Consider the following 54,306-nt stretch of genomic DNA (forward strand, 5'->3'; position numbering starts at 1 on the left):
GGGAAGGTCGGCAGGAACGGAGAGGCCTCCCATGTCAGCATCCGCCCGACCTGGCTGCCCGCTGGGCCGGCGCCCGGGGTGCCACACGCCGGAGACAGGGCAGACGGGCAGCGGCCTCGGCCGTGCGGAGCCAGAGCGCCTCCGGTAAAAGGCTTTAGCCTCTAGGTCGGCAGCGTTCGTCCTCACGCTAACCCGCCTCGGCGGGGAGATAATTCACCCGTCTGTCGAGCTGAGTCCTAGCCCGGAGAGAAGCGCAACTAAGTACGACCAGCAAATTAAATTCTTATCCTCTAGTACAACCAGTCCTTGGGCTTTGCTGGCTTCCTCACTGCACCGCTGCCCTCCTGTGCAGCACGGGGGCTGCCCTGGCACTGCAAAAACGAGTTCTTAGCAGGAAAAATGCAAAATTGTTTTTGAATAATGCTAAACGGGTTAGAAACGTAGCGTTGCTTTTGCACCCTAATGTGAGGAGGGTCATTGTTTCTTCTCTGTTCTGAGAAGAACTTGAGTAAACTTCACGGTGACTGAAAAGTAAAATAATCTGGGCGCTCCAAGGACACCTGGGGTGGTTGTGGTGCAAGAAACTGAGGGATTTAACTGAACTTCATCCATAGTAACTGCGGGAGGTGAGATATCTGAAGCTGCCAGGGTACATGGAGCAGGATTTATGGTCCAAGATAAGACAGAACAAAGTCACTTACAGCACCAGATGGTATAGATAGTTTTGGTGGTCGGGAAGATAAGCCAAGGGGGCAAGAAAGGTCAGAATTAAACCTTAAAAGGTAAAAAGTAAACCCCTAGAATGGAATGTGTAAATGGGTGGAAAACTTACAGGATAATTAGAAGCATCGGGCTGTAAACCCTGGACTACCCAGCCAGTGGGGAAATGGGAGGGAACCTGGCGTTGGGAATAGGGAATATAAACAGTTACCTTATGATCAAGTGTGTCTGCTTGTTTAGGTTACCCATTCTTGCAAGAGTGTAAATTAACTGCTTCGCTAAAAAATTTGTTTGGGCCTATTCATTGGCATGACAAACAAAATTAGAGTTTATTCTGGATAGATAATTCATTGAGGGTTTACCTCTGGACTGACTTCATTTTACTTGACTATAGTACAGAGGATCTGAGATACAAGAACACGTATGTGGGGGCTAAACTGCTTGTTTCAATGACTGAAGATTTTTTGGCTTGTGGTTTCCTAAAATTCAAGGATGGAATCAGGTGTTCTGATATGAAAATGCCTAATACATCTTAAAGGCTAACGTTACACATAGAAACAACACAGTGTATGTGTGTTGTATTACATGCTTTGAAAGTTACCTGAAGAATACACACAGCCATCATCACATTGCATTAGTTGACATACCAGGAAATGGTAGCTGCCTTCATTACCCTTAGCAGCACACCATTACACTAGAAAATAAAAGTATCATGTACCATGCAAAGATTGCTGTGAACATAATTGCATCCAAACAAGTGCTTTTTTGGCAAATACAGGGATGTGGGGAAGAATCAAAGCTGAAGCAGTGAGCATGCAGGCAAACTATTGCACGTTTCACGTTAGACAAGAGAGAGGACTGAGCTAATTTAGGTGTTTATATAGATCATAATTACTGCTTGTATTTTAATCATCTTTCCCATAAATGTAACTGTGATATCAATGAAGGTTCTAGTAGTTTTTGTGGAGTCTTTAACTCTTCTGTTGTGCTATGTGTTTCACTTTATTCTTGTTTGTCCCCACAGACACTGAGGCCCTTGATAGCATGTTTATGAACAGTAGTATGAATACAGTAGTGAAATTTGGCCACATGAGTTAGTATGTGTGATCATAACTGTACTTGGGTTCAAATACAGTTATAATGTTTGTTTTCAGCAACTGTATAGGGTTTTTAATTTTTTTTTTCATTTTCTTAAGGAAGTATTTAATTTGTATTTGTTCTCAAAGAATGAACAGAAAAACTGCACAGAATTGACCCAAAATAGAAAGCATGTTCAGCTGGGTGAAATGTCATACCTTTTTTTTAATCCTTTTTCCATTTCTTCACCAATATAGGTTAGGGGTGGACCTCCTGGAAAGCAGTTGCAAGGAGAAAGATCTGGGAGTTCTGGTAGACAGTAAATTATCCGTGACCCAGCAATGTGCCCTTGCCACCAAGAGGGCCAATGGAAACCTGGGGTGCATAGGGAAGAGTGTGGCCAGTAGGCTGAGAGAGGTCCTTCTCCCCCTCTGCTCTGATGTGATGAGGCCACATCTGGAACACTGCATCCAGTTCTGGACTCCACAGTTCAAGAGAGACAGGGAAATACTCAAGAGAGTCCAACAGAGGGCAAAAAAGATGATTGGGGGATTGGAGCATCCCCCTTATGAGGAAAGGCTGAGGGAGCTGGGTCTCTTTAGCCTGGAGAAGAGAAGGCTGAGGGGAGACCTTACTAATGCCTGAAAATATCTAAAGGGTACGTAAAAGGAGGATTAGCCAGACTCTTTTCAGTAGTTCACAGTGACAGGATGAGGGACAATGGGCACAAGGTGGAACACAGGAAGTTCCATTTAAATATGAGAAAAAAATTCTTTACAGTGAGGGTGACAGAGCACCGGGACAGGCTGTCCCGGGAGGTTGTGGAGTCCCCTTCTCTGGAGATATTAAAGACCCACCTGCATGCAGTCCTGTGTGATGTGCACTAGGCGATCCTGCTTTAGCAGGATTTGGACTAGATGATCTCTAGAGGTGCCTTCCAACTCTGACAATTCCATGATTCATAATATTTAATAAAACAAAAAAAAAAACAACCAACAAAACCCAACAACAACAACAAACCCACAAAAAAACACCCACCCCCCCCCAAAAAAAAACCAAAAAAACAACAAAAAACCAACAGAAAAAGTTAAAGCTGCTTGCTTCCTGCTAGTTCATTTAAGTCTCTAGGTAGACCTGGTGGTTAAGGAAAGTAGAAAAATTGAGTAGGTGCTGTCCTAAACATTTTTTTTTTTCCATTCCCACTTCTTTTCCTGCACCCTCAATGCAAAGATGGATTATTTTTGTATAGCAGTTTTATTCTTCAGTAGTCTTGCACTTTTCTGGCAGCAAAAGCTGACAATCGGGTCCTTACCTTTGCATAAAGGGAAGGATCTGAGCCAAAAGAGAAAGCAAAAACCCCAGCTGCTGGAACAAGCTTTGGTGGATGTGAGAAGTCATTGTGAAGTAGACTAGCAAGAAAAATGCAGGCTCCAGTCAGGTCACAAGACGTACCTATTTAGTGCAGTTTCACAGAGGCTACAATGCTGGCTCTTTTCTTTGCCTCTCCAATACACTTCAAAGAAACAGGGTTTCATGGTCCTGGCCATGCAGGCCATTTCTTAGACCACCTCAAAAAAACAAAACACACACACCAGAAAAAACAACAAAACAACACAAAAAAACAAAGAGCAATGTTCCCTTATACCTGTTACATGCACAAAGAATCCATTAACTCAATTTTTCAAGACCTATTGATTTAAAAAGTTTGCAGAAAATGCTGCCCTGTGATAATAACCTCAGCTTCATACTTAATGGCGAGTTTCAGAAGTTATCTTCATTTTTTTTCCTCCCTGAGTAGGTCTAGCTATCAGATTTTCTCGTTTCAATCCAGCCACAAAATGGATTTATCAGCCTGCAACTGAGATGGTTTTCTCTGCAGGTAATAGTACCTTGTATTCTGCCTGGTGGAAAAAAGTGGAGACTAGAGATTAGAGCAGGGGTTGTGAACAATAGCTCTGCAGTTCAAACTGGCACATTAATATGGTGATGAACAAGTCTTGGCTCAATCAATTCCAGGATCTCTGTGTTTTCCCTGCTGTGGCTTTGTATGAGCTCTTGGTTTTCATGCCTGATAAATGGGAGTCCTGCTCTGCAATACATTTTACTAATGATGAGGTAGAGCTTTACAAAACTGTGGTCATTAAAATAGCGTCTTCAGTTCTCCTGATCCCACCAGCCTGGATCACAATCCCCTAGGTGAAAATGCATTTTAAATAGATCTCTTTCCTTCACAGCTAAATAGTGTGACAGCAGCCTGCAGGACAAAAAATACTGAAATTTTCCTGTCTGTAGGTCCAAAAACAGGCCTAATAACTGCTGTGCACTGGTGCCTTACCACATCCATTCTGATGGTATAAATAATGTGGATTTTTTTTTTTAATAATTGAGTGAAATAATACTCACTTTGGGGTTATTTCAGAAGAAATTATTGCCAGGCCCGTTGTGATTGTACTAATAAAGGAGAACTGTAATTCACTTGTGGATCTTTTTATCCCAAAAGAAATAGCTTTTTTAAATTATTATTTAATTTTTGCTATCTGGCAGAAGATGATCCTAATATTTTCTAATACACACCCCCAGACATTCAGCCTAAAAAGGTTGAGGAGAGGTGGGAAAAGGCAACCAGGCTCTACTACCAAGCCTGAAACACCTATAGATAGTTACACAGGTAACTTTATATAAATGACATATAGTTTTAACAGGTACATTTTTATTATATATGTAACTAAAATTTGAGCAACAGCTTGCAACTTGTATTTAGCTTTCTATCTTAGGCTTGAAGAGTGTGCATGCCCAAATCTTGTTGTTTTCCTAACTCCCAGTTTGTCTATGTAATGAGACAGTTTCTGTAGAGAGGTAACATACTCCAGTTGATGCAGTGAAGGGACTTAAGAAACCTCCCGTGGATAGAGTAAGCCTGCAATTTAAAAACATATATATATTTTTAAAAACACTAGTCAATTATTAGCTAAGCTGCTGGAGCATTAGCACTCTTTACAAAGTAACCTTTGGGCTGATGGACCTGTCCCCTTTGACACTCAAGCCTGAAGACACCTCTTCTACCAGCCAATCCCCTGAGCTCTGGGGATGGAGTCACACGCAGTTTGGTCACAGAAGAGCAGTCTGCACACTCTGACATCTCCGTCAACAGTTTCCTGGTTGGCAGACCATGGAGCTTCTTGTAAATGTAACAAAATGGATAGAAGAAAACAAAACTGCCTTTTTGCCACCTGTATGCAATAAGCTTATGTAAGTAAATAAAGATTTATTTTTTTTAACTCACTTCTTAGATATATAAATATTCTGAACTATAAGAGGAAGCTGCTAAAATACATATATGGTAAAGACTAGTAAAGTACTGTAGTTTCTCTCAGACTGCAGTCAGTCAGAGTGCTGTTTTGCAGAACAGAAAGTGACTGAAATCTGTTTTGCAGTAACTCTGCAAAAGTTGTAAAGATCAACTTGAATGTAAGATATTTGCCTCAAATCAGTCTCTTGTAGGCAGCTAGACAGCTAGGGGAATTTGTGTCAGGCTCTGTGACAATAAAGTTATAGAAATCTGAGGAGACAGCATCTCATCCACAGATGGTAAGATTTAGCTAACAGATCAGTGCTACCGAATTACAACCTGAAACAGCTGCTAGAGCTGCTGAGAGCCATTTTAACATTGCAGAGGAGCCAAAGCTGCAGGAATCATCAAAACTCATGGGACATACCACTGAAAGATAAGGAGAAGTGAAGGGCAGGGGAACTGGGGGAGCGGGTTTCCAAGGCATTTCCAGAGCTGCCAAGGCTGGGCAGGACCCTCTACTCAGTGGGAGGCTGAATAGGCAGTGTTTCAGCAGTCTGATTGGCACCTTAGAGCTATGAAATATATTCTGAAAAAGACAGCGAATATAAGAACAAAAGTGGGCCTTATGCAGTTGTACAGCATGTGGATTCTGTGTCAAAGCTCATGAACAAATTCCAGTGTAAGCAGTCCAATGAAGAGCACCTTCTAGTCACAACAATAGCAGGGATTTCTTTTGTCGGTGAAGTACAGAAGGTTGTCATAAGAAGGGATATGTGGTAAAGCATGATAAAAACACAGGTTTTATAAAGAAAATAAAAAGCATTTTTCATGCTTTTAGCTTTTTCATTCACTTTTTTTTTTTTTTTTAAATCTTACTTTGTGACTTTAATAATTAAAAAAGCTTGAAAGAAAGTACTTCCAGCCCTACCCTGAAGTGCTACCTGTAGTCAAAAGCCAGATGGGCAGTATGGTAGCAGTTATATTCATTTCCATTCACAGGTTCAAGGGTTACTTTTCAAAGTAGTAGCTGCAAGACAAAAATAACGCTAAGGGCACATCTTTACTGAGATGACTGTATTGAAACTATAGCTATATATTTAACTGAGAAATTGTGAAACTTGAATCACCACAATAGTTTCATAGTGGGAGAAAATGAGGAAAGTGTCTTCTCCTTATGAGTGTTTTTGTTTCACTAATTAAAAAATTTATTTAGGAAGCATTTAGTGAAGCGTGTCTGTTTCTAAAGCTTACCAATGATGGTAAAATTTTAGTATTTTTTATTATGTGGAATATTCATTATTTTCTTTCTTCATAAGCAAGATGAACTTTTTTTGTCATTACCGTGCTGCTCTGTACCCCCTACCAGCAGTTCTGTATAATCTTAGAATCATATAATGCCAGGTTGGAAGGGACCTCAGGGGTCATCTGGTCCAACCTATTTAGGTAATACTATAGTTTATATGAAATGGCTCAGCACCCTGTCAAGCTGAGACTTAAAACTATCCAATGTGGCGGAATCTACCACTTCCCTTGGGAGACTATTCTAATGTTTGATTGTCCTCATGGTGAAAAATGTACCTCTTGTGTTTAATCAGAATCTCCCCAGGAGCAACCTGTGCCCATTGCCCTTGTCTTTTCCATGTAACTCCTTATGAATAGGGACTCTCTGTCTTTTTGGTGGCCATTCTTTAAGCACTGGAACATGGTAATAAGGTCTCCCCAAAATCTTATTTTCTCAAGGCTGAACAAACCCAGTTTTCTCAGCCTCTCCTCATATAGCAGTTCCTCTAGTCTTTGCATCATCCTTGTGACCCTTCTCTGGATCTTCTCCAGCCTATCCACATACTTTCTGTAGAGCGGGGACCATGCTTTTTAACTGCAACAGTGAGCAATTAGTGCAAAATCAAAGACTTGAAATAGCTGTTTTTTACAGGATAGCCATGACATTTTTAAAGCTCTTCTTCAAGTTCAGATTTACCACAAGGAGACCTAACTGTGGTCATGTTCTAACTGATTCTTAATGGACTTGAGACTTTTTTAAAAGGTTGCCTGTTGGCACCATTTTCTTGATGTGATTAAGAGGAGAAGTTTAAGAGTATGTAAAACTTAACAGGCCATTGATTAGCACCTCATTCTAAAAATAGTGCAATCAAGTAATTTTCACACCCCTGAAACCTTTATGATACTCTAACTGAATTTTGGCACTCTTAACCAAAACTGCTTTCTTCTTAATGCATCTATATTAACGAGACTTTATTTAGCAAAATGGACAAAAAAACCCTATTGGAGTTCTTGTTTATATTTCATAGCTGGAATTTTTTTATGGTATCATTATGTAATGTTAATTATAGGAATTATTATGCCATGCTTGCCTGTTTATTATGTAAAGCCCAGCTAAATCCACAGGGTAACAAATTAATGGTAGCTTTGCCAAACAAAAGTTAAGCAACAATGATTTTTAGAGCAGTATGTTCAGTTTTAGTTACTAAACTAATAATGAAACTTTATGGGTTTCTGTAAAAAATTTACTCATCTTTAAAGTAGGCTAAAAGATACCCACCTCATATTTTATTCCGCAGGGTTGATTTTAATGTATTTAATTCATTATTAGCTGTATTCTTACTGCTTTAGTCTTCCTGCCCTTTTTTAATAGAAAGGTTCATTAATGCAGGAGTATTACAGTGTGTTCTTGACAACTAATATTAAATCTGCATGGTACAAACAGCCCTGATTTCAGTTCCCTATTTTAGGACATGGGCATAAATCAAATGCTGTAACATATACAGCTTCCTACGGTGAAAAAAGTTGTTTAAGATTTATAATCTCAATTATTTAGACTTTTACTTGACCAAGGAATTTGTCACAATTACATGTTATTTCTTCTTAATTAATCTCTACCATGTTGTTCATTTTCATTTAAACACTTTTCAAAGGAAACATGGTTGTAGCAGCAGATGAAAAGCGTATGTTCAGCCATTCAGAATAGCTTCTCTCAATTAAGGCTTACAAGGTGCTGACAGAGAGGCATGTCCTTCTTCCCTATGGTGCAGGGCAGATTGGCTCTGCTGGTTTTGTTTTGCTAGGATCTCCTGTTAGCTCAAGTATTGCTGGCAATCTCCTCATTGAAAAGCAGAGGTCAACACCCTTGAGTACACATATCATAAACAGCTTAATGATAAATTTTGAATCACAGCTAACAGGTCTGATTTACAGGGGTTTTTTTGACAAATAGCACCTCTGGAGCACCTCTGCTATAAAGACAGGCTGAGGGAGATGGGGCTATTCAGCCTGGAGAAGAGGAGGTTGCAGGAAGACCTTATAGCACCTTCCAGTGCCTGAGGGGGCTACAGAAAAGCTGAGAAGGGGCTTTTCACCAGAGGTCAGTGATAGGACAAGGGGTGATGGTTTTAAACTGAAAGAGGGGAGATTTAGATTGGACATCAGGAAGAAGTTCTTCACCATGAGGGCAGTAAGGTACTGGAACAGTTTGCCCAAGGAGGTTGTGGAAGGCCCCTCTCTGGAGGTGTTTAAGGCCAGGTTGGATGAGGCTTTGTCCAACTTCATCCAGTGGAAGGTGTCTCTGCTCATAGCAGGGAGGTTGGAACCTGATGATCTTTAAGATCCCTTCCAACCTTAACCATTCTAGGATTCTATGATTCAAATCAAAATCTGCTACCTTACCTCTTTACCAATAAGTGGACTGATAGCTAATTGGGATGATATCTATTCTTTGTGCCAGCTGAGAGAAGTGCTCACTGGGGCTCTTAAAAGGGGCAGCATTAAGATAAAGCGCATGAATCTCGTTTTCTGAACCAACCACAACAAAACCATTGCAATGTTGTTCCACCTTACCAAAACAAGTATAAATAGAAGAGAATTTAGCTGAAAATTCCTACCATCAATATCTCTAGTAATTCTACTAATTGGGAAAAAGCAATGTTTTTACCTTTACAGAATCCTGATCTTATCAGCTCACATCTAAAACGCATTTTCCTGTCTTTCCAGTCTCTTATGTAGCAACCTTTATGTTTACTGTTCAATGTCCTCTCCACAGTCAGTAACTATAGTTGTCCCATTTTCAAAGCTGGAGGTACTAAATCACCAGGACGAAGGTAGCTGGTCACCTGGCAGGACAGTGGCAGAGCAGAGAGGTGCATCCATGATCACTTCAGTTCTTATTCTGGATGTTGCTCAGTGTTGTTTCATTGACGCACTGTCCAGAAAGTAATGAAAAAACCCCACAACGCTTATATGAAATAAAGAACACCATGAGTGGAGGTAGCTTTAAAATGTCATTTTCTTTATCTAGGCATCGCTATCAACTGAATGTGATGTTTGTTGGAGGGCCAAATGAAAGGAAGGATTATCATATTGAAGAAGGAGAAGAGGTAACCCATAGATTGTTTATATTTTGCTGTTTTAATTGTTCCATAATTACTAAAATGCAGCTATTTTTGAAGATACAGATCAGCAATGCCAGGCTCAATGATGTTGTATTTATTAGATCTATTCTAAGACTTAAACAGAATCATTCACAAGAACTACACACCATCTGTGCAGTTCCTTTGAAACAAGCACATGAGATCAGAACTATTTTGCTATCATTAATTTTCAACAGGAAAAGAAAGAATGCATTCTGACACATCAAAATGCCCCGTTTCAATATTTTGAAACAAAACTTTGGAAAGGTAACAATAGTTTTAATGTGATATTTTGTTGCAGAAGATTGATCTACAATTCAAAAGTAACTTTGAAATAAAAAAAAAAATAATATTTGGATTGGCTTGAAATTGTGTTTTTCTGGACTTTATGGAGAATATCAGCACTTTCAGCATTCACTCATGTTGGAGGAAGGTTAAATAATTGAGTCAAGTTCTCTTTGCTGCACATTTTCTGTATCAAAAGAAAGTTTTCCCACTGCTTTGAGTTGAGAGTAGCCACTGTGCCAAATGCAGAATACAGGAGGAAAGAGTAGAACCTTTGCAAAATTGTAACAATTTACATCTAACTTGTTTATGGCCTTTTTCATGAAATTGTCTGCTTGGCCTGAGGACTCCTCTCAGCCAGAGGTATTACGACTGGCTGTGAAGGAATTCTAGAGGTCTGGCAGTAGGGATTTCAGGATGACAGACAATTTGCCTTGCTGCTCAGCAGAGTAATTTGATTTCACAGTAATTCCAATAAAATTTGGCCACCTAATTTTAAGTACCTTTGGAAACCCAAGCCGCATCATCTACATAGTTCAAGACAGAAGTGAGTGAAGTTCAGTAAATTCTTTTACAAAGAAAAAAAAAATGTGATTACTTATCATTTAATTGTTTCTCACAAAACCAACCCATTTCATAAAAGCCTTTGTGTTAATTTTCTGTTATAATTGTGCTGTGCAGGTGTTTATAATCATTATAACCGTACTGCTCTGCAAAGAGCAGTTGCCAATTTAATCACTGTCAGACTCCTGCTTGCTTTGCATTGCCACCACAGTCTCCCAGCCCCCCCACAGCTGTGGACACAGCCACCTCCCGTCACGTAGGAGGTTCCCCAACACTCTCCATTATGTCCCTTCTGATGGGCTGCACAGGGGGAGCTCTGGCAACACCTGGGACCAGCCAACAGGTTTCTTGGGCTGGTACGGAGGCAAGCCAGGTCTTGGTGCAGTGCATATGAAGTAATTGTTGCTATCCAGAAGAATTTAGCATCCATTATATATTTACAGTGAAATTCCGGAGATTCTTAGTTGGGGAAAATATAATGTGGCTTCATCAATATGATTATGTCGCTGGGAAAGGAACAATCACATCTGTAGTGTGACTCAGAAAGCACTGAAAAGAGTATCTAATCTGTACACTGCTGTTGTGGCATCTGGTTAAGTATTATATGATAGATGAAAAAAGAGTAAGTGAATTTTGTTATCGAACCCAATGACATCAAGGTTTTGCAAAGCATAAAACTGAGGTACATATGGAAGTTAATGATTTCAACTATTTTTTTTCTGTAATGTAACCTTTTTGGTTTTATATAACTAATTTGTTTTCTTGTTCAAAGAATACATTAGATCTATACACTAAGAGAGGAACACACGAAAACAAGCTGAAGTCTAACTGGGACAATAGCCTGCACTACATCACTAAATACACTGTGTTTTGGGTTGTTTTTTTTATTTTTCTTGATGATCTTGTCTCTCCCTGCACTTCCCAGTTCATGCTGGATTATCTTTGGTCTTTGATTCCTATGCTGTTTCATTAAAAAAACATAATCTCCTTCTATGCTTAAAAGTTAGATTAATTTATTTTACCTTATATTTTTTTTTAATTTGCAGGATGTTCCCACGTTTGAAACTAATTTGGCCTACCTTTAACAAGCTTAAACCCATTATATGACTTTCCAACAAGTATGCAAAAATTAGCCATACCTATAAAGGCATAATTTTTATTAGTACACAACAGTATAGTAAATTTTTTGCTAATTCAACTGGATCTAAGATTTTTTAGGCATCAATGCATCCTCATTTACACAGTAATTTTCCTCACAATTACTCCACAACCAAAAATGGAAACATAAAATTCCTATTTGATAGGAAAACTGGCAATATACCCATCAGAAGCATTATCAGTTACTATCAGTTTAACATATGGACCAATTTTATCCATTTTTTATGAAGGTACAATGTAGTCATGCATTGCATTTTACTATAGCTTTTGAGCAGACATATTTGCACCTTCCAGTGATCTCGTTAGGCCTTTAGAACTACGCTGTTCATTAGACAAGAACCATGAGGCAGAGAGTGTCCTAGTAAAAGGGCATATTGCTAAATTAGACTTGGAGTTATGAAAAACCAACATTCATAACCATGGTCAGCTCATTATTTTGGCAGGTAAGATGTCATTTATAGTTCTGAGTGATAAGAGTATGCCTATATAGTCTGTCTTTCAATTTAACAGCCCAAATCCTAAATGTGAAAACCCACAAAACCTTATGCAAATTTATCTGGTGCTATTCTACTGTTATTCTGATAGCAAAGAAGTGTTGGTTCAGAAAAGAAAGTTAAATTTAGGATTGTTGACATCTGTTCACTCATTATTTTATGCCTGTTATCATGCAGCTGATAGTCTGTCCTGTGGCACAGCTTGCACTTGTCAGCAGCAAGGGGTTCACAGGCAGAGATGACTTGGGAGCATCCTCCTGCTGCCGAGCTGTTCCCTGCTGGCGCTGCTAATGTGCACATGTACCAGGAAGATCAGTTGTGACTGGCTAATTATGAGGAATACTGGAGGCTTGATTTGGACTCTCTTCAAAGTCTTTTAGGATTGTCTCCTGAACATTTGCTTAGGCTGAAATGGCAGCTAGTTTTGCACAATCTTTTTCTTCTCTCTCAACAAGCAGGTTTCCTAGAAATGTAACTCAATATTTTCTTCCTTCTGTGTTTTCTCTGTACTGCTTCACTTCCTTGTTAATTTTCTACATGCTGTTTATTTGCCATCCTTCTGCACAGAAGTACTGCCTTATACCTGAGACATTGTTTTACATTGGACAGGTTTTATAAGGGGACAAATCAAGATGCACCTTACAAAAGATAACCTTTCACATTCTTTGGCTTGACCTGACCATTATGACAAATTCATTCTTTTTCCTCTTTGTATATGTTAAGTTCCCCTCTGCTCCCTTCTGTTATGCACACAGTCAACAAACATCTACTCAGACAGTTTTTGCCTCCAAAACCGAATTATTCTCAAAATAAACCTGAATTGCTTTGGGAGATGCATTTTCTTTTGAAACATGGCAAAAACCTGCTATAAGGGTGCACGTATATAGACAAAACTGTCTCAATATGCACTAAAAAAAGAAAGTGTGTTCTCTATATAGCTAGTTTTGTTAGTTTTCAGCAGAAACTTTATTGAAATCCACCTCACTTATCAAGAGAGCTTTGGATTACATAGAATAGTGACTAAAATTCTTGTGTAGTCAACTTGATGCAATCACTGAAAGCTTCTGTGCTGGCCTTCATGTCTATAGTGTAGCAGGTGCATTCCATGTACCAGTGAACAGTCCTGGACATATCTTTTTCTCTTGAACTTTTCATACAGTAGCATTTGTGAGTCTTGGTATTGCAAAGCCTGAGGTAAGGAATAGAAAACCTCTAGTCTTATCTTACAAATTCACCATGTAACTTTCACTTCACTGTCACATAAGGCAAGTGGAACCTAAAGGGGACTGTATGTTTTGGGGGAAGTTAATGACAGATAAAAACCATGATCATAACAAAGCTTAGCTATAGTAAAACCAATTTTGGTATTTATTTACTGCATTGCATGGGCAGCTTTGGGGGAAAGTGAGATATCCTAACAGCTGACTCTAGGATCACAGAAGTAGTTAGGCTCCTGTCTCTTTACCCACTTCAGACCACCACTTAAACACAGTGAATCTCAAGTAGCTGACTGATTTCTTAACAATTTCTATTCTGGTGTTTGGGCTACAAAAAACAGTGTAGTTCCATGCAAAGAAATTAAAATCAGCCTTTCATCTACCACCTGCAACATATTCACATCTGCACAATATTCTGCTTGTTTTTAAAATCCCTGCTTCTCACTGCGCTGTGTGTATTTCACCTTAAGTTTCTGCACTCAACACCTAGGTTGTTTCCTATGGACACAACCATCCAAGTCCTGATGCAGCCCCACAGATCAGTGCCCTTACGCTGCCATCCTAAAAAGGACTCTCAGACAGAAATTCCCTCTCCTTTGATCATCTTGGCCAAAGAAGGAAGGGAAAAAGGGGCTAAGTGAGCATTCTAGTAGGTGGTATTGCAGTGCTTATCTCCTAAATAAAACTGAATTAATTGCAGCGCAGCAAGAAAAAACTTGCTGCTTTTACACTTTAAAACCCCACATTTATCTGGTGAAAACTCCTTGAATATTTTTTTCATAAGAAACAAAGCTCCCTGTTACAAAGCAATAAGAGCGATGAGCCCTTTGGATCAGAACTAGATTGAATCTTCAGAAATAAGTTTGCTGCATAATATCATTGGGATGAGTCTTGGCTAGTAATCAGATTTCACAGACAACATGTAAATGAGCAGAGGGGTGAAAAAAACACCTCAGCATAGTTTTCTCTACCTACCTCATCTGTTTACCTCCCAGATTTCCGACAGCTAAAAATCCTTGTGCTGAGAGAGGGAGAAAATTGTTTTTGTGTGCTCAAATAGATCAATCACCACTGAAGTCTGGAGAACACCCAGGCTCTACTCCCACATGGTAATTTGATTTGCTCTGCAAAGTAATTTAGGATTTAGCAATCTGACAAGCAATACAAGCCAGGATATGCCAAATCAGAGCCTAATCCCAGAAGTGGCTGAGCAATCCCAAATTCCACTTTCAGAGGCAGTCGGTAATCAAAGTACGCTGCAAATTGCAAGCATCTTTAGAGGTCTGTGAATAAGTTCTCAGCTACAAAAGCCCTCACAGAACACCGGGCTCCTACATCTAGGCAGAGTATGATATTAAAGGTGGATCTAAATAGAATTCCATACATTGCTGTACAGAAAATAAAACACTTGTTTTTTAATTGGCCTATGCAAACCAATTAAAAATGCTGTGTTCTCCCCCCACTACATGCTTCCTTCTTTACTCCACTAGGATACCCATACCTGCATGAAGGAGCGGTCCAGTTCTTACCACATTAATATATGGGCATAACAGCGCTCTTTTTAAGGTAGTAGCAACACTTCCTACTACCCTGTTGAAATGAATTCCTGCCAAGACAAGTATTTTCAGTGATGCTTCTGCTGAAGGTAGCAGTGAACTCCCACCTCACTGCATCGCCACATATTTTCTCCAGAGATGCCTGCATAATTTATTTTCAGTCTGAGTAACTGAGTGAAATGCTTCTTTTCAGACATGACAGTGATTCAGCACTGGTCCTGCTGCCTTTCACTGCTGCTTAACACAATACTATCAAGTTTGAAGCATGATCAAGAAGGGTGAAACGGACTGAGAAAGGAAGGTGTAATTCTCCTACAGTAAAGACAATTTAAGGAAAATTAAAATAGTCAAAAAATAAACTCATCTTAAGGGGCTTACAGTTTAGTTATCATAAGTATAACTGCAGTTTTAATGATTGTAATGAGCAGTATAATGAAAAAATATTATGCTTAAGGTAAGGAATGACTTCTGGGTGACTCAGAAGAGGTAAGGTAAGAACCAATAAGAGTAGGTGTTTTTAGTGTAATTGGAACAAGAAGATGCCAGAGTAAGCAGAAAAGTGAAACAAAAGGTAGAAAAATGAAAGGAAGAAAAGAAGGAGATATAAAATAAATAAAACACTCAAATAAGAACATTTAGTAATAAAAGGGATAAAAAGAAAGTTAAACATTTGTTTCCTCTTTGAGCCACATTCCTCACACAGAAAGAAATCATGTCTGATTGTATCCATTATGTAGTAGAAATGTACAAATCTAGACTTTTTTGCAATGATGTATATATATTTTACATATAACAGATACTAAGAGAATGAAAATGTTACACATTTCTTCAGTTTTCAGTATTACTGTGGAGAATGGAGACCAGATTATCCCAGTAAAAACAGATCAACTATGAAAGCTTCTCTTTCGAAGTGGCATTAATTCTACCGATTTACTATCTAAATATGCATACATATTTATGTATACATATGTACATATATGCACCTACACACACACCAGAACTTCCTTACTCAGGCCTTGATATTTTCAGGAGATACTTAGGACAAGTTTAGATTTTCCCAGAATGCAAAACTCAGCATTTGGAAAATACTACATTCCAGCAAAAAGACAATACACTACTGTATTGCCAAACTGTCCTGTGAAATGGGCATGGGCTGTAACTCACTGAGAAAACAGTTGACAGTTTTCTTGATAAAAGTTCAGGGTATAATGTAAGCACAGCAGAAGAATCAATAATTACTGCCACTTGTATTAATCACAGTTACATCAGGTGATTTATGGATAACTGAAGCATTCAGACATTTTTCCAAAAAAAGAGCTTTGAAGAATAGACTATAATTTATAGTGAAAGGTACTATTTAAATTCAGTCAGAAAAACAATTTTATTTGCAACACGTAGCCCACCTCATTCCTCCTTTTCCATTGCAAAACAGTTCTTTTAATTTCAAATTCAGCGTTGAGAATGTTTCCTCATGACTGTGATGCTCAGCTATTGAACTGCATGACCCCTTTCCCCTTCACAGTCTCTTACTACTTGAAGGTTGCTTAGCCATGTGATTCATGGTCACAAGCAGAATAAGACTCTGTTTCTCTTGTCCCTTCTCTTTTGTACATGTCCTCTACATGTGTTCAGGAATAGCTCTCTGAATAGTTTTAGGGAAGGTAACAGTCCAAAGCTCAACATTTCAAAAAGGATCTTTCAGTTTCAGCACTCCCAGTGCTGTATTACTGATGTGATAATGCACCGGGATCTTAAGGTCTTAGATGAGTCTTTTTTGAAATGAAGGAGAGATCATTTCCCCACTCAAATCACTTTATGTTGTACAATGAGCAGTCAGCCTTGTCCAAAGTGTTCTGTAATGAGGGCTACTATGGCATTTTATGTGGTCTTTCAGTAACACCAAAGAAAATGACAGGAAAAGAGCATGAGGAAATGGAGTGCAAGGAGGATAAGTAGCCTGGCACTGTGGCCATCTGGACAAGAGTTATAGTTTATCCCTAGTGATGTCCCCAGCATAAGGTGAACTTTTCATTTGTGTAAGAGCTCTCAGCATGAGCTTTTTTACAGTTTTAATTCAGTTCTCTGTACTGCTCCATTCCCTTGGCAGCACATTTATTCTTTTTTATGTTCATAAAGGTGTTTCTTGAATTCTCAGGGGCATGTATGAATATTTTAAAAATGCTTTGGAAAGAATTCCGCTTCTTAAAATTGATTAAGATTTTCTAATATTAGGAAAGGTTTAGTTTGGGGCTTTTCTGTTTGTTTGGGGGTTTTTTGGTTCTTCTTTCTCTTATTTTTCATTGTGCTAAAATTGTAGGTAATTGCCATAAATAAAATAATTTTAATTACAGTTCTAACTTTGGATCAGGTTTCAGACAATTTTAGCTGCACTAGCAATTATATAAATTAATGTTTGGTTTCCAAATTTGGTTCCAAATTAATGTTTGTTATGACAAACAGAACATGGAAAGCGTAAAGAAACTTGACAGAGTGTGGCAGAAAAGTACAGTTGACCTTTTGAAGTATTATTGCTTTGTATTATATAAAATGAGGAAAAACATCCCCATTATTCCAGGTCCAAGAAGACCTGCTTACAAATGATAAGCATAGTTCTGCCATGAAACTTGAGGCTAGGTCTGAGCACCTCAGACCCCTACAAAGCATCTCTAAAAACAGAGCTGTGGAAAGGTCACTGAAGTCAAAATTATGGGTTCAGTGCTTCTGTCCTTATACGTGCTTCAAATTGAATCCTTTTACATAAACAGTAGGAAAAGGAGCAGATGTTGCTAGGCTTTGAAGATATCCACAGAAATAAAGCTCTCAAACAGACAATTATTCCCATATGAGAAATTTCTATTTAAAAATTTTAAGAAAACAAACCCAAACCAAACAAAAAAAACCCAACAAACAACAAAAACCACCAACAAAAAAACAAAAAAAAACCCAAACAAACAAGAAAACAAACAAAAACCCCAAAACCCCACCAAACAAAAAACTGTGCATATTTGGACCTTATTTGGAAAGATTACATTTGACTGAATCTAATAGATGTAATAGTGAAGACCCTGCTCCATCTGAAATGAAGTTTAGATACAGTGTAATTAATGGATGTCTGAACCATAACATTCCAGCCTTACAAAGAGTAATTCCCAGAAGTAAAGACAGCACAATGGAATTCCACTGGGTTGACAGTATAGCTCTACAAGCAGTTAGAGACCTCTTAAATAGATCCTCAAAATGTATGTAAGATAATGGAAAAATACATATTTGGTAAGATTTTTTAAACCAACAAATGTTGGAAGTCTGTTACTTATTGTTATAAAACACCTGTAAATATTTGCAATTACAGGTTGAACGTATTTGTACATGTATCGGTTATATATAGGACATTTTGGAATGTTTTGGAGTAGTTGCCTTATTGTTATTTTCCTATTCCTTCAGCTTTTTTATCAGGTTAAAGGAGATATGTGTTTAAAGATAATTGAAAACGGGAAACCAAAAGACATTGTCATCCGAGAAGGGGAGGTAAGACAGGGTTTTCTGTTATTTTTGCACACAGATACATTAAATGAACAATTTATTAAGTATTTAATTAAGTGTTTAAAAATCATCTTATCCCTAATATGCAAGGGATAGCATCAGAATTTTTTTTTTAAAAAGTTTAAAAAATTGTGAATGCTGTATAGTAGATTCCGTGTAATTAACAGCAAACTACAATACACTATGTTCAACATTTCCTGATTTCAGTAACACAAAAATTTCTGGGCATTTGAGATTCCCATTCAGACAGTCAGAAATATGCTAAGTGGAGTACTTACTCCGCTGCACAGCATTGAATTTGTCATGAGAATTCAAGCGGATCAATCTTTTATTTAGGCATTGTCAGGTACATACTGCCCACCCACCCAAACAAGCCATTAAACAAACTGCCTAGAGATGAGAAAGTTAAGAAATTCAGCTTTTTCTGCTGTCTTTAGTCCTCACAGCCTTTGCAACCATCAGCAGAAGAATTTTAAAAGTGCAGTTTATAGATAAAATGTATTCAGCAGCACTCAGTTGTTTTTCCTTGTAGTAGTGGACTTGGTAAATCATAAATTGCAGTGGTCATAATGGGAGGGTGACTAGATATTTTACTTAGTGTTACTAGGAGTTACTAGATGTGCTACAACTGCCACTCATTATTATTGTCACAAGCTTGAACTGCACTCTGTCTTTGAAAGGATTAATAGATCTAGGGAGGCCAGCCTTTAAAATGGAAGACATATATCAGACCAAATAGCTTGATGACATTAAAAGTAGTGCAACATTTTCAACTAAATCTTCATTTTCAAACCTATAGACAGTGAGGTTCTGGTAATACAATTCACACTGGAGAAGTACATCCAGCTGAGACCCTGGCACTTACCAGAAGCATTAATGAAAAAGAGCACACGATATCCTTAGGGGGAAGACTAATACTAGTTCTGGTGAGGGATTATCATCAGCTCTGTTTTGCGACAGAGAAAATGTAATGACTTGCCCAAACCTAGCTAAGAGATCTGTAGCACTGAAGAACAGTACAGGCTTACCACCTTCCTACATAGTCAGATAGCTGTTACGAAGAGGTTTATTCTCAAAATTCAGAAATAGACTTCTCTCAGCTAAATGTTGCCATTCACTTTGTCACTTGCATGAGTAAGTAGCCCTACATATTTGTTAATTTTTTTCTGGAGAGAAAAACACTCCTCAATCATGCAATCACAGATGCTCACTGTATTGGAGGGAAACATGGTTGATTAGTTTAGACAGTTTCTTGAACTGGCATCGAACTTGCTTTTTATTTCCATTTCTGCTACAGAAATTAAAGTAAATTTATAAATTCCAGATGCATAAATGGTTAGATTTTGATTTAAATTGTGTCTAGCAACAGTATTCAAACCAGAAGGAGAGAACCTGACTGCCATAAGGGCAGTGCCAGTTGCAGTCAATGGTCATCATTCACTGAGAAAGCAAGAAACAGTATCTGCTGGGCTGTTGAGACCAAAGTGGGTGCACCTGTGAAGGAGCAACAAAGGATTGACAAAGAATAGGGGGAAAGTGAGGCAAGGAGAAGAGGATTTTACAGGCTGGGGGGCAAGGGAAGAAGAACACAAAGGATGACAACTTCCTGACTCGGATGCTTTCCCCTTTCTTTGAACAGATGTTTCTCCTACCTGCAAGGATACCTCATTCTCCTCAGAGATATGCAAGCACTGTGGGTCTTGTGGTTGAGAGAGAAAGGTTAAAGACAGAAATTGATGGGCTCAGGTGAAGTATAAACTGTTGGCTAATCTGTTAGGATTCATAACATAAACTGATATATCATGTCAATAAAATACTCTATTTTACTTTCCTGATAATTTATCAAATTCACTCTGGCAATTTCCTATTAATTTTATCCACAAGTCTATCTATACACATATAAACAGAGATGTTATTTAGCATTTGATTAGTTAAACAGGGAACATGTTGAAATGTCTTAAATGCATGTTGTGGTGATAGCTATCTACTTATGTATTGCCTACTACAATCACCTTAAGTTTTAAAATCTCAGAGCTCTGTAACAACACAAAAGAGATTATTTTTTTTAATCAGTTCTGGCAAGCAGAACATGAATTCCTTTGTAAACACTGAAAGCAAAAAGATTAAGAGGAGCTGTCTTGGCAAGTGTGTGGGAAGCTGAAAACAAAAGTAAATTTTCTTAACACTAACCCCTCTGCATTGCACACACCTCTGCCTAGCTTTTATTGCTTTATGAGAGCAACATCTTCAAAGAAAATGAGAGGTTTACTTTCTATTCTAGTGGCAGCAGGTGCAAGCCTTGTCCTGTGGTCATACAGAATTCCTAAGTCGAAGATGGCAAGTCACATCAGTAACATTAGCCAAGTTTGAAAAGCTGGTTTGATATTAACCAGATGCAAGTGACCACATGGTTCATGAAGATTTAAAACTGTGGTAATATCTGTAATGTACCGTTTCTGTCCTGCCTTCAGTCGAGTGTTGCATGGGCAATGTCACAGCGGGAAGATTGCAGATATGTGGAACTAGACAGATATACTTTTTCATTCAAACAAAAAAGGCTAAAGAAAGAAATGAGAAACTAAGAAAGGAACCATTCAAAAAAACACCTGTTTGTAGTCCAAACTAAAGATAAATCCAGTTAATTTAAAATATTGCTCATCTGTGCATTTGTCTTTTTTCCTTTCAATGCAGGTCTGTGATTTGTGAGCACTTAAATTATTCAAAAGATATTTTGAGCTAGAAACAATCGGCCAGTGATTCAGATAACAATGTTTATTTGCAATAAAGAAACAGAAGTAGCTTTGGGAAAGTTCAAGTAAAATAACCTAGAGATAAATGAAGTCTGTGAGTGGTATGAATTAGCGAGATACCAAATGCCTTTTTAGGGATCCCACGTAGATCTGGAGAATTGCACTCCAATAAAGTCATGCTCTTGTGGAGAAATTAAACTAAAAGCTACCATATGGTTTGCAGGTGGAAAAAAATTAATTGGATTAACAAAACATACTCTTAATTGAAAATATCTCACTTGGAGTTTTTTAGTGCCCTTGTTGTCACACTGACATGACAAGCAAAGACACCTGAAGTTTTGGAAGTGAGCAATCATGTCATACTTCTGAACCTACATCATCTCTTCTGTGTGCTCCTGGGAAAGATGGGGACTTACAACCAGAAGCTCTAATCTTCTCAGACTTTTCTCATTCCCAGCCACCTGCAGCAAAGACTGTACAAGAGGAAATCATAATAAACTTTGAAGTATGCTGACTCAAGGCCTAATATTACGTTACTGTTCCATTATTTATCATGCCTACAAGCTTCTGTCATTAATCAGAGCCCCAAGCATGCCAATTATTGTACAAGAATAAGTAGCCTGCTGCTGTGTTTCAGCATAAGTAATGATTCCATGCTTTGTACCGTAAGAAAAATGCACTAGCTAATCTTAATCCTATGGCAAACAAGTACAAAGGCAACTATGTTTTATATTAGTTGTGTAGCTGGATTCTTTAACACCTAGTAAGGTGCAAAGCTTTCTCCCAACTAAGGCATTTGTTACATCTCTCCTCTCTGTAGATTCTCTGTGTTCAAAATTTGTGCTCATAAAAAGCAAAAATGCTTTTTCCATATTGGAAGCATTAATAACATTACTCTTCTGAGAACCCTGTTTTTGCAAAACTTGAGGAGCTGGGGAGCTTTTAAAAAGTTTCTGGAATGTATATATATAGATATAGAAGACAGATGTGAATATACAAATATGGACAGTATATTATATAGGCCTTGTTTCTCTCTTCAGACACACATTCTAGTAACTTCAACCCAAAGGACACACAGGACCTATTTACAATCAGCCTAAACATGAGTGACTGTACTGGAGCATCACTCCCTTGCCAGTACAAGCAGTCTTTTTTAAATCTATAGGAAAATTCTCTATTTGCCACTACAGAGATTACAGCAACCTTGACCTGTTCATGTCAGCACAATTTATTCATTAAGACATAATATAATGCAAGTCAAGCCCTAAGTTCCTCCTCAGAGGGGTGAGCTAAACAACACTTTTCAAATTTATGCAAATGACTTTTTTATTATTATTTTTTTTTGTAAACAAGTCCATAAGCCATCTTCAGTTTATCAGTCCATGCATGGGCAATAAGCAAGATGACTCTCTTAAATATGAGCATTTATCCTATAATTGCATGGAAACAGTTACTGGAAATGTTATTTGGGGGCAGGTATATTTTTTCAGTAACTGCATCCAAAGTGAGTCTTACTGGTCTAAGGGACTATAGCACCAATCATTCCCAGGATTAAATCTGGAAAGCTTGCTAAAGGAATTTGATGACTTGTCTGTGATTGATCAGCAGAAGCACAAGGTCCTCCACGGAAGTATGAGCACCCCACCCACCAAGTCAGCTAACCAGGACAACAGAAAGCTTCCATAAATCACCATTCTTCAGAATAAAGTACACCAGGCTTGAGAATAACATGCTCTTAAACAACAACAAGTAGCTATTTTCTTGAAAAGACTAATTGCCTCATCAGTTAGTTAATAAAAAGACTGACTAATGTTTTTATTTTGCCAGGTACTATGTTGGAGAATCAACTGATGTCCTCTTTGAAAAATGGTTTCACTGTGAAGATCTCGGCACTCAACTTATACCAATAATTCAAGAGTAAGCTTTTTTTTTTTCTGTGTAATTTTAAAAGAACAGTTAAATTGATCTAATAGATCTTCATCAGTCTGTGATCTATATAATTTTCTACTTATGTTGCATTATACATAGACTTGGTAGAAGTTAATTGCTGCTCTACAAGTTTTTAGTAATAACTTCCATACCCCAAATTCATTACATTGAATTTAAAATAATATGAAAATCAAATGTTCCTCATATCTATCTGGAACATACTTTTGAAGAAGTACAAGTACAGTGCTACTAGGTACAAAAAGAATTTAATGACAAATTAACACTGAATTGATGTGAGGTTAACTAAGTAAACCACTACATTGCCTCAGGGCTTCTTTCACTCTTGCTTTAATCCAGGTACTTTACATTATTCATGAATAATCAAGACTGCAGCAAATTTGGTAGAGAGCTGCTTTCTAGGAACTGTGTGAATCTCATCAATTAACTAATCTGCTAAATGGTTGCTAAAGGTGATCAAAGAAATTGTTTAGTGACATGAATTTTGAAGAACTTTCATACAAAAGTAGATACGTACAGCCCTGTTGAATACATGTGATAGTGGCTGAGGATCTGACACATCCATGCTGTGCACAAAGCTTAATGGCCAACATTACTGCCTAGTCTTTTTTAACCAACAGAATACAAACATGACTTTTTACTGGTGTTTAAATGTTTATTATTCCAGGTTTTTCAATTCGAGACAATATAAAACTGGAAAACCAGATCCAGGTAATGCAAATCAATTTCAGAATTAGAACAATTACTGTATCTGAACAGCAATGATTCTCTCAACATAAAATGACTATGTTTCTGGTTTTTTCTTTCTGATTATGTAAAGTTACTTTGGAAAGTAATTCCTTTCATTACCCCGACCACAAATAAAATCCATATACGTGATTACCAACAGCATCTTAGTTCATGTGATGCCATCATAATGACCTATCAGTTAACTGCACAGTGTGAAAGTCCAGTACCTCCACCCTTGCATGCCATTCAAGCCTTATACTAACAAAATTTCATTTCTCACTGTGCAGAACAAGATTTTTGTGAGTTGAATGTACACTCTATACCTACTTGTACTCTTTTACCCATAACTATACGCACTGTGATTGACTTGTGAAATAAGGACACCTAAAGTAAGATGGATACTTTTAGTTTTTATAGGGCCTAATCCATTAAACATTTTATTTCCATGCTGTCTGCCCTATTTTTTATTTTGCCTTTAGTTTTTGATAGTGATTGCAAGTTCCACACTGGAACAGATACTCCAGTTGTAACTCCACTCTTAAGTCAGTTGGACAGAGACACAGAACAGAGAGAGTGACTGTTAAAGAAGACAAATGTTTTACTATCTTTAGGTATCAGATCTCTCAAATATGATGGTTGCTTTCTGTATGGCAACTGTAGTCTCTATTGCAAGGATACTTGCAACAGCACCTCCATTGGGAAACTTGGTTTGCTGAAATCTTACAATGTTGTTCTTACAAACAAAATGTTGTCATCTCCAAGATATTGCTTTTCTTTATACACACCATCAAAATGTGTTTATTTTAATATGAGCATGTTGGGTTGTGGTTTTTTTGCAGGGAGTAGGGCATGAGCTGTCTCTCACTGTGTTCATACAGTGTCTAGCAGAGGAAATATCATTTCAGATGGAGCCTCTAGATGCTGCTGTAATAAAAAAAATCTCACACATACTATGCTTGTTCACTACAGTGATTTCCAGTGAGCATCCCTCACCACTTTGAGTTAAAATCTTATACATCAGTAACACATTGATTATATCTGTGCAGAAAGGAAAAGAAAATTAAAGATTAATATTGTTAATATTTTGTCAAAGATAAGTAAAGAACAAACCTGACAATCAATCAGAAGCTATGATACATCTTCACTTTTTTTAAAAAACTGAACTATGAGAAATTGTTATTGATAAATCCAGTAAAGATCTTTCCTTGTAATTTTTTCAAGAGCTGTAAAAAAGCCAAAAAGTTTGAAAGAATTCCATTAAAGCTGAATTTTTTTTAAGAACAAAGAAATTAAATCAAGTAAACAGTTATTTTGCTCAAATCTCAATATTTTTGCCCTGAATTGATTATCTTCTTGGATTAGCTATTAAGTGAAGACAATAACTATGTGAAATGCTCTTGACTGAACTCCTCCTATAAGAAAAAAGCAGTCAAAGTTACATAGAGTGTCAGCCTGGGGAACAGCCCCATTTTTCTAATTATCAGTTCTTGTAGACAATAAGAAGCTCAAAGTCTATGTGATGTCTTACATACAACAAAAATACCCCAGAAGTTTTAGCTAGTAGCTCCTGTAACTGCCAGTGAGACTTGTGTTAAAAGAACCCCCAACAAACAACAGCTAAACAAAAAAAAACCCAAACCAACAAAAAACAACTAAAAAAAAACCCACGACAACCAGCCCCCCTGTACCCCCCCAAAAAAAAACCAAACAACAAACAAAAAAAACACAAACCAAAAACTAAACCAAACCAAAACATCCAACAGTTTCACGAAGTTTGAGTAAACTGGTAATATGTTCCTTCTGGATGCATACCCACCTAATAGTGAGATTATGCTTTGGATTTATTCTCTCAGTAGCTTTTGGTTGTTTGTTGTTGTTTTTTTTTCCTTAAAAAGTAGAATTCAACAATCAGCATGACACTTGTAACATGTAACAAGCTACCATCAGGTAACAAGGTACCAGTGCCACTCCAGGCATACTTTAACAAGATTTGAGCTGCCTTATGCAGAGGACTGGGCTTTATCCTCTTCCTTAGTTTACCTTCTGAAAACCCAGAATCCACTCAGTTTAAAAGTGCCAGCTGAAGCACTCTCAGGTTCATCTCTACATAAGCCTGAAGTAGTACCTCCCCCTTTTAGACAGAAATGGAACAAAATTGAAGAAAAACATCTTGAAAGAATCCTTTGATTGCAGCTCACTCATAGAGGAAAGCTATAAAAGGAATCAATCAAGCTCCAATTGCTTCTTTTTTTTTTTTTTAAAAAAAGGCAAAACAAACAATACCACACACACAAAATAGAACACCCCACAAAACCCAAAAACCTAAGTCCAGACTTGTCCTTGATTTATTTATGGTTTCTGGCTCAATCAACAGTAGGATAAGTCCCTCTGAAAGCAGGTTACTCACTATAAATGAAGCAACAAAAGCAGCTATTAATTTTTTTTAGAATAGGGACTCAAGTGCCATCAGATGAAATGCAATCAGAAATACATATTGGATGCAATCCTTGTCTTCCCTGGAACTGTTTTGTACTTAATTACTAGCCTCTTTTACTAGCCTACTACAATATATAGAAATAAAGCCTGAGAAAAACCTCCTCTCTTTTTATCAATAAGGTTGAATATACACAGGACATAGTCTAAACATGGAACACTCAAGTTAGGGTGGTTTGGTTTGTTTTACACTATTTTTGACACAAGGAATTAGTTCTCAAAAGAACTTTTCATACTTTCAGTTGAATCAGACTGGAAGCAAGATTCTCTCAAGGTTTCCATTTCATCTGAATTTTATAGTCAAGAAGAGAAGAGACAGTTCAGACAAACTGCAGTTCTAATAAAAAATGAAGTGATGGCTGAATATTATTTGCAAAAGTATCCAGAAGTTCAAAAGTTTATCCTGCCATACTCACTGAAATAATCCAGACTTCTTTTATGTGAAATTTGTTGGGGAAAAGTGCAAGAAAATACTTTTTCTACATTAAGCTTTTTAAAAAAATTATCTTTAAGATCATTAATGTTGTAGGTAGAATGTAACATTTTTGTTTATCCAAATTAATCTACTTTAATTATCAATGACATTTTAATTCCCATAAAAGCTTTATTGTCAGTGCACATGTGTACATATAATTAAAAAAACACACTTCTATAATTAATTCCCTAGCAAAACTTTCTTTGTTTCTAGGTGTATCCAGGGTACTTTACAGTCTAGACTTAAAAATCTGGTTAGTATTGTTAGAGTACAGCACAGTTCTATGCTTGTCATTCAGAGCAGACAAAACCTAAGGATGTGGATATAAAATAACTGGGTACTTTCTTCAGTTAGTTGGAACAGGAATACCATACAGCCTAGGGCATGCTCGATAAACAAATGTTTTCTTGTTTCAGTTGTGCTGCTAAACAAGTAACGAGGGTGAGTTCAGTGCTATAAAAAGCAGGTTCTGTACTGTCATCCTCTGTAGCTAATCCAGTGCAAATTCTGTAGACAGTATTTGCTGTTCAGTCTTGTTTCACTAGTGTACAAAGCCAAGCAGAACAAAAAAGTGTTAATAACTGAAAATAAGCTGAAAATAACTGCAAAGCTAAAGAATAAATATAAGTGGCTAGTTGATAATATTAATTAAATTAAAACTACCTCAGAAAAATAAAAACAAGCAGATGAAGAAATAGAGAAAGAAATAGGAATTATAACTTTGGAAATATTTTTAATTTGCTATGAAGCTGTTTAGAAAACAGTATTTAACTCTCTTTTCTCACACCTTTTATGGACTTCCACCATATCTTGATAGATTTCTCCTTCTCTTTTTATAACACTTTACTTCTTTCTGCTTTAGATAGTAAGGAGTGTTCCTCTAGGGAATTAATTTTGTAAACAGCCACCAGGAGGTCTCTTGGACAGAACTGTGTTCACACTGATACGTCAATAATTTAAAACTGTCTAGACCCACCACAATTCTCTGAGACACCATCTCTATAACTTTTATCAACGTGAATCTACTCCATTTTCATGTCATCCTCGTCTCTACTGTGGCAAAGATGCCCACATAAATACACTGCTCATCTTTACCCATCACACCTAAATCCTTTAAGTAACTTCCAAATCATGTTCACATGTCTCCCGAAGCCCACCTGAACTGGAAAGGGTACACAGAAGTGAATAGAATAATCTAATATACACCTCCAATCCTGTGAAAACATGGGACCTCTCACTGGCTTAATCTATTTCTCCACCCTTCACATTTAACAGCTTTCCACACCACACTGGTCCCCAGTGAGTATTTAGCCAGTACTGGAGACAAATGAACCTAAGTCAGCACTGTTTAACACACAAAGTAGAATTACAGTGCCTGGAGTATGGATGCCATAATTTGCCATATGAAAACTTATACTAAACTTTTAAATCCCAAACTACAATGTATCATTCAAAATCCAGAACTGCAGGCTGCATGTTCTCTGGAGCCAAGAGCACTCCAAGAATTCATTAGGCTCCCAGAGCCTTGGACTGCCAGTGACAACAGTCACCAAACAAAAGCAAGAAGAACTCTCCAGTGGGAGACTGCTTCTCCTACAACATTGTCTTCTGAGCCTTCTCAAAGAGAGGCAGAACAAACCATAATCTCCAGGAGCTATCCTAATGCTTCACCATGGGAACCAAGCCACTACATTTAGACCATAACGTATATAATTAACCTATCAGGGAAACCGGAATAAATGCCCTATGAAGTTCTTTTCCTTTCTGTTCAGACTTTAGTGAAAAATCTAGTATTTTAAAGAGCTCTAAAGCTCAGAGCAGTTTCACAGCAGGTATGCCTTCTCTAATAAAGTAGCTTCTTTCTGCCTTATGCTCTTAAATGCTCCTCAAACAGCAATATCCGAAACAGGAAACACTAGTGGAGTCAGTCTGACATTTTCCCTAGTGTTTCTCAGGCTATTTAGTAGTAATAGTTCACACATGTTGTGCAAATCCTTGTCTGACAAATGTAGTGAGGTCTCAACACTTTTTATAATGAAAACCCTATTCTTCTGTGGAAGCAGAAGTTATACATAGACTATTAATGAAATGCCCACAGTCATATAAAAGGCAGACTCAGACACAAAAAAATAAGATTCTTGATTTTTAAGATTGGAACAGAACTATTTCTCAATATAATCTACAATTCTGAATTATAATGATCTAGCTATATCAAGAAGAGCCTTTAAATAGAATTATGGCTAAATCTTGAAATTGCCTTCCTTCTGGCTGGCAATACCTCCTTTTGCAGAGGCATTATTTCTTTATTTAAAAAAATATTTTTCAAAGCTTTCTTCATCAAACTTTGTTTCAACTAGGAAAAAAAATAAATTTGTTTGGTTTCCTGCACAGATTTAATGACACAAAGAAAAATGTGCCTAAAAATAATTAGAGGAACAAATCATAAATTAGCAGTCATGCCAATTCTCAGGACATGCTACATAAACAAGTACAGTTACACAGGGAAATGTATGATTACACAAAGTGAGTGCTGTATTTTCAGCTAAATGTTTCTGCATCTATACTCAACAACAGTGAGATGAACCAGCTACACCCAAAGTAATCAGTTACTGTCAGTGCTTTCACTTCAGATTTTTATATGGAATGAGCTAACTGCTTGTTTTTTTCAAACCCAGATGCCTGCAACTACATCTCTCAGACCACATGTTTTTATTTGCAGAGCTATTAGGTATTAAACTCCTACTAGTCTCATTGATATTTCTGTTAACATTAACAATAAAGCAGACTTTTCATAGGAATTAGGTGGGCACATATGGGAAAAACATCCCCGGTAGATATTACTGCTGACATAGGCAATTAAATGTGAAATGCTTCCAAACTGTCAAATCAGAACTATTGATATTGATATAGTATTCTTGAAGAGATGGAAGGGGTAATTAGAAAGTGGACAGAAACAAATTAATACATAGTTCTAACATAACATATGAGCTCCTTATCCCTAGTCTGGACCCTTTTATGATCAGTTAAAGGATAAAATAAAAAAACTCAAAGAGTTTCTAACTGCTCTGTTTTGGATGTTTTCTACATTATAGAGGGAGATACCATTTGTAAGGGACTTTCTCAGGTCTTTGTGTGATGCTGGGGCCACAGCACGCAGGGACAGCCTGTTTCTGAGGCACCACAGTGATTTCTGATAGAGAGGTTTTCCTAATTAGTAAGAACATAAGGTAATTTAAAGATTTGAAGATTGCTCCATCTAGAATGTGCTGCCTAGAAGTGAAGGCTGGCATGTCACTGAAAAATACAGTTTCTCATAAAGCCAACACTCAGTTTTCTAGTTGACACTATTTCAATACATTGTATTTCATGTGCTTTATCGCTGTTTTCCTTTGCAACAATAGTATAGAGGATAGTAGGGCTCAAGAAACACCAGGTGAAGGAGATGGTCCGATTTATTCACAAGAAATCCTAGACACGTCACTAGGATAGAGAAGGGGGAGCTTTCATGTAACATGCAAGTTTGGGATAAGCAAATACACCCACATATACCTGGTAGGCCAGTGGCAGTCCTCTTTTACCTGTCTTCTTTATTGCTATCAGATTATTCCCAGCAAGTTCAAAGTCCTCCTTAGATGGTCTCTGTTGAGGCTATAACTACTTGTGTGTTCACTGGCTGTTTTCTTGCAGGAGGTTCTCTGTTTTTGCACAGCTTCATATTCTCATCCTCAGTACAGCCTCTATTGTTTAATTGAAATAAGCTTCCTCTAAATCTGTAATTTCCTTTTTAAAATATTTACAGACTCATTCAGTAAACACAATGTATTTTTCATCTTAACATGATAACATCATATTCTAATGTAATGCTGAAAATACCTATAAAACCCATAAAGAACACATTGCTGCAATATGAATATTTAATAGTAATGATCTACAAAAATGGACTTTATTATTGAACTACTTAAATGGTCTCCTGAACTTGTAAGAAAATATTAGATTTGACATTCCACTTAGTGATATATTACTTGGAGATACATACACAAGACTTTTAGCTTACTAGCTTAGAATTGCCATCTTCTTGCATTGTGCTGGCATATTTTTACCTTTACCACCATTAAACATGTTGTCTCCATGTCTCACAGTATTACTAGAACATAAGAACTCAAGAAACACACCAACACACACTTCTGAGATATTGTTGAAAGCTAATGTACAGGCTAAACAGAAACACATGCAACAATAGAATCCCTTAGCCTGATAAGAAACAATTCCTTTGGAAGCACCAGGCTTCAACTGTGATTTGTATGGGACTGCAAAATATGGGGTCCTCCTCATCATAGCTTGTTGGCTCATGTTCACAAGCTCTAGGGCACCTGCAGCTTTCAGCATCGTGCAGGGGATTAGGGTCAAGGTTAAATGAGGACCCAGTCAAGTAGGCTATTAAGAATGTCAGACATACGTCATGTACTTCATCACAGTGTCCTGTTCTTTGTTCTGCAGTAACAAGTAACCCAATCATTATACTAGATCACACTAAAGGCTCAGTTTTCAAAGGCTATTATGTTATCACTGGGCAAGTATCATTAACATCAAATTAGTAATAAGCTAAAATTCCATCACAGACTGAGCCAACTGACAAGACAAGTGTCAAAACACAGCTCTTCTTGCCCTGAAGAATTTAAAATCTAAAGGTCCATCTTTACCTGGAAGTAAATGTAGCTCTTAGAAAGTGCCTGTACAACACAAGCAAGAAAGATGAGTGCTCTGTAGTAGGTATAGGATGTCTTACGCTTTACATTGTCATTCGGTATGCATAGATCAATGTTTACTGTTGTCCGGTGCATGTTGTCCCTGTTGGTCAGGACAGCTGGAATCAGAGATCACTAGAAAGAGGAAAACTAGCAAAATTCTATTTACAGGGAACAAGTGACAGAAGTAAAACTACAAACTAAGAAGCTTATAGTTACTTTTCCTTGTTAGATTTGTGCTGCTTCCTGGTCAGAACATGAACAAGTACTTTGGATTTTTTTGTATGCCAAATTCCTTGCAGCTCATGGAGAGCATTCGTAGTTCTGCTTGCTTAAAACATCACAGTGCCCACACTAGAGACTCAGCTTTTTGCTATCCATTCTCTAGCATATGAAGTCAGAACTTGTTAGCTTGATGCTGGAATTCTTAACCTGTGGAGAAAATGTATCCCCTTGAGCTGAATAGGATAGGATACTCATGGCTTCTTGGTATGTTTCTTATCCTACCAGTTGCTACATACCAGTTTTGAGGGGTTGTTTGTTTGTTTTTTTAAAATCTCTCAAATGGGACTTGCATTTTAGTAGAAAACCTTACCAGTGAGTAACATTCCTGTATTCCAAAAGGCTTTTCTAAATTCCAGAGTGACCGTTTTTACTCTGATAATAGAAAGAAATTCTATCACCTTCATATTATTTTAGAAGGTAAAGATTTATACTATTAATGAAAAAAATAAATTAAAAACCTATTGGAATACTAATTGCATAAGTACCATCTGTTAAATGTCTGTCTTCTCTGCTGTGTGTGAATATATAATCATATTTTAGACTTTTATTCTGTACCTGGCCTCTGCCAAAACCAACTTTCCAATACAGCTATAATTTAGCACATTCATAATTTAAGGATGTTATGGTTTAAGTGGCCCAGCAAGTTGTTGACACCTGTAAGAAGAACTAGAAAGAGGGGGGGTTTAGGACACTGAAGGACCAGAACAGAGAGGGGTCAGTATTCCCTCCCACTTCCTGCCATCCTCTATAAAACCAAGAGACCCAGAAGGTCAGCTCCCTTTTTCTTCCTGCTGCTTGGAGGTTCTTCAGTTCACCATGTGCTCTCCAGAATCCCACTCCACTGGGTGCTGTGAGGAGCTGTGGACAACCCTCCTGAAGTGGCCTCATCACAAAGGACTTTCACCCACTTACTCCTGTGATTATCAAGATCAGTTTTGTATATAAGCTTATGTATCTGTTCTTTCCCCCACGTTATTCCCTTTTCTGTGTTACAGTAAATTTGTTCCAGTTTCAGTTTCCAACCCTTAAGTATCTCTTCCTTATTCCCCATTTATCTTCCCTTCGAAGGGTGAAACGCGGTTAATAGGGAGCAATTCTGCCCCCCGGTTTGTGGTTCACCCTTATTAAACCAGGACAGAGGACAAAGTGTGTAAGCATTCCTAATTACCTCCAAGGCAAGTGTAATGAACCTATGAAAAATAAGAAAAAAAGCCCCTAGAGATATTGCAGTGTGAAAAAAAAGAAAATCACCAATGACCTTAACACTACATTTTAGTGGTATCAAACAAAATATAGAATGTTCAGATTCAATCTTGGTAATGCTTCCAGAATGAATGCAATGTAAAGATTTTCTTCCGGTGCTGCTTAATTTCTCTAGAGGAGTTTGTTTTTCAATAAAACTGTGTTAAGTATTTGAGTTAAACAATGCAAAAGGAGGATGTTTTTTTAAAAAGAAATTTTAAAAAACAACAAAAAATCCTGCAAGGCAAAAAGATTTCAAACAAAAAATTACTTGTTTTGCTGCAGATTTCTTCAGATTGCTTTCAGTATAGCCTGAAAGCAAATAATTTGCAGAAACATGTTGACTTCAATTTAATTTAGTATAATGTAGAAGAAATTTGAATGGCAAAACCCATTTCTGCAATAAAAGTGAGCATCTCATCCAGATGTGGTCTGGAGATGGATGTAGATCTCCATTAAAGAGCAGTAGGCTATTCAGTACATTGCTGTCCCTTGGATGCACTGACCTCACTTATTGTACAAAGACTAGAATTGAAATGATCTTCCATGAAAAAATGAAATGATACATTCAAAACACTGCAGATACAGTTTTAGAAAAGAACCAGAAGAACATGGCATAATGAATACACTACTACTTAAAAAAGAGCTACTTTACTACTAGCACCAAGACTGAGATTTGGCTGCGAGTTCATTACCTCAATGCATTTGGGAAACAGCCATCAAGTGAGTTTTTCCTGCATCTAGTTGGCATTATTATTATTTGAAACTACTCCATGGGTGTTCCCTTATGGCATCTCAGAACAAACTACTTAGGATCACCAAGGTGATTATGCTGTCCCTGTGCTTCACTGGTAGATAACTAAAGGTAATTCCATACACCAGCAACACAGAGCACAAAGCTTGAATTTCACCAGCTAGACTGGAACTGCATTTGGTCCTCTAGCTATTTTAAATAAAATCAGTTTTAAAGGAGAATTGCTGGAAATTAAATCCAGCTACAACTCCAGAAACACCACAAAAAGAACATTTTATTAAACTTAAGGTTGTGATAACTGGTTTGCTCCACTGTGATCAGTGTATTTAAAACACATAGGGGAGAAGAAATATAAGCCAGTACTAACTATATGAAAGATTATTCTATCCACTTATCTGAGGATATGTAAGGGGTGACTCATCAAAGGCTCAGAGATGACATCAAATTTTACCAGTGCAAAACCTGGTCTGAAAGAGAATGAAGAAAATGGAAGCAAGAACTAGGTATTCTCTTGTACACTGTTTGAATGCATTTTTAACAAATTCACAACTGTTCTAACAGCAGCTTCAAAGAAGCAACTCCATAAAGTCCCAAAAAAATCCATGCATCTTGCAACCTCAAGTAAGAAGTCCCGATAATGACCATAGCAGTGTTTGCTGTTAAAACTTACTTTTGACTAGATAATATCTGTAAATTGAACCCTTCAGGCTGAAAACATTTTACTGTTGTTTACAAAGATCAAGGAAAGTAAGCATTACTGACAGCCCTCTGCCTTCCTTACAGATGAACTCCTGAAAGAAACACCTTTCCCACTAAATCTCACTTCTGTGATGGAGCCATTTTCCTTCCAAGGCTGGCTAAATGATCACCGTGGTGAAATAAAACAGAAGAAATCCTTGAATATGTTTGGAAATAACTTTGAAACAGAGGTAGGGATGTCTAATTTCTCTGAAAGAAAGGGATAGTTTTAAAGGTGCAGATAATCATAGAATCACAAAATGGTTTGGGTTGGAAGTGACCTTAAAGATCATCTAATTCCAACATCCCTGCCATGGGCATGGACACCTCCCACTAGACCAGGTTGCTCAAAGTCCCATCCAACATGGCCTTGAACACTGCCAAGAATGGGACATCCACAGCCTCCCTGGGCAGCCTGTTCCAATGTTTTACCACCTTCACAGTGAATAATTTATTCCTAATATCTAACCTAAGTCTACTCTTCCAGTGTAAAGCTATTGCCCCTTGTCCTTTCTGGGCTGCAAGCACACATTGCCAGCTCATGTTGAGATTCTCATCAACCAAGTCCTTTTTCTCATGGCTGTTCTCAATCCATTCTCTGCCCAGCCTGTATTGTGCTTGGGATTGTCCTGACCCAGATGCAGGACCTTGTACGTGGCCTTGTTGAACTTCAGGCAGTTTGCACAAGCCCACCTCTCAAGCCTGTCAAGATCCCTCTGGATGGCCTCCCTTCCCTCCAGCATGCCTATCTCACCACATAGCTCAGTGTTCTCAGCAAATTTGCTGAGGGTGCACTTAATCCCACTGTCCACATTGTCTGCTGTTCAGACTGATTGAATCCAGGCCTGGGAAAAATATGTAGTCAGCAGAGAAAGTTACACACCCCTACAGAACAACTCAGTCTTAGCCTGCCCTGCAGAAGTAACTGCCTTCATATATTGATTTGACTAGCTTAGGGCAGGGGCTTCCTTGCTCAGATACTTCTGTTCACAGAATTAGCCCAAACTTCAATTCCGTTATTTCCCTTGAGATTTAGCAGTTCCTTCTCTCCATCCCTCTGCCCCCCCATAATTTCCCAAATTGGAAACACCAGTATGATGCAAACACTACTTGTTCAGCTTCCCTATACGTTTGAACAGCATTCTTAGTACCATGTCTAACCTGGGTGTGTAAATACACTTTTTTCCCCCCTCAATCTACATAAAGTGGAAACAAGGAAAACTGGACAGTACCAGAGAGCCTAGGTTGTGCTAAAGCATTGCACTTCTCAGTTTGAAGAGTCTAGTTTGGGTGTAAATGAAGCTGTCACCATTTGATATCTGTGCTGTATGCATGACAGTTTACAAAACATATCCTTTCCCTGGGTTACTTGGAGTCACACTCTGAAGAATTCAATACATTTGACAGCAAAGTGACAGAGAATGTGGGACTGTCAGGAAGACCACAGAAAGGGCTGATAATGAGAAAAATAAGGTCTGGTCTGCAGCTTTTTCATGTTAATGGAAGAACCTTTTCTACATCAACAGGCTCTTGATGGGGCCCAGAGTTCATGAGGAGGAAGTGCCTGTTCCAAGAACAGAAGCAGGAAGGATATAGATGCAAAGCTGAGAGTGGGAGGAGGCAGAAGGAGTAGATAAGTGAGGATGCAGAAAAGCATAAGGAATGGCAGGTGTGATCAGTTCCCTTTTTATCAGTAGGAATCAATATGAGAATACCAAACATAATGTGAATTTTAATGTCTGTAAAAATAACGTCATCTTCTATGAATATTTTTCTGTAAAAATAGAATGTTTTCAATGCTGTAGGAAGAAGAATATGTACGTTTTAGTCACTGGAATTAATCCATTACTTTTCCTCCTTGTTACTTTTTCTTTTTTTTAAAGGTTACAGCTTATGGACCAGGAACAACTGAGAAAAGTAAAAAGAATTCAGATACCTGGATATGGCAGCTGGTACGTGGCAATTCACACTTGTTAACTGATGAGTTCATGTTTCAGTTCAGACTAAACAGTAGTAAAGCCTTCCAGCACCAGCAACATGAATAAAATTATTACCTTCCTTCTCAAAGAAAAGATCAACTGGCACAACCCTTCAGCTTTAAACTATCACAAAAAATAACTGTAAACTACTGCCACCATAAAAATTGTCCCTATTTTCCTCATCTTCTATATTGAGGACAGAGATACTGGCATCCTCCATCATATCCTGTGTGTACATATTAGAACACCGCCAAGAGATGAAAAATCACCACCTGTTACTTCTGCCTTGAAGCATTTGTTCTCATACTGAAGTCAAACTGGAATCAGATAGAATAAGCTAATGAAAGAGTCTGAGAACTTGTTTATTATACTAAAGCACAATGGTAGGTGATACAGATGGTCTTCACTTAAAAGGCTCTAGGAAACATTTGCAGCTCAAGGAAAAAGAGAGCAAAGCTAGTTTTCATTTACACAAGCCAGGCTAGCTTGGGAGGCAGATATTTCTATGAGTTCCTGTTCTGTTGAAATTCACAGGGACTATCAAATACTAATTAAAGACAATCTTGAAATACATTTGTTCACACTGCAGCTTACAGTAGCCTGTGCAATCAAGGCCTTGCTGCTCCCAAGAACCTGGCTCCTCTGCTGGACGAGATAAGGATGAGTCCATTCCAGTGTGGAGAGACTCCTATTAGTGATTTCTGTCAGCTCCCTGCTGACTTGTGAACTGCTTTTCAAGATTTAAAAAGGTATTAGGAATCAGAAAAGTAGAAGAGGAGCCTGAAGTCCCTCAGGAGGTTCTCTGTAATTTCCAGAGTTGTACCAACTTGCTGGCTGCTAGGTTCATTGGTAGCAGTGTACCCTCAAGAGTCAGGTAGAGGATTGCTGCTTCAAGATGGGAAGCAATGAACCATGAAGCATGTTTTTATTTATGCTAATAGTGTCAGACAAGGAAGATCCGCTGAATATTTAGCTAGGCCTCATGAAAGAGAGCAGACTTGAAATGCTTTTTCAGTGGGAAGGATTTGCATTCTTACCCACAGCATTTTCCTTCTTCTAGTGACAGGACATGGAAAATAAGCTGGTTAACTGTTCTTTCCCTTCAGGAGGGCACATCGACTGTTATTATGGATGGCAAAACCATGACTCTGTCTGCTGGTGACAGCTTGCTTGTTCGTGCCCAGTCTGTGTGAGTAGAGATGAAGGTTCAATGCAAAATTTCCCAGCTTCCCACAACATAAATTCTGTATATTTGGTCCACACCAGGCTGAGCATCACCCGTTGCAGAAATTCTGTGACTGTGAATTCAGCATTTGCAATAGCCTTTGTTATTCCTCAGGGCAAAGGTGTCTTCTAGGGGGAAAAAAAGAAAAGCCATTCATTCTGGTTCACCTAGTTTTAGGAGTAGTGCTGACATTTGTACCTTATGTACAGCACTGAAAACATTTGCTGAAAGAGCTGAAACCATCCAGCTGTGCACAGAACTGTCCTCTGCACCTCTGATTCTGACACATGGCCACCTCCTCCCTTTACCATTTCTTCCATCACTTCTGAAATCACTTAGATTAATTCCCAGTCCTGCAGTCCAATCAATGAGCATGTTTTCAAAATCATGGCACGATGCATGTACAGGATTCTGCCAGCACATTTTATATTGGAATGTTTATCAGATCAACAGGCACCTTTTATTGTATGCATCACTGTTGTACAGTGATTCATCTTTGTCCATCTCTGCAACTGACACAGGAACAGCTAATACGAAAGTGATGAGCTCAAGAAAAATACTATTGAATTTGTAGATACTAATTTTGTAAAAATCATATCTGTACTGTGGTGATTCTGTTCCAATCCTCATGTCAGCAAGACAGGACTAGATGCCTTCCTCCTTGGTTCACCCATAAGTAGATATACATTCTTTCCACCATGTCATGTTGCTTAGTTTATATTAGTGATGGTGAAGATCAATTCCCTGAAATATCACAAGATATACTATTAAGGAAAGAGAACAAGTGTAACCATAACAGAACCTATTTGTTTTCCAGTAACTTTCAGTAGCGTCAATGTTTTAACTGTTGGTTTTGTGTCATTCACCCTCATACATGTCGGACCATCTCTCTTTCAATTTTTGCAGGTACTGCTGGAAGAGGACAGAAGAATGCATTGCTCTCTGCATTGCTCAGGATCCAAAACGCAAGCAGCCTTATACCTAGCTCCTCTGCCAGCTGACTTTGATGATAACTAAGTTTTAACCTACTTATCTTTAATGATCCTTTAGTCAGAATTCCTGGCAATTTGAATAGTCCAACAATGATAACTCTGAATTAATTGGAGTCTGTGCTGTGCCCAGTTAAACCTTTTTTCCCCAAGTAGTTAATTTCAGCAAAATCTACAATCAGTGATTTATTTTTAAATAAACAGAACTATAGTTCTTATCAGGAAGGAAGTAAAACCAGATCGAAGTAGAAGGATTACTTACATAATAGTTTGACTGATACCATCTCAAGTAAGGTGAAAGCTTTTTCAAATGCAGGTCTTTGCCACCAGGTATAGAAAAGAAGAAAGGAGAGATACTGTTATGCCTTCTTAGATGACAATCTTCATTTCTTTGTCTCAGTTGTATAATTTGTAATAAATTGGGTATACTGTTAGTTACCCAGCCCACAGCAGAGGAGATTTAATTAGAAGTATTTCACAGATCTGACATCTTTGACTAAGAGGCCCCTTAAAAAACAAAGCTAACTATCCACTGCACTGCTGAAGGATCTCAGGGCTTTATGAAAGACAGGAAGGTGCATTAGTAAAGGGAGAAGCATCCCCTGCAACATCATAAAGCATTACTTACATCACCTCTGTACTTGCTTCAGGTAACTTATTATCAAATTATCAAATCTTGCAATGCAGTATCAATTATACTTATTGGGAACATGCCACACATGCCATGCTGGATGCTATTGACACAATACACTATCAAGGACATGTCACTGCAACGTGACTAACACAAGAGCATCCAGGTCACGGTGTTCCTGTGCAGCAGAAATCTCAACTCAAAGTAGCTTGAGAAGTGTGTTGGGGAACAAGGGAGCAGAAAAATTATTATAATCAGCTTCTACTAAGCGCTGCTTCTTTTTGAAGAATGAGGGTTTAGGTTGTTTTGGTTTTGTTTTGTTTTCAGAAGTAACAAGTGTCAAATTATCTTTTCCTGCTTTTATTCCATTGACTCCCTAGAGGGAGGGTTATTTTGTTTGGGGTTTTGGTTTGTTGTTTTTTTTTGGTTTTGTTTTTTTTTGCCTTTTACATTATTATTAACACCAGAAAACAGGTTGCTTAAATGACTGCAGGCATTATCAATTACATGTTTGAGAAAGCAAAGAGTTACAATTTCTTGATTATTTTTTTTTTTGGTAATTCTAAATAAGTTCAGGAAATAGGTCTTTAATACATCTATCACCTACAAAGCTCATTAAACTAAGATGTCATACATGTTTTATTCAAGTGTTTATTCTTCTGATGAAAGACTCAGAGGGCTTTAATCTAGAACTTAAATACAAGCTCACTAGCTTTTCTAGTGAAGCACACAGCAGAATTTTGCTACGTTCTCCTGATAACAGAGGACCTAATGTGAAAAATTGAGTGTAGTCCTTAAGGCTATTTATGGGTGTCAGCTATCACACATGAAAAGGAGCTATAACACTCCCCCTTTGAACAAGGGAATAATTCATCTGATTACCATTGGTACTGGTATGTCTATCTCTGCAGAATTGCCTACTCTTTGAGTGAATGTCTACAGATGAGGGATCTAGGGTACCAAAGTGTTATATTTTTAGTCAACAAGCTAGAGGATAACCACAGAAATATTTCTATATTTCATGCCGAGATATAAATGGATAAAACACAATAATACATAGAATGACATCCAGAATAATCAACAGTTCTTCACCCATCCAGAGGCACCAAGTGCCATGGAAGTTTCAGAATAAAAAAATAAGATGCCTCAGAATTAGATACTTCCCAGGACTTAAAATTAAGGCTTCACTCAATCTATATTTGTGATGAAGAAGCAAATTATTTTTATGATAATTTGTGCTTAAACACCTGAATTCTCCCAAGTCCAATGCTAGGTGCCTCAAATCAGAGCAAGAACCAGACCAAGAGCATTAAGCTGTATTTCTGCCACTGCCTGTGCTCAGAAACCAGAAATGAGGAGGTCAGAAATTAATTTATTTTGAGGAGCTGCTGCATCTAAAAAGTAGACAAGAGGTGTCCAGACCTGTAAGTATGCCTAAGAATCAGTATAAAACCAGCATGATAAATGTATAAAAAGGCTTGGATACCAAATATTGGGAGAAGAAATTTTGTTCTCATGTCTCTTTTGAGAATTACTTCAGTTGTTTTATTTCTTTTTGCCCTAACCCTCACCCTTCACCCCCCTCCCCCCCCCCCGGAAATATGGGAAAAATGAAAGGAAATTATCATGGCTTTCGTTACTCTTGATTCCTTGCATGAAGAGCAAAATTAAATTGAAATGTTTCCTGGGGCAGAGAAATATTAAAAGAAAATTAATGGTACTCTACAGGTACAAATAACGCTTCATAGGGTTTGTCTGTGGTTATCGTAGCTAAAGGCTAAGTAAAATATTAAGTTTGAGTGAAATTTCGAATTGTATGACATGCAGCTGCTCTTACTTCTTATTGCCTAAATAAATTCCATTGCATCAATGAGAAAAAAGCTGAAGCTGTAGTAAGTCCTATTGTTCTGACCTCTCATTTAATTTATATCTAGGTACCAAAAGGTTAGTCAACCTATTTGGGTTCCTCCCTGCCCCTCCACCCCCTCCCCCCCCCCCCCCCCCCCCAATTCAATAATTATTTGGTAGTCAGAGGACAAATGAGAGCACAGAGATAACTTATTATTTACTCATTCCAAGATACTTAATTACAGTGATTTAGAAGCCTTCAGCTTCTCTTTTCCCAAGTCTTCAAATAGTTCTAGGGAGCTCCTGATCAATCTTAATGGTGTTTTATTATTCCTCCATCTTATATATAGTAAGCTGCTCCAAGAATGGCACATTTATAATTAGGTGCATCCATGCTCCTCTGCTTATGACGAAATTGGCCAGATTCAGGTTTGGTTCCTGGCTTCCTTTTAGCTGCTTGGCACCCTTCTGTTTGTGTGGTCAGTTCAGTAGATTCTTTGGCACCAGAGTTGTCGGGATCACAGTATGGGGACTCAAATGCTAATCTAGCCTCATAAAGAAGGTTTTCAGGCTCAGGTCTGTGGCAAAGGCTTAGCTGTGCACGTTGTCTGCAAAGTGCCCTAACGCAACCCTGTTGACAATGTGCTTGTTCATGCATGTCCATGACAACACACCAGCATAAATCCATGTCCTATGCATATACATGTTTTCCTTTACAGATCTTTCTATACAAGAAGCTCTTGCACCCTGATTTGGGAACCCATTTTCTATCTTAATTGTAAAGATACTGTGCCACCTCATACTTATTAAATTTATTACATTTTGGCAGGATTGTTTTAACCTGATTAGTACAGTATTGCATAGACAGTCCATCTGTTTCTACAAGACTCAATAGCAAAGCATCTACACAAATATATATTTATATATATAAGCAGTATAACAATAAAGCCTACACAAACCACAAGCCACATCTACACCATGCTTCATAAATTATTACCTTAACACACATACAGGATTGTCCAAATTCACAAGCAAGAGCTGACTTGAAAGCTTAGAAACACAGACGAAGGAGCTTTAGTCACCTACAAGCATTCACACAGTTATTCCAAGCCTGAATCTCACCTATCCTGGAAATCAGAAGGTGCTATCTCCTTCACTTCAAATGGGAGAAGGTGAAGCAACCTAGTCCTCCCAGTTTTTGAGTAAAGCATTAGAAAGGCTGTGGTGGTTCAGTGCCTTTAAAATATTTCATCCCAATAAGAAAAATGTAAAGTTTTGTAAAGAGAAAGATAAAACACTTTTTACAAGTATTGATGTATTTTTATATAAACATTATATAAAGATTTTTATAAACATTGTTATAGTACCTCAAACTGTGCGAGTAACTTACATCTTACAGTTGTTACATTCATGTAAATGAACAATCTAGATTAAAAATATTTAAAGTAATTAGTATCTCCTATTGCCACTAGGCTAGACAGGTCTGACCTGATAGGGTACTTATGCTCTTACTTTGAGCTATGCTGACTTATATGAATTATGAAAATAAATTTATAGTCTTAATATATTTGTCCTTATTAAGTGTTGAAATATGAGTCAATAACAAAAAAAAGCTAATTAGCAAGGTTACATTATACATCAGTTCAAAACAACTAGCATTGCTTCAAGTAATCATAATATTTAAAAGAAGAAATAATCCTGGTACAGTAAATAAAGCTAAATCTTCGCCAGCTGTTTCTATAATATTGACATAAGCCCTGCAAAAATCAACTTTATGCAAAACACACATATCACTGGTTGAGAGAACAAGAGAAAATAATGACCCTTGCAGATCATGCAGTAATCATATCAGAGATGAAGAGCAGAGCTCAAGATTTTACAATTTAAAAAAAACCCAAAACACCACAAAACAGTAAAGACAGGATCTAATGCTGACTGCATTTCAGCTTGCAATGCATAAGTTGACAGCTTGTAAAAGTCAAGAGAGGAGCTCTTCGTCCTCCATGCTTGCTTTATTTATAGATCTTGCTTGTTACTTTGAAGTAACAAACCCTAACAGAGTCAGAAAACTAGACTAGGTGAATCAGTAAACTGGCAAAAACAGGTTTGTTGTAGTAAACTTTTTTCTCAAAATCCCATAGCATTTACTCACCCCTATAAACCAATCTCATCTTGTTATATGGAGTGCTTTCATTCTGTTGTTGAAAACATTCATTGTAACCTCATTTTGGCTTTCCAGCCACATTTATTTTATAGAACAGATGCACAGAAAGCAACCCTCCCACCATCACTGCATACAAGTGAAGGCAGAAAATTACTGAAGCCATTTAACAAATTCCTATCAAAACAGCTTGTGTTCAGACATTTCAGGGCTTTGGGGTTTCTTTTATAATTTTATTTTCAGTTAATAATTCAGAGTACACTCAAATGAACACTTTAGACTAATGAAGGTCATCACCTGCTGGTCTGTTTCTAATTGAATGCACAAGTATTTGTAGAGCTACTCTTCAGCATCAAAGTATGCAGAATAACAGCTGGTTGGACCCACAGTAAAGCTGTTGATTTTAAAGTAATAATGAAGATGACAGAGTTAATATCTGCCCTGCAGCTCACAGTAAGTACTTGACCTACAGGTCCTAATACTATCTGGTACAGAAAGATCCTACACTGCATCCAGTCAGCAATATTGTCAGTGATTGTGCAGAAAGTGTGGAAGTGCATAAAACCCCTCCCTTTTAATGTTACTGGAAGTTTGAAGCCTAAGGCAATATACACACACATACAAATTCAGGTGGTTTGTATTCAGCACCTTTCCAGAAACATGCCCTGAAATGGCTAAGTAATGAGGCAAATCAATCCCAATGCACACATCAGGTTCTCTTCTGCAGAGAGTTCTCCTGTTTGGAGGTCTACAAATCATAGAACAATTATTCCTTAATTGCTGTTGCTCTGGGTTAAATACATCTCCAACATCTTTAACCTGTTAATTCATTATCAGTTGCTTCAGAACCACATGCTGGAAGATTTGAACACTATTTTGTAGTTTTATAGTTGCTAAATAGGTTCATGTACATGGCCATTACACAGCTAAATAAAAATTATGTCCCTGGTTTGGGAGATAAATCACACTGAAGTTGGAGCAAAATTATAAGGTTATATAATGTAGCTTTTTTAGATTACAAATAAGCCATTAAGATGTCACGGCTATGACAAAGTAAACTAGGTATAAGCACATTTGGAGCTTCAGTGAGGAATCTGGGTACATCTTTATTATGTCAGAGAAAAACAGGACTTCTGCAGTGCCGTACATTGCCAGAAAAACATTTAAACAAGTTTTCATGTTTTTCCCCTCAAAGGAAATTAGTTTGCTCAGAAGCAACACATGTGGGGGATTAGCTTTGTACTTCACTCATGGCAGACTTAAATTCTTTGATATGGTGCATTGACCATATATTCAAACCACATTCTCTATGGTTTGAAAATAAACTTGACAATCCAATTGAGTAAAGCAACCAAACATGTGCCAATGTGTAGAAACAAAGTTTGAAAGCTTCAGCATACAATTTCCAAATTAGGGTTTGATCTTGAAATACAGTCATTGCACTTTCCCTAGGTTTTTTGGTATCTCTCTCTTCCACCAAAACCCCCAGGGCAGTGTCCAGACTCCATGCAGAAGGCAAATTTGGGCACCTCCAGATAGGCTACAATAATGGCTTTGCTGAGCAGCAGATTTCACACACAACTGTCCATGGCTGAACTACATGGAAATGCCTGGAGGGTCATTTAAATGCCAGCCTGCCACACTGTGTTCTCAGGGTGCTGCAAAGAGCCACCTCCACTGAGGAGCCACAGGACTCCGTACTTTACTTTTTCCAAGACACAAGCAAAGCTCATTCTAGTCTTGCAAATCATGGTCAGATATCTATAACCTCATTTTACCCAATAGTCTCAGGAAAAAGGCAGTCACAAGAAGCAGAAGCTCCCATCTCTGCACAGAAGGAAGTCAAGCTTAAATCCACAGAAACACCCCAGTCACAGGCTCTGCTATTATAGGCATTTCCACCTCCCCTTGGTACAGTTCCACAGTATTGCACCAAGATCAACTGAACCATGCAGAAAACACCAAAGTGTTGCTAGTAAGCTAGAGGACAATTCCTACTTCCCAAACACAATTAAATACTGCTCTATTAAAAAAAAAAAAGGCAGCAAGTACTGCCAGGCAAGCATATACCATTACAAAGCCATTGTTCCACTGTCAATTATTTGCCTGAATTATTTACCATTTGTGATCTGAGCTGTCTATAGCATCTTGGCAAACATCACAAGAAGAAGGTGAATGATACATTTTTGACTTGGGAAAAAATCATCAGCAGATTGTTGAACCACAAATAGATCAGCTTTGTTTATGACAACCTGTGAAAATGTTAACCATAACTGATTGCTTCCTGATATTGATGACTAACAAACCACACAGTTCAAACCCTATATGCTGTATTAGTGAGTGGCAAATAAACATTCAACATGCAGGTCCCCTCATCAGACAATATCTTCCTATTCTCCTCAGAAGAAGAATGGTAAACAGAATAAAACCAAGTAAAAGCATCACAGAACGACAATTCATTTAATTTTTTTTTTTAACCCAACAAAACCTACTAAATTAACTTTAATGTTAAACCAAGAAAGACTATTGTATGCCAGCACTGAAATCAGGAATCAGATTGCATTATCCCAACAGACTTGGAGTTGAAAGTGAAAGTTAACCAATTCTGGCTTATATTCCCAGTATGGCTGACAATGTTCAGTTGTCTAAAGCTATTTCTTCCATCTTTTAGATATAAGCTAGGCAATTTACACCCAGTTCTTCAATGAAAGCAATTTGTCACTGCTTACCTCTTTGCCATTTTAGATGCAGCTGCCCCGATTTATGGCAGCATGACAACAAAATCAGGCTGCTACACTACAATAATGCAAATGTTGCTTTGCTGCATTCTGCATCCCCCAAATATCGTTGCATAGAATTTAAATCAAACATATACACATATCTATATACACACACAAACACACCTATATATGCTTTCTGAGTATTTTTATGCAGTAATTAGCTGTATCTTGCCCATACTGATGAAATTTGTGCCAAGCATACCATGTGTGCTTGACGTTTTGTAACACGACTAGCCCATTATTGGCAGTCAGAGAGATAGAGATTGATTCTAAAGGTCATTTTTATTTATGTCAGACACAGGATGCTTCAGAAGCTTTTATGAAGCTGCTACATCTGTGCTCTCTGTGGGTTGGATGCACTCCATACATACTCCTGGAGGACAGAAAAAGCAGCTCATACAATAGGGAAGAACTATCCCAGGCTTCACTGGAAGCCAACTACACAAAATGCTCAGCCCAACCCAGCCTTTTCACAGCATCCAGGCAGTGGGGCTGTGCAGCTCACAGACGTTCCTCATTGATGGCCTAAGATTGTTTTTCATTATCAGTTTTAATCTAATGGAGAGGTTTCATGGCATTTATTTCCTGTACAGCAAAATTAACTCTACTTGCAAAGTGTCCTCCCCCTCAGAGGGAAGCAAGATGTAGGCTCAGAAGCCCAAATCCACAATGATATTTAAGTGCCTGAGGAACTGTGCCAGAGTGTCTGGCAGGGGAAGCTAAACAGACTCAGTTTTAAAAGGGAACACAGTGAATGAAGAGATAGACTGAAAGCTCAGGAGAATGAAGTACTCGTTTTATCTCCTAGGGGGGAGCTGTTAACTGGCAAAGTAAACTTCTTTTTCTATTCTTGCTAATCCTTACTTTAACCCACCATGAGTGCCATCTCCACTTGTATCTGAGACTGGCCTTTGCTGCAGCTGGCACCAAGTTAGTCACAGATGCTGTTTCCATGATAACAACATCAGTGCAGTTGGAGCTGGACAGAGATAAATACAGTTTGCACGATCACACAAACTGCTATTTTCAAGTTCCTTGCCCTGCAGGACTAATAAAAAATAGTCTTGTAAAAGGTACTAATATTAATCTTGCTTGAAAACAAGACACACAGAAACAATAAGAAATATTTTGAAACCCTGCGTTACTGATTTGATACAGACTGCTTATTTTGTCATTAAACTGTTATTTGCCATAATTATTTCTTAACATTTTGCATGGAATCCTTTTTATTAATTTCCTCATATGTCTATATTGGGACAAATGCTCTTCTCAGCTGTATTTGTGTAAATATGCAGCTAATGGAATTACCCTGATCTCACAGCACTGCAACAGAGGACAATCTGGCTCTCTATCTACATAGGCATTACAGCTAAAGCCTGAAGCAATGATGGAACTGCATCAGCACATGAATGCTGCTTAGCACTAGGTACACTCCAATATGATGTTTCTAATCTGCAGGTTATAACTTCACTCTATTATGGTACCTTAGTCAAGATAAAAGAACAAAAATTTGGTGTTTTATTACATCTGAGTTAGTCTTTACAGATTTGCTAGATAAACAGACACTATTAATTGCATTCTGTTGAAAAGGAACAGCTTCCAGATGTCAATGTTAACATGGAGAAGACAGCATGGGAGAGCAATTAGAACATCTCAATAAAGAGGAAAAAGAAACACACAAAAAAACAACACCACAAACCAAACAAAAAACCACTCAAAACCCCTCAAACCAAAAGAAACAAAAAAATCCAAACAAAAACAAAACAACAAACAACATAAACCCCAGTTAAGTAACTTCTTTTGCATTATATTGAAATTCAACTCAAAATTCAGCATAGTCTAAAGCAATCTCCAAAATGAGCTTGTTAATCATCTAAATGAGAAAGTTATACACTGAAACTGAAAGACCAATAATATCTTTCATATTCCATTAGATTGGACCCAGTCCTAGCAATGCTTAGAGCAGGCTCTATAGTACAGCAGTGGAAAGCATTCAAATGCCAGTAAAGTCTCCCAAATTTATATACCTATCAGCTCAGAAGTCTTTAAAGAAAAAAAAAAAAAAAGGTTCATATGAAAAGATTTTAGGGGACCAAGAGGTAAGAGATCACTCCAATTCATTGCATTGTCCTCTCAAATAAATGAACACTATTAGAATCTGACATTTCTTCATCTGAAGAAATAAGGGCAGGAAATATAAGCTAGAACAAGCAAGCAGTAGTTCTGTGCATGTGTTTTAAAGGTATGCAAAACCCCACATGCTCTAGTACCCGACATGGTTAGGAAAATAATAGACATAATTTAAGTTATCTACCATAAGGTCTTCACTGAAGAGGTTCAGGCTGTGAGGATTTCCATGGCAACTACTGAAAGTGACATAAGTGTTCACTATTGAAATTGAGAGCCCAGGGACATTATTAGCTACAGTAATAATATCACGTAAACCACCTAAATAAACATACTTTGCTCAGGGCCAAGTAAACTAACTTTCCTTTTCCTCTGTAGGAAAAAACTGCTAAGTTATAAAACCCTTAGGTTTTCCATCATTTTTTTTACAATCATATCTTTCTTTACATATACAGATACAACTGAAATAGTGAGTTCCTTCAATTACCTAGTATACAGTGCAACAGGTAGCCTATGGAAAAATCTACATGAAAAATGTTACACAAGGGCCAACCCAGAGGCCCAAAACCAGATTTTGTAGAACATTTCCAAAGAGATTTCAAGGAGATGACAAGTGCTCAACAGTCATTAAAATATTTTAAAAATAAACACTCACCAGTATATTGAAGCTGCTACGACAAACTGAAGAACTGGTATGATACAGCAGTAAAAAGGGGGAACTAAAATGAATAAGCATTGCTACAGAGTCAAAAAGAAGAAAAAATTATCTGATACCTGCCTTAGCAAATAGAAAACCAGAGCAGCCAGATCCTTTACACCGATTTCCTTTCCTTCCAGGAGCACTTTTGATTTTACCCAGCATATGTTAGGGACAGGAATTAAGCACACTCTGCCAATCCCCACCTGCAGATTCTAATTTAGAGATCACAACCAGCCAGGAGAGATGTAATCCAAGGTTAATTTATAATGAAATGTTGCTGATTGGGAACAAGTCCTACAACCACTTGGTCTCAATTTCTCAGCCCTGGTCTTCATGGTGATTGCTTGATCCAGCTGAAGGTACTAATCTCACAGAACCAATGCCTGATACCTTTACTCATCAGCTGAGGTAATACTCTAAAAGCTTTCTTACTGAAGTGTTGCAGTTGACATAGATTATGAAAGCCAGCTTGACAAATATAGTTTACTTTTATACAATCATCAATTCAAGCAAAGCTCCACAAACCCCCCTAGCTTTTATATTCTCTTTTATTCTCAGGTCTATTTCAGACCTCCATTAAAACTGCACAATATTAATTTATTCAGGTAAGTTCAGTAGTCCTGTGTTGGAAGTCTTCTCTATTAAGTTGATATTACTATCACTTCATAGAAGGCCTGAACAGATGTTTTTTTTTCCTGTAAGGGTTATTATTCAGAGCTATGCTCACAAGACAGTTTCTTACTGTAAAAGCGCCTGGAAATAAATGTTCTCTGTGATATATCTTCTCATCTCCTTGCCCTCTGACTGGTCAACAATGACAAAATCATATTGTTAATTTTAAAGGACATTTAAGGACTCATTCATGAAAAACATAATAGTGGTGAAGAAATGTTTTAAGGAAGAAGAATGAGTCAGACTGTTGACAGCCACATCTGCTGGAGGAAGTCACGTAGATCCAGGCTGCACATGAACTCCTTGAACAATTCTACTCTGCCTATTTTTAGTCCTGAAAGATACTTTAACTTCTACTCTCTTGGGAAGAAGGAAGATAGCAAAGACTTTTCCCAGGACTACAGCAATAGGCAGCAGAGCTTTTGCTATGGGTGCCCTTCGAATGGGACAAAGGAAAGGATGAGCTGAGCGGAGTTAGAGAAGAACAGAGTTTTCACAGAATTGTCAAGAGTTGGAGGGGACCTCTAGAGATCATCCAGTCCATAAATTCCTATACCCAGTCATCACCTAATGTCCTGAAAGCAGGGACTGGGCAGAGAAACAACTCCATTGCCAGGGCTGAGTGGGGAGGGGATATTAATTCTCGCTGCCCCCCATAGCTAATATGCCTCTCAAACTGGGCACTGGAGAATGACATATCCTCCTTGTCTTCATTTGTTCTCACCAAGTTAATTAAATGCTTTTCCTCACCAGAGATTAAAATACTGAGTTCCTGAACATGCTATGTGTATTTTTTTTACTGCATTCACTACCACATACAGCTACAAATCATGTGTATAAGACATCATATGGTCAGTGTGGCTTGGATAGATGCTGATATTGTTACACACTCAGAGGAGGTTTTTTTTAGGATTCTCTATCATCTAGGAGAAAGCCAATCCTCTCTCTTCTTAGGCTTGTGCTATTCCTGGAGACCAGGAAGGAAAAGAAAAGCTGCACAGAAGGCAAATTCCACTATATTTGAGTGATCAATAAAGCAAATACTCTATGATGCAAGGCTCCCATGCTCAGCAAGGCACTGTAAAAATTTAGATTAAGACAATCTGTTTCCCTGAGGCTTGTAGGCTAGATAGCTAGCTAGGGAAAGGGAGCTACACAATAAGCAGAGAAAGGCATCTGACAAAAGCCTCATTTCCTTCACCCACAGCATACATTTTTTTAAGAGTTATTGTATTAAAACTTTTACTCTATAATCACTCTACGTTGTGAAAATTCAGGTGTCTGACTGAGAAAAAAACATCTAGAGTAGAACAGAGATGACTAAGAAGAAGATCTCTGCTGCTTTAATTGCTTTTGCACCTCTTAATGTGTAAACATCAACTTAGCAGTATTCTCAGGGTGAGCGGTGATATAGCAATCAAGTAATTCCTTCAGCTATATCACAACAACTGTGTGCTATCCTGTCCTACAGTATTTTCCTCAGTATTTGGCGGACTGTGTGCTGAGTAAACTTAAAAGCATCCCTGTGCCGTAGACACTATTAAATTCCGATTATTATATCCCTTTGTACTAACTTCATAACTCTGAAGTTTATCAGCGCATGTGTTTCCATTTTATAGAGAGAACTGTATGCCATGGCTGGCAGCAGTAATATGGCAGTCAGAGAGCCAAAATATTCTTTCAAGACCTGTATTTGTACACTGACGGCTCTGTCACGCATTCCACTGAAATCTGCTACAGGGAATTTGAAATCCAGCATTAGCCAAGTGATTCAAAACAATCCTAATATTTCTTAGCATTAAAAAAAAAAACAAACCACTTTTAAGTTTTGTAATTTTCCTTTTTTTACCCATATTTCTACTTTAATCAGATCAGTTTCTGCAATATTACTGTCCTGTCACTACCTCACCCCTTAATATTCTTCATAATCTGAGTATGTCCTTTTATCGGCAGTTTAAATATTGCTTAGGGGAATCTTAATTCCCATTGCAAAAGGGAAACTACTTACATTTTGGGACTTTGACCATGGCACAAGTTCATTCAGGAAATGGTCTTGGATTACCATGTGATTCAGGATTCTCTGCCGCTGAACAGGCAAGTACTGGAAGCAAGACTGGGAGCTGTTCCCAGTCTCATCCTGCAACTCTCTCTGGAGTGTACCAGCTAGGGCACTTCACACTTAGGGAGTCCTTTGAGGGAAGATCACTCCTAAGGACCACACTCTGCAGTTTGAATCCGGTTTGTCTCTCTCCAGCCTTTGCAACCCTCTGGCATTACTCCACAAAGGTTTGCATTCTCCATCACTCCTGGCATACCTTCATACGACATCCCAGATCATAAAACATGTGGCACAAGCTCCTCAACTGCACCGTGTCCTCTCAGTAGACACACTATCTTTTAGGAACTTCTCATTTAGACCATCTTGTTTTGAAGTCAAAACGAGCTTGCATTATTATTATCCACAGCTCACTTTCTACTTCCCCCAGAAACACACATCTATACATTATAGCTTCTTTCTATGACATATAAATTTACCTGACTATGCTAATATGCATAGCCACATTTGAATAAATATTTATAATGGAAGTGTTTTTTCAGTGACGTGTTCCCTTTTCTCTGAGTTCAATCAGCAAAAATTCAATGGATGTCAATACTGTCAGTCAGGATTTTCATCTATATAAATAGAAGCAGGATCTGACAGCCATACAAATTACATCTGTTCCATTGCAGCCATCTCTAATTCAATCTCCAAAATATTAATCAAGTTTATCTAACATGAATTTTCCTCCACCATTAGCTCATGCTGCTTATTGCTTCTTGGCCTGTTACCCTTAGCACTAATAGGTTTTTATTCCCCTCAATATTTATGCCTTTAGTTTGAGATTGTGTTAGATATATTGGACAATATTTTAGTGATCAGTACCATATTGCCCTCTCTTTACTTGTTCTATACATATCACTTCTTTGCGATATGGCTTTCTGTGGCCTGCACTTTCTTTGCACTGATAACCTAAAACAATATGTTTAGGTCAGCAGTACATTTCCGTATTAGAACTTCCTATACACTTGAAGACCGTATGTCAAAAAACATTTTTATCTTTATGCCAGTTTCTTACCATTTCATTTTATTATCCTGAGTTCTCAGGCCTTACTCTGAAGTAAGGTTGCATTTCATTTTTCTCAACAATAACAAGGGCTAAGTAAAAATCTTTGATTTCTTTAAGCTGTTTATTTCTGCTGGAATTCAGAAAAACATTACCTGTTTTGAGATCTGACAAAAATGGCTATACTATACAGTCTTTCTGAAAATCTATTAATACTTAAGGGGTTTTTTATTATAAAGTACTGCAGTTGAACTATCAAACTCCTGAAGGAATTCCTTCCAGTCTATGGGGGATTCACAAAGCTGCAGCTAGTCTTTTTTCCAGTACTGAGTATGACATCTCAGCAGGGAGGTAAGAAATACACAGTTATACTCACCCCCTCCCCTCCCCAACAACTATCCTGCAAAAAAAAGTCACTCGAGGTTTTTTGATCAACATGCAACCTCTGAATAATTTCTCTACTCAGATGGAAAAGAAAACTTGTTCATGAGTTTTCATATAAAGTTTATGTGTTGGACTTCTCAAAGCAAAGCACCTTCCAAAGATTTCCACAATATATGTTTTTTTTTAACCCCCAAGTTGTTTGTGTTTTTATTTTAGATTTTAAAAACTTGTCTATATCAATCTTTTCGGGAAAAAAATAATCAGACACAGGCTGATTATAAATAATCAGACACAGGCTCCACGTTAATGCTGATTATAAGCACAGCTTATAAAGTCTGAAAAGCTGAGATTAGTAAAGCAGTGTCTCTGTATCAGGTGCTTATTCTTTTTGCCATTCTTCAAACAGAGACTTCAAATTAGACAGACTTGCCCTATACATCCTCTGATACAAATACCAAGGAAGTCATCAGAAGAGAGCTGTTTCTACCCCAAATTACCAAGCAACAGTCAAGAATCTTCAATGAAAATCATATCAAGTTAATGCTGAATTATAATAAAATCTCAGTAAAAGTTTTCTACTTCTGGCACTGCACCTCAAGAGGACATAAATTACCGTCTCTTTCCAAAGAGGGCAATTTGGCCTTCTTTTTAAAGGAATTCTAAAACCTTGTAAATTCCAGACAAGAGACTCCACAGTTAGCCACTGCACTGCAAACATTATGGTGATTAAATTTTTAGCTCTTTTTAGCCATGTTGATTTGATATACAGAAAGAGGTAAATTTTCTACTTTTGGCTTCACTATTTGGCTAAATCTAAAGTAATAAAGTAAAACCGTGTAAAATCAGGGGAGTTGGTACTTATTTCAATAATAGAAAGTTGCATCAGAATACATTTCCTAGATAAAAGACACATTTACAAAGGTTTTGTTGTATCTGGTACAATGCCTACTATTTCAGATGGTACCCTTGCCTTCTGCAAAAATCTAAGAGTCTATCCCTTAATAGTCAATATTACTACCTTCAGATACTAAAAATCCTAACAACATTGCTTTTTAAATAATATTTTGTGAAAATAAGAAGTATTTAAGATTTCCATTTTTACTCATCTACTTTAAGATCTAACCCATCTCATTCACAAATTTTAAAGCTGCATCTCAAGAGCTAGAAAAATCTAGGAAGCAGGAAATATGCTGGAATTTCTCTCTCTCTCTCTCTCTCTCTTTC

At 37.7% G+C, this 54,306-nt stretch overlaps 1 protein-coding gene across 1 annotated transcript; it reads left to right on the plus strand.

Moving 5' to 3' along the window:
• Positions 1-4,963: 4,963 nt before the first annotated feature.
• Positions 4,964-38,713, plus strand: HAAO (3-hydroxyanthranilate 3,4-dioxygenase). Its single transcript, XM_010004947.1, has 10 exons — positions 4,964-5,046; positions 9,399-9,477; positions 18,226-18,309; positions 19,964-20,070; positions 22,902-22,991; positions 23,689-23,732; positions 34,528-34,673; positions 36,366-36,434; positions 37,568-37,650; positions 38,593-38,713. Exons 1-10 carry the CDS (start codon positions 4,967-4,969, stop codon positions 38,669-38,671), a joined length of 861 nt encoding a protein of 286 aa, XP_010003249.1. The 5' UTR covers positions 4,964-4,966; the 3' UTR covers positions 38,672-38,713.
• The last annotated feature ends 15,593 nt before the right edge of the window (positions 38,714-54,306 follow it).

The sequence above is a fragment of the Chaetura pelagica genome, unplaced genomic scaffold (assembly GCF_000747805.2).
Source record: "Chaetura pelagica isolate M959 unplaced genomic scaffold, ChaPel_1.0 scaffold13, whole genome shotgun sequence".
Classification (NCBI taxonomy): Eukaryota; Metazoa; Chordata; class Aves; order Apodiformes; family Apodidae; genus Chaetura; species Chaetura pelagica.

Coding starts and splice junctions, on each gene's coding strand:
- HAAO (XM_010004947.1), top strand. CDS start 4,967: ATGGAGCTTCTTGTAAATGTAACAAAATGGATAGAAGAAAACAAAACT. Junction 5,047..9,398: donor CCTGTATGCAATAAGCTTAT/GTAAGTAAATAA, acceptor TTCTTTATCTAG/GCATCGCTATCAACTGAATG. Junction 20,071..22,901: donor ACAGAAATTGATGGGCTCAG/GTGAAGTATAAA, acceptor TTATTTTGCCAG/GTACTATGTTGGAGAATCAA.